At 39.1% G+C, this 72,089-nt stretch overlaps 1 long non-coding RNA gene across 1 annotated transcript; it reads right to left on the bottom strand.

Moving 5' to 3' along the window:
* Positions 1-35,907: 35,907 nt before the first annotated feature.
* On the bottom strand, positions 35,908-55,194 carry LOC131202534 (uncharacterized). Its single transcript, XR_009156174.1, has 3 exons — positions 55,180-55,194; positions 40,534-40,645; positions 35,908-36,969 (listed from the first exon to the last, which is right to left on the bottom strand). It is a non-coding gene; the product is annotated as an uncharacterized LOC131202534 (long non-coding RNA).
* Between the last annotated feature and the right edge of the window lie 16,895 nt (positions 55,195-72,089).

Genomic DNA, 72,089 nt, shown 5'->3' with positions numbered 1-72,089 from the left:
TTAAAATCCAGAGAAAAGATGGGGGAAGAAGGGAAAAATTATACATGGTTCCAATATGGACAATTACAAGCTAGATGGAAATTAGATCAAAAAATAGGTGTTAAGCAAACTGAGGATAATTTGTTAAAACAAATGAGAGATCAAGGCCAACAGCATATTAAGAGGTTGTATAATGTATTAGTAGAAATAGACTCAGAGTCCGAACTAGTTAAGGATTGTATGATTAAGTGGGCACAAAATTTTCAGCAACCAATAATGTTGGAAACTTGGGAAAGAATTTGGGTGAGGAATGTTAAATTTACACAAGCGCAAAATATGAGAGAAAATTTTTATAAGATGTTTTATAGATGGCATTTAGACCCCAAAAAGTTGTCATGTATGTATCCTAATGTACAGGCTAAATGTTGGAGATGCGATTGTGAAGATGCCACTTATTACCATATATGGTGGACTTGTAAAAAAGTTAAAGCATTTTGGATTAAAGTATGGTGGATCATGCAGAATATTTTGAAAAGAAGATTAAGTTTACTGCAGTTCTTTCTACTAGGAATAATTATGGACTGTACAGCTATAGAGACTAAATTGATTTTGAACTTAATAACAGCCGCAAGACTTTTGATTGCTCAGTATTGGAAGAAAGAAGAATTACCTACAATTGAAGAATGGACACTCAAAGTATCAAATCTGGCAGAGATGGCAAAAATCTCCGCTTACTTGAAAGACTATACACTAGAAAAATATATTTTAGAATGGAAAATGTGGATTGATTATATTCAAAATAAGTATCAGATAAAAAAATATCGAATAGCATATGAGTAAATTTAGGAAATATTTTGTATTAGATATATTTTTGAAGGAGAGGGGAATTGAGAGTGTGACTAAGTGTGGTGTGACTAGAGATTATAATTTAGGAATTATTTTAGATTATGATTGTTAGTTTTGATACCCTGCATTTTGTTCTGGGAAGTCGGGGTGGGGGGTGGGGGGTAAGGGGGAGGGGAATTGGGGGGGGTTTGGTAGAGATGGAGTGATGGTTAATGTACAGGGTTTATTGAAGATGTATAAATATAATTAATGCAGGGTCGGGTCTGCCCAGTTACCATTTTAGAACGGTGGGGAGGGAGAAAAGAGAGAGTAGGAGGTAGGAAAGAACCTGCTGGATTTCACCCCTGATATGGGCCCTGCTAGAAAAAAAAAGGATGGGGGACAGATAATGTTTGTGTTTGAAGCCTACTACAGAGGCAGTCATCAACAGAGATATATCACCAATGTCCATAGTGTTTCAGAGCATCCCAGTGATTTCTTGTTGATATTAAACTCAGTAGAGGAGTTGGAGATGGACTTGGTTGTTTCCGAGGTATCCACTATGGGATGGGGGATGGGTTGCAAAGGCACAGATTCAGAAGAAACTAAAACTTGTGTTCCAACGTCTTGCTTCATAGATGAAAACATTCAGAACTTGCTCTTCAAGATAACAGAGAAAGAATTTTAAAGGACAGCAAACAAGAACTGAAACCTCCTGTATACCAGGCCACGAGAGAATCTCAGCTGGAGAATGCTTCAGTACAAGATGTTGAGAAGAGTAAAGTATATTCAAAATGCCTCCTGCATTGAATGAACAGAAACCAACTGATGATGTATTAACTGAGGATATGATTATTGATGGATCTGAACTCTATAAATACCTCTTTCCTGATTTAACATATGATATCTCACATCCTGAACAATTCATCGTAGTTTGAGAAACAAATATTAAACCCCGTGTAAAAAACTGAACAACCAAAGAAAATCCTCTTGGTTGAAGGAGAAATGCAAAAGGATGGGGGAAGAGAAGAGGTAAATAAAATTCACCCCCGCCCCCAGTGGTGGGATTCAGCCAGTTCGCACCTATTCGGGAGAACCGGTTGTTAACTTTCCAAGCAATTGTTGGAAAAAATCTCCTTTTGTTTTTTTCCACTTTCCAGGGCTAATCCTGTAAGGAAGGCAGGAAGGAAACATTCTGGTGTTGTTTCGAGCCTAATCTTTATTACCCTGCTTACAGAAACTACCTCTCTGGTTAACCCTTATTACATTGTGATAGCTAATGCGAAGCGCCCATCGATGTGAGTGACATTGAGCTGGCCATGCCCACACAGTCACATGACCACCGAGCCACGCCTACCCAGCTGGGCATTAGGGCAGAGAACTGATTGTTAAATTATTTGAATCCCACCTCTGCCTGCCCCCATAATCTTCACAAATAGAACACCTCCAGAGATTTTTTTTAAAAGGCTCCTCTAATGAATAATAACAGCAGCTCAATAGTAATATTACATACTTTCATTTAATTTCTTTGTGTTATGTAAAGTGAAGCTCTTTTACATAACGCAAGATGCTTTTACTTTTGCAAAGCGAAGTTCTCTGTCTTGATTTTTATTTCCTTGGACAGATGGCTTCTCCCTGTCGATGGAGAGACAATACTGTGCGGTGGCTTTGGATTTGTTTTTATTGTTAGATTACTAGCTGGTGGGATTTGTCCAGGATTTTGCTGTACTTAGGCTTTAATAGACTGGGATTCGGTTTATTGCTATATTACTTTATTAGTTATTAGTCAACGGGGCTGAAAGGACATTTGTGATTTGTCTCAATACAGCATCATTTTCTTGCAGCAAGAAAACCAGCAAAGATCTTTTGGTCAAAACAGTGTCACAAGAGACTTGTCTATTCCTTCTTGATAATTTAGCCCATTTCCCAGCTAATCATGTCCCCCCAAAGAAAACTTACTCAATCTATAAAACACATCAATACATAATAAAGTTTAAAGCCACAAGATGCGACGGGGCACCTGCTGCAGAACGTTTTGAGGACCACGAAAGCATTTAAGCAGTTAAGAAAAGCAGTTTCTTACATTCTCCCTCTGGAGATTCAGAGGCCGGCTTTGCATTCATGTGAAAGAGGCTCTAAGTGCTGCTTCAAACAGGAAATACCCGTGTCAAAAACCATCCCTGTTAGGAAGACAGCAAGCAGGACTAATTGGTTTTTGGGAAAATGTTTTCCTGTAAAGGCCAATGATGTAAAAAAAAATTATCTTCCTGCCTGCCTTTCAACTATTTAAAAAAAGTTACACAAGATTGCAAATAAAAATCAAGATATGACAAAGACTTGAAACAATATGGTTTTCAGTTGGGGGAATCAGAGTTGGACCAGATACCAACAGGAAAGGATGAAAAAATGATTAAAAGATTGTATAACTACTTATTGCAAGTTAGATTAGATTAGAAGAAGAAGAAGTAAAAGAGACAATGATAACATGGGCGAAAAAATTTGGTTATGCAATAGAATTAGAGAAATGGCAACAACTGTGGGAAAGGAATTATAAATTGACAATGGCAACTGCATATAAAGAAAACTTATATAAAATGTTTTATAGATGGCACATTCCACCAGAAAGGATAGCAAAAATGTTTAAAGATAAATCAACTAAATGTTGGAAATGTTCGCATTTGCCAGGATCGTATTATCATATGTGGTGTCATGTATAGAAGCAAGAAGATATTGGTTTAGAATACAGACATGGTTAAAGGAAATGTTACAAAAATCTATAGAATTTAAACCAGAGTTTTTCTTATTGGGTATTTTGTCAGAGAGATATAGTAAAGAACAGTTTTTTCCCGAAGGCCATCACTCTGCTAAACAAATAATTCTCTCAACACTGTCAGACTATTTACTGAATCTGCACTACTATTAATCGTTTCATAGTTCCCATCGCCAATCTCTTTCCACTTATGACTGTATGACTATAACTTGTTGCTGGCAATCCTTATGATTTATATTGATATATTGATCATCAATTGTGTTGTAAATGTTGTACCTTGATGAACGTATCTTTTCTTTTATGTACACTGAGAGCATATGCACCAAGACAAATTCCTTGTGTGTCCAATCACACTTGGCCAATAAAAAATTCTATTCTATTCTATTCTATTCTAAAGAAGAAACATATTTAATTATACATGTAATAACAGCAGCAAGAATTGTATTTGTGCAAAACTGGAAGATGGAGAGAATCCCGCCAGAAGGTGAAGTAATAAAAAAGATTTTAGACTGTGCATAAATGAATAGATTAACTCTGAGAATAAAAGATAAAAAGGAATCAGTGTATTTCAAGACATGGGAAAGATTTTACATAGGGTTAGAAAAGAGATATGAACAAAGATAAAAGATAATATTAGAAAATTGGAGTTGCTCGGTTTCCAAACAAGGGAAATATTACACAACAAAGAAGAAAGAAAGAAGAGAGGAACAGAGGGTAAGATAGAGGAGGTGAGGGAGAGAGAGGGATGGAAGGAAAGGGAAGGAGAGGAGGAGAGGAGAGAGGAGAAGGTAAGAAAGGAGGAAAGAAGAGAGAAATGGTGGAGAGGAAGGGGAAGGGGAAGGAGGAAGGAGAGGAGGAGGAAGAAGGTAGGAAAGGTGAGGAGGGAAGGGGGAAAAGACGAGAAGAAGGTTATTGTGAAACGTGGGGGGAAAAAGGTAGAAGAGCAACCCCAAACATAATTAAAGTGTTTCATTTTTGTGCTTTGTAGAAGAATGTACATTTACAACATGTATATAAGAAAATAAAAAATAAAAAACTTTTTTTTTAAAAAAACCTATTTAAAAAAAGTCACAAAAAGGAAGCTGTCTGTTGTAAGTCAAGGGGAAAGAATTTTTGTATCTGCACCTTCATGAATATATCATTCCCAGGGTTTCTCAGCCTTAGAAACTTTAAAATGCTTGGACTTCATCTCCCAGAATTCCCATGCTGGCTGGGAATTCTGGGAGCTGGAGTCTAGACATCTTAAAGTTTCCAAGGTTGAGAAATATTAATCATCCCCATCCACTTCCTTTACGGTGCAGAATAAATGAGGGATCACTTAATGTTCTACTTTCTATCTCTGTTTTGCTGCTGTTATGTATATTAAAGTGTTAATGCTGGAACAGCCCTCTTTTTGGGATTGTCTCTGCTAATTACTCAGAGTATTGGTTCCATTGAATCTGGGCATTTCTGTGTCTTTTGGTAAATACAGATAGATAAAGACCAGGGGTGCTTTCAGCAGGTTCTGACAGGTTCTGGAGAACCGATAATGAAAATTTTGAGTAGTTCGGAGAACCGGCAAATAGCATCTCAGGCAGGCCCCAGAGTGGGGAGGGAATGGGGCAGTGGTGAAATCCAAATGTTTTTACTACCGGTTCTGTGGGCGAGGCTTGGTGGGCATGGTGTGGCTTGGTAGGCGTGGCTTGGTAGGTGTGGCAGGGGAAGGATATTGCAAAATCCCCATTCCCACCCCACTCTGGGGCCAGTCATATGTAGTATTTGCCGGTTCTCCAAACTACTCAAAATTTCCGGTACAGTTCTCCAAACTGCTCAAAATTTCTGCTACCGGTTCTCCAGAACCCGTCAGAACCTGCTGGATTTCACCCCTGGAATGGGGATTTTGCAGCATCCTTTCTCTGGAGTGGGGAGGGAATGGAGATTTTGAAGTATCCTTCCCCTGCCACACTCATCAAGCCACGCCCACCAAGCCACGCCCACAGAACCAGTAGTAAAAAAGTTTGAATTCCACCAGTGCTAAAGAGGTAACGTAAATTCTCCCCGTTCATATCTCACTCCCTGTTTTTTTACTGTCTTTGTCCCATTTTTGCCAGTTAAGTGTATTTGATGTTTGCTGACGTTCATAAATAAATAAACATATAAGTATACAGTATATTATTTAATTAGCTGATCTGAGTGACCTGTGTGCTTGCTCTGATCTGAATATAAGGACTGACTGAGGGTAAACTAAACTGGAAATCACCCATAGTCAAGAAAACTGAAAGGTCTTATCCGGGGATCTCCAGGAGTCAACACTGACTAGAAGGCATTAAAAAACAAACAAACCTGTAGGTAACTATGAGAAACATAATAATGCAGAAAAATCTGCATTTGATTGCCAGGCTGATGTCCTTGCTTTTGCACACGCAATTCATGCTCATCATTGCTGTGCGATTTGATGCTTTATTTCTGGACTGCATTCACGCTTTGATCAATCTACAATCCTAGGAGAGTGAATTCTGGCACACGATCAATCTTTTCACCGTCAATTGTTATTTTGAAATTTCCATTCTTTGCAGTGGTCATGAACTTCATCTTTTTTGATGTTAGGGAAGAGGCCAAATTACTTGCTTTCTTCTTTAATCCTTTTGATCAGATGTTTCAAGGCCTTCTTTGGTTTCTGAGAGGAGACTTGTGTCGTCAGCATCTTGAAGGTTGTCAGTGTTCCTTCCTCCAATCTTTACTCTGATTTTTGATTCTTCGGATTCCTTTGCATCCTGATTTGGGTACAGTGATTCCACCAGCTTGATCAGATGTGTGGGCATCTGCAGGTCTTTTAGGGCTGTCTACAGCTAGTTATGGTCAACATTATCGAAGGCTTTTTTGAGTGGGTTTACAAGGTAATTAATTCCCCCTTTCCTGCCCAGAATCACCCTCTTCAGTAGCACCTGTCTTAATTGCTGAGAATATTCCCCTCCCTTGATTTTCTCTGCTCAATATGCATTTTGCGAAAATAATAAAGCAACATATAGATAGATTTAAAGCCAGAAATATTTTTGTTAGGTATATTATCTGAAAAAATATGATAAAGGGGTTGGTTGTATATTTAATATTACAGCAGCAAGAATTGTATTTGCACAATATTGGAAAAATGAGGAACTCCGACAGATGAAAATAGAATTAAAAAGGTATTATTTTGTGCGGAGATGGATAGGTTAATATGAAAGATACAGGAGAAAGAAGACACCGAATATTTCTTTAACATGGGATTTGTTTAACAAATGGTTAGACAACAAAGGTAAAAATGAGAAGTTGTTATTATTATAAAGTTATTATTTACGAGTAAATATTGTTATTAGTACTGATATTAGGTGTAGATAAGTTGACTCAGACAATACACTGTATATTAAGCACTCGTGTGATAAAAGAAAAATGTATGAACATATTAAAAAAATATGCATTTTGCAACCTCAATACCTTAGCTGTAGTTGAACTCTTATGCGACATGATGGAATTGCTTGGAAAACTTAAAGACTGCTGCTCAAAAACCTAACTGTGCCTTTATCTATATTTTAACTGTCACCAGTGAGAAGGACAAACCCTCCCCAACACCACCCGTGTCGTTTCTAGCCCATTTATTGGTTTACAGCTCAGAAGTCCTTAACAAGGAGTGTCACAAATCCCCATGGTGTCATTGAATGCCTTTTGCATTAGGATCTCCGATTTAGCTGAAAAGATACATAAAAATCACATTCAGCCAGACGGCTCCCTACTGGCGATACATCTGAGAAGGCTCGGGAGCAGAAGGTCGGCGCACAGCAACTTATGTTCACAAAAGGAACTGGAGAACCACCTGTTTCAGATGTCAGAATGCAAAAGATTTTCCAAGGCTTGGAGCTCTTGCCCTCATCACATCATTGTAAGGGATCCATCCTCTCCCTGTCCAATGCTCTTCCTTTTTAAACCGCAGGCACACATTCTGCTCAGAGCGAAGATTTCTCCACACAGACACGCAGAGAAGATTGTTTGGGGAGGCACAATATTGCTTCGGCGGCCATTATTCAAACCCCTTATTTATCCCAGGAGCCCTGCAGGACTTTGCAAGGAAAGGGAGAAAATGCACAAATCCTATGCAATAAAAAAGAAAGCAAAGTAACAGCAGAATGCACCTTTAATTTTCCCAATTATGAAGGGAATCACATCCAGGTGCACAACAACTGTTTTTGGGGATGAGGCATTTCCCTTGGCCTTTTCTTGGCATGCTGGAAGCTAGGCACCCAAAAGGACAAAACCTACATTTGATTTAATTTAATTTTAAATGACATGTTATTAACCAAATTCAGCGAATTTGATTACTTCCCATGCATATAATTATTTCCCTTTCCTACAAAGCAGCGAAAGGAGCTTTCAAAAACCAAAGCAGGCTCAGGTTTGGAAGTTTATGAGGGAATAGCAGGGCTGTAAGATAAGACTAAGACTGGGAAGTTGAAATACAGACCTAGAAGAAGGCAGTGAGCATCTAATTGCATGTATCGCTGCCAAGAAAAGAAAATGAACCTATTTGTTTAAATCAGCAGGCATGAATGAATGAATGAATGACGTTTTGATGGCAATTTGTTGTGGTCCACCAGCATCCTACGGAGCTGACAACGGAGTTGGACAGCGATGAGGCTGAGGTGAAGCCAGGGCCATCGGGGAGTGAGGTGTGGACTCCAGAGCCACCAGAGACTGATAGTAGTGAGGCAGAGGAACAGGAGGAGCCTGTTCCTAATGCACGCATGAGAAGAGCTGCCAGAAGGCAAGAGCAGCTCAGGCAAAAACGTTAACTCAGGAGTAGGGCCAAGAGATAATTGGCTCCTCCCATAAGGCTTAAAACAGACCAATAATGGCGTTTGGGTTTTGCCAGAAAACAACATTGGTAGCTTTGTCTTCTGCTTTGTCTACGTTTTGCCTTTATTTTTGTGACTTCTGAACGTTTGCCTTTGGCAGTTTGCTTAATTGGACCAAGGTTTGTGATAGGACTGAGGAATTTGTGTTGGGAGGAATTTGTTTTAATTTGAGTTAAACGACGCTGGGAATGAAGTAATTCTCAGCTGTTCGAATAAAGTTTGCTTGTTTTTTCACAGACTGAGTTTCCTACTACCTACTTGGGCCTGGGTCACAATACAAGTGGTGGTGGGAAGGAAATCTGGAGGTTTCCAGAACTTCATACCATCCTGGGCAATCTTTGCATCATGCTATTAAATAATAACCCAGTTCTACCTCACACCTTTTCCATTTGATTCACTTCAGTTGGGTGAAAAACCTGAGATTTGCAATTATCTAAAATGATTTAAATCGGTGATCTTGACCAGTGGTGGGTTGCTACTGGTTTGCCCCAGTTCGGGCGAATTGGTAGCAGTGGCGGCGGGAAGCTCCGCCCACCTGCACAGATGTCATCAAATACGGTCTGGGCATGTTCAGAAGTGGTGCACGCATAAACTGGTAGCAAAGGTAAGTGAAACCCACCCCTGATCTTGACTTTTTTTTTTTAAATGTCTCCAAAAGTCTGAGATGAAAGAAGACAGCGACACCATGTCACAGGGCTTTATAATGTAAAGGGACAGAGTCCCAGTAGGGATTATTAAAGATGGCAGCGACCCAAGAGAATAAAGAAAACAAAATCACGAAAATTCACCTCTTTCCTCCTTTGCTCTCTCTGGTTTTTTTTTGCTATTGAAAGAATTCGAACTTTGAGGAAGATGGAAATAACAAGCGTTATATTTCCCTCTTTCAATAAAATCAAAACCGTGTTTTAAAACAATATTGATTAACTGCTAGACCAGAATTCAAAGGTAGCAACTGAAGTCTAGCAGGCGGCCATGAAACTGAAGGTTGCTCCATTATTTTAAATGGTAAGTTATTCTGAGAACCATTTCTGGGCTGAAATAATTTGTTAAGATGAATTAATAAACAAGACACATGCTTAGGCCTCCTCTGACAAGGATGGGGTGACAAGACAGATCCAGAGAGAGAGAGAAAGAGAGAGAGAGAGAAGAGAGACTGACCTTTGGATGACTAAGCAATAATAAAATGGCAGATGAGATTTGAGCGCAAAGTGACAACTGCAGAGATTTGAAAGGTATAATTTAATCAAAATAAACTCCATCACATTCAAAGGGGCACATTGCCATCCTAGGTGGGTTCATACATGGATGAGGGCCAATTGGATGGCAGCTGGTCAGGAGAGAGACAATAAAACATCAGACAACATCTACCTATCCTCGGGAAGGACTCAACAAGTGAATAAAAATGCCAAATCCAGTCTAAATATCTGGCTGACTGTGCAACTAACAACAACAACAACAACAACAACAACAACAACAACAACATCTTAAGATGGTACTTGATTGATACCTTGGTTGCTGGCAGCAACCCGGATCAACTATCAGCACCAGTCAATAATAATTATGGTACATTTTAAAACGTTCAGTTGACCGAGTTTCATGTTTAATGAATAAAAGTGAATAATAATTATTCAATATTCAATATGCAATATTCAATGCAGACTCTGCAAAGAAGCAGATGAAACTATTGATCACATGCTGAGCTGTTGTAAGGCAATAGCTCAGACCGACTACAAACAACGTCACAACACAGTCGCTCAGATGGTCCACTGGAATTTGTGTCACAACTACCATCTGCCTGTAGCAAAGAACTGGAGGGATCATAAGCCTGAAAAAGTGATTGAAAATGAGCATGCAAAACTACTGTGGGATTTCCGAATACAGACTGATAAAGTTTTGGAACACGATACCCTGGATATCACGATTGTGGAAAAGAAAAAAGTGTGGATAGTTGACATTGCTATACCTGGTGACAGCAGAATTGATGAGAAACAACTTGAAAAAGTCACCAGATATCAAGATTTGAGAATCAAATTGCAGAGACTCTGGCATAAACCAGTGCAGGTGGTTCCAGTGGTGCTGGGCACACTGGGAGCTGTGCCTAAAGACCTAGGCAAGCACTTAAAAGCAATTGGCACTGACAAGATCACCATTGGTCAGCTGCAGAAGGCCACCTTACTGGGATCTGCTCTCATAATTCGCGGATCCTAAACGCAGTCCATGCAGTCCTAAACGCTTGGGAAGTGTTCGACTAGTAATGTGATACGAAATCCAGCATAGTTATCTCGTTTGCTGTGTATACTGTCATTTTGTGTAAATAATAATAATAATAATATGTGAATGAAGGGCAACACCAGCTAAAGAACTGGAAGTTGTGATTCCATGTTGCTGTGTATACAATAATAATATATTAAATTTATATTCCATTCAACTCTCAGTGATTCTGGATCTTGATATGACAGAAGAAATGCACTAAAAGCTGCAATTCCCAGCATAATCCAGCAATGCTTAGTTATAGGAATTTTAGAACACAAGTTGAAAATAAAACAGAAAGCATCCTATAATGAAAATTGTTACAATCCCATTGAGAAAGACATACTGTACAATTGCTTTGTTACATGAAGCCACTTTCCTCCAGTTGTGTGAAGTGTTCTCCTGCTAAGGTGGTTAATTGTCTGAATTATTATGTATCAAAAATTATTATTTCAATATCAATCTTTAAATAGCCTCAAATACCATCAAACAGCCCAACTTAGAAGAATCAGCAGATTGGGGGGGATTTTTTCCCCAATTTTTAGAGGTAAAAAGGTTGTATTAAAGTGGATAGGGGAAAGCTTGAAGCAGAAGTCAACACCATAACTACCTCCTCACACCCATAAAATTCTTGGGAAATTTATTTTATGTATCTTAAATAAAATAAGAATAAATTAAAATCATGCGAACATTGAAGAGAAGAATTTAATAGAGTTTGAGTCTGGATCTTGCCTGTTTAGGATAAGGTGTTTGCCAATGAGAACCGAAGACTACAGTATTCAGATCTTAAAAGAAAATACCTTTGTTTGGTTCAGCATCATTACATAGGATCAGTGGTGGGTTGCAACCGATTTAACAACCGGTTCTGCAAGCGCACATGCCTAACACGCTTGCACACAGTGTTCAAAATACAGCAATTTGAAGCTCAGCTTCTTACCTTCTAAGACAGCCCAGTAAGTAGAAGAGTGGAGGCATGGAAATCAAATGTGCCATGTGAATCAACTGAGCCAAAAAGAAGGAAATATAGGACAGGATAGGGCGGGCCAAGCCACTGGCTGTAACTACCAATTTGCTCGAACCGGTCTGAACCATCTGAATTCATAGGAGATTATTTCAACTGAAATCCTCAGAGGAGCTGAACTGTGGAGAACTGTTGGGGGGGAAGCTTCCCTTATGTTGGAATCCACTTTTATATCTGAGAGCAGCCTACACTTTTCCTGGTGTTCCTATCACCAATGAACTGGCTAATTTTAAATACAAGTTTAGTACCCTTTCAGAAGACTAAGTGGGGAGAGGGGTCAGGGATTATCAATCTCTGCTTAAAAATATCTTGACAGGTTCATGGGGGACCTGGGCCAGATGGTGGTAAGGAGCATAGTTTACTGATCTCCTTTTGTCATCCCTATTTGTGACGATGCAATATCCATAACCAAATCTCTCATGGTCATGAGAAAGTTAGAGATTCCAACTCTATGGTAGCCCAGGAAATGCTGCCTGACTGTGAGGCCAGGGTGTATGTACGGAAAGGAGTACGATGGGCCAGCAGACTGAAACTTCAATTGATAAACTATTGAAACTTCAACTGATAAGCTGCAATGTTTGCAGGCAGGCTAATTATTTTTTTATCATTTCTCAGAACAAAACAGGAGCTAAGGAGCAAAAGATGATCATCGCGTAGAAGATTGGCTGGTAGGAGATCCCTAAGGCAATGCAGTCTTCGAGGCACATAGAAATTCTCCCCCTCCCAAATATTGGATTCCTCAGATACTTCATCTTATTTGCAGAGCAGCACCAAAAGTTTAGTAAGATGACCGTGTTTTGCTATATGACTTGGTTCAGAGAATAATGCAATCATTCTACAAATCACAGCATGCGTTCTCTCTCTCTCTCTCTCTTTCTCTCTCCCTTCTCTCCCTCCCTCTCTCCGTCTCTGTGTCTCTCTCTCTCACACACACACAGAGCTTGTGGATCAAAAGTCATTTTATGAGGTATACCTAGGTGTCTCTGGACATATATAAAGACAAGTGTCAACCCTGAAGCTGACCTGACCAAAGCCATTTTTGACCACTTCAGTGTTGCCACACTGGAGCTAAGGGATAGGGAGTGGGGGGGTTGAGATAGAGCCAAAACCAAATATCTTCTCTTGGGAACCCAGGATATTCTCATACCTGGTCGGAGGAAGGCGGAGTGATGCTACCTAGCTGCCAGTTCATACCATGATTGGACCATGTGGCTGATTGTTTTGAGAAAGTAAAAAAACTTTTCCTTTTAATTAGGTGAAAACTGTGGGAGACTTCAGAGTCGGTTTTCATCAGATATGTGCCAATATGATATTTCCAATAAAGCTATTCTTTGAGGAATCTACCTGTCTTGGAGTTTTGCTTGCTATGGATCTATTACTTGGAACCTGACAACAAGATGCTAACCAGAAAGTCCAGTTGCCTCTTCAAAAAGCACTTTGGGGACAACAATGACCTGGACGACTTAGAATCTCCATAGATTTTCAAAAGTGATCCAAGCAAAAGCAAAATGCAGTGGACTACAGCCAGAGGTCTACAATTCTTTTTGGTTCTGTGGGTTTTTGTGGACTTGTAAAAGGAGCTTCTCTAGCTGTAGGAAGCCTTCCCATCAGCATTTAACTCACAGGCTGAATATAAGCTTATAAGAAAGATTATAGGCATGCATAGAAGTCCTATATTCTTTAAGAAAATTATGAAGATCTTTATGTATCTCAAAATCTCTTTTTTCTTGGCCATGATGATTGCATTATCACAGGTTGTTCTGGTGAATGATGACTGCACTTATTTTTGCACATTGTCAGCCTTGAATTGTCACAACGTCTCATTACATTGCCATCTAATCCCTCCCTTAACATTTTTTTCTTTCTATGTATTCACTGATAATGGATATAAATATCACTGTGCTGCTTAAATATCCATCTGTCTATCAATTAAAGATGCATGTAACTGTCAACTGAGACTATGTAATGATGTCGTGGACTCCAATCTAGACAAACATATTTGTGCATTGGCTAAAAGGCCTAAAATAACACTACTGGCTAATTATATACAATTAGATATTATCCCAATAGATAAGAACTAGAACCCATATGCTTAAATGAGACCATAACATATAACAGAATTATTTTATGTATCCAACGACTCTGGAGGCTTTAGTTAGTTTGATTTTTTTAGCAAATTTAGATGCCTCCCATTTTGAACAGCTCTGGGCCCAGTATGGTCTATACAGGAAGCAGAATGATGAAATGTTGTACATTTGCCATGATGTTACATGTATGTGCATGGAGGGCAGAGCTTGCACCATGAGCCCTGCAATATTGCTTTCACCATTCCAATGAAAGCCACAAGCTCCTGAGGACATCTTTGTCTTAGTGATTTACAAATACATACAGGTAATCCTCGACCTACTCCAAATCTCAGCCAGCAAATGCTCTGTCTTACACATTGGAAAAAAGAATCAGAACACTAAATACAAACTCGATAGACATTACCTTGTAGATGACCCTCACTCCGTCAAAGACCTTGGAGTTTTCATATCAAACGATCTAAGTGCCAAAGCCCACTGCAACTACATCGCCAAAAAGGCTTTAAGAGTTGTAAACTTAATCTTGCGTAGGTTCTTCTCCAGAAACACTACACTACTAACCAGAGCATACAAAACATTTGCTAGACCAATTCTCGAATAGAGCTCGCCCGTCTGGAACCCACACTTCATTTTGGACATTAATACAATTGAGTGTGTTCAGACATATTTCACAAGAAGAGTTCTCCACTCCTCTGATCACAACAAAATATCTTATGCCACCAGACTTGAAATCTTGGGTTTAGAAAATTTAGAACTCCGTCGTCTTCGGCACGACCTGAGTATAACTTATAAAATCATCTGCTACAATATCCTTCCTGTCAAAGACTACTTCAGCTTCAATCGCAACAATACACGAGCACACAATAGATTTAAACTTAAAGTGAACCGCTCCAATCTTGATTGTAGAAAATATGACTTCAGTAATAGACTCTGTGGTCTCTTCCCAAAATCCCCAAAGCTTTAACCAAAGACTATCTACTATTGACCTCACCCCATTCCTAAGAGGTCTGTAAGGGGTGTGCATAAGAGCACAAGAGTGCCTACTGTTCCTGTCCTAATGTTCCCTTTGACTGTATCCAATTCGTATGGTTATTTCATGCTTATACTTATATATACTGTTGTGTTTGACAAATAAATAAATAAATAAATAAAATAAAAATGCAACCATTCGTTAGTGACAGTTCAAAGTTAGAACTGCACTGAAACCCACATTGTGGGTTGATTGAAGTTACTTCTTTATTGTTGCAATGCCTATTTACAAGAATCTCACCAAAGTGACTTCATTCTCTTGGGAATGGCCAAATAAAGCTTCAGTGACTCTGGGGAAGGCAAGACCTGTACTGCTTTCTACTGTGCAAGAATTCTAAGCTTGGCCCCCTCTTCATACCTCCTCCCTTTCTAGCTGGAGATTCCACCACAGCTCTCACACTTACGAGTAGTATCCCCATGGTCCTATGATCAAAATTTGGGCATTGGGCAAGCACCGTATATAATGCCTGCAGTGTCCTGGAGTGCGTGATCCACATCCACAATCTTCCCAGCTGACTTTTGGCAAAGCCAATGAAGGAAGCTGGATTTGCTCAATGATCGTTGAGTGATTCACTTAACAATTGCAGTGATTCGCTTAACAATTGTGGCAAAAAAGATAATAAAATTGGGCACAGCTCACTTAACCCCCTGCTTTACTTAGCAACAGAAATCTTGGTCCCGTTATGGCCGTAAGTCAAGGACTACCTATAATACATACATAAATGGGCAAAGACCTCTGGAGGAGGTCGCCAAAGGAATCCAAATGGCAGGTCCAACCGAGCACTCAAAGGCATGTCTCTTACATGTATGCATATTAAAAAGAGTCGGGGGGGGAGGGTTGATTGCCCGTTTTGATATTGCTGACTCAACACCCCTGTGGATGCTCTGGAACTATCAATCATAAATGGTAAACGATCTGAGTGAAAAGATACGATTTGAGCTCCATCCTAGGTTATAAAAAGTGGGAGTTGGATGGCTGCTTCCAGACCTTGGGCATTTTGCTGCTAATTGTAGAACAGGCATGTCCAATCCACAACTCTTGGCAAACACGTGGCCCTGGCCAGCTAGTAATGGCCACAAGATTATTTTTTTAATATTGTTATGTGATTTATATACATTAACTATATTATATATGTTATAGGTGGACCAAAACAATCCCTCTTCACTGTGTGTGGCCCAGGCAAGGCAAAAGATCGGACACACGTGATCTAGGATCTGCCGCAGAAAAGGCAGGATTAAGTGTGCGTGTGTCTTTTGGTCTCTTTTGTGTTAGCATGTGTCCATGTGTTGCTGTATATATCAGGTGCTTTTTAAAACACATTGTCTAATTAGGGAAATGCCGAATGTAACACTAAAGATTAAAAAAAAGTCACCCTTTGCATGATGTTAAAGTATTTTTATGTATGAATAGTAAATATTTTGCACTCAGATTATGCCAACGTCTTTCCCAGGCATTGGCCCAGTAAAATAATAGATTTTTTTTTTTTAAATAAAGGCTCTCTTCCTTTCCCCATTAATGTTGTGTGTATATAAATAAGCCAGGTTATCTTCTCCTTGTGCAAAATGCTTTATCTAACAGCTGCTCCCTGGTAGTTCACTACTCCACTTCTCTAAATTAGGACACTTTATCTTAAGGCTTCATAATCTTACGAGACTATAATTGGAAAGTTTGTAAAAAGAGAGAGAGAGAGAAAGAGAGGGAGGGAGGGAGAGGAGGGAAGGACAAGGGGGGGAGGGAAAAAGCCCACCCTGCTTTGTAAATCTTGGCAGTTGAGATAGGAAGAGGGAATGAGAGGAGCTCCGGCAGAATTACCCCCATTGCTGCGAGCCTGACTCCGCTTGACAGAGCCGTTTAATATTTTGACAAGACAAAATATAAAGCCGCCTTTTATTCTGTAGAGACTTCGCTAGACACAAGCATGGAAGTGCTTGTGATCAATAAAGTTTGCGGTGGAGAATGATTTATTTACAGCAGGGTATTATGTAGAGAAAGAAGTGTGATATTTCCACCCGCTTTGACGGCATAATGGGCCCCTCTCAATCCTTACATGGAAGGGTTAGATTGTCGTGGCTGCTCAGGCAGTATTCAAAACGTTATCTGATCAGCCTTAAAGACTTCAGAACGAGACAGATGATTAGTTACCCTAAACGATCCTCATCATGCAGAAATTGATGATTTAATATAGTCAATGACAGACGATTCCATTTGTACTAGATAAAGTGTCTGCGGTTTGTATCAATCATAATAGAGTTATTATTGAGCATAAAAGGAAAGCATGTTTAATATCATTAATTCCAGATATGTCGCTTTCCACATCTGGCATCCATCCATAGAGCAGAAGCACTCCAGGCGATTATTCCTGCTGGTGCGTTAGTGACTCCAGTGTTTTTCTGTAATTTCAAAATGTTTTTCAGCACCTCCAGCTAGGTGCAATAACAGTTTACAGATTACCTATGTCATCACATGTTGACAAACTTCTCAATCTGGTGTGACCTTCATCTTTAGCCATCTGCCTGCCTTTGTTTCTGCATCATCATCTTCCCTCTCTCTCTCTCTCTGTTTCTCCCTCCCTCCCCCTCCCTCCCTCCCTCCCTCTCTCCATTTGCTTTTTAAAGTAAACCTCCATCATTTGGTTAGGTCTAGTAATTTATTCTGTATTCTTCTAGGTCAGCCTTTCCAAACTGATATTCTCCAGGTGTGTCAGAACAGCAGCTTCCCAATTTTCCTGCCAAAGAGTAGCTGGGAATTCTTGAGATTGTAGTCTCCACACATCTGGAGAACATCAGGCTGAGCAAGCTACAGTTTGAAACTAAAGACTGACACCTCCTAAATGAATGTGTTTGGGTTTTCTAAAAAGCTGAAAAGCGGCAATTAAAACGCAAGAGCCTAGTTGAAGTCCCAACACGATTGGTGCTTGGTATCCTCTTGCCTACGTGATTTTCAGCCCTCTTGTCAAATACGTCCTAACTGGGGCTTGAAAATGGTTCTTGGTGACCATAGATTGACTTCTTCTGAAAATGAACCCCTTCCTTTTGATGGTTCACTAACACAACTCGCCAAACGTCTGGGGCTTCTGGTAAACAAATAAGGACTTGTGGATAGTGGATAGTGGAAGGATGCTGGGGGGAAAAAAGCAATCAGGTTTTAAACAGCCTTAATGATTTCTAAATCAATGAATTTCTCTCTAGAATCTGCTATCCCCCTCAAGAAAAGACAGATTTGAAATCAAATGACAACGTTAAAAACCTCAATCCAGCCATCAGTAAAAAATACATACATGGATTTATGATTGGTGAAAGGCAAGCCAATTTTGTTCACCTCGTATGGCGTCAAAGTCCTCCTAAAACAAAAAAGGGTTCATCCATTTTGGTTGCAAGTATCTAGCAGTACACTGGTCTGAATTTAACTCTAGTTTGGTCTCCTTTATGTATTATCAAAATAAAGCAATAGTCTAGGATATGGATAACTTCCTAGGAGTTAGATGGTACAGAGTAGTAGAAGCAGATGTCGCCAGCAGATGTGACATAAGAGTCTATAGTTATCTCAGTGCCCAACCACGTAGAAGGAAGGGAGAACTTTCCTGCTCACTGTCATTTCCTCTCTGACAGAAATCTTGAAACCAACGGATAGACATTTATCTGGATCACAGACCAGTTAGCAGCATTGTAATATTGGAGACTCAGGGGGATTCTGGACTCAAGGGTTGATTATTTGTTTATTTCTTATGTTTGTCAGTCAGTCAGCTGGTCAATCCTTTGGGTCATGGGACTTTTAGCATTGGAGAAAACCGGCTTGGAAAGCTCTGACGGGAGACATTTATGAAAGCAGTTCTGATGTGAGATTTTTCTCTTCAGGGTCAGAGTGTTATTTTTATTCCTTTATTATCCAATTTCAAGGCCGCACAAATCCTTAACAACTCTGCGCAGCTAACAAATAAAAGGAAAATAGTAAGCATAAAAAGAAATCATAGCTGACTGGAAAATGTAATACCTCCAACTATAAAACCTAACTTAACTAGAGGGAACTCCACAATCACTCTGTCTTAAAAGTGTGGCAGAAGCTTTTTCTCTAATATTGGAATTCCAAAAACAACAACAACAATCCGATGTTCCCAGGGATGCTTGTGATTTCAACCTAAGAGAACGATTGTAGGTGACTGTTATCTCCACGAGACTGGAGACAGCCTACTTTTACTTTTCTTTTTCGATCAGCCAGTGTGGTGTAGAGATTAAGCTGTTCAAGTAGGACTGGGGAGCTTTGGGTTCAAGTGCCACGGATTTGGGGCCTGCTGTTATTTGTCAGCCAACCAACATCACAGGATTGCTACTGCAGGGAAAAATGACTGCAAGATCTACTGTATGTGCTTCTATGAAGTTCCTTGACTGATTCTACCGCCAGTTACTAACAACTTTTTAAAAATCTTTTGGTTTCTTGTGCACTTGTGGCTGAGGTCCTTACTTTCCTTACAATGACTTTAATGGGATCGGGATAGCTCAGGCAATAGAGAAGCCTGTTATTAGAACACAAAGCCTGCAATTACTGCAGGTTCGAGCCCGGCCCAAGGTTGACTCAGCCTTCCACCCTTTATAAGGTAGGTAAAATGAGGACCCAGATTGTTGGGGGGGCAATAAGTTGACTTTGTAAAAAATATACAAATAGAATGAGACTATTGCCTTATACATTGTAAGCCGCCCTGAGTCATCGGAGAAGGGCGGGGTATAAATGTAAACAACAACAAAAAATGTGCTCATTTGCGTATATTAGGAGTCCTCACAATTGGAAATGTCCTGATCTCTTCCACACAATCTCTTTCTGTGAAGTTAGTACACAAGCTCCTAATTCAGTACTGAGACCAACTCAGACGGGGTCAGAAAAGGGCAACAAGGACAACGAAATCCTATTTTAGGAGACGAGATTGAAGAAAAAGGGAAATGGGAAACCTGAGGTAGGTAGAATAACGCCGATCAAATAGTTGAACTTGTCCTCTGTCATCCCCCAAGGAGACATGGAAGATGCTTCCAAAGGCGGATTCTGTCTACATATTAAGGAAGGTCTTCTAACAGTAAGAGCTCTTTAAAGGATGCATTCAAGCAGAGTTTGGCTGACCATCTGGCAGTGATGGTGTAATTTAAATTCTGCATTGAGGAAAAGGCCTGAATGGTCCCTTCCAACCTATGATTTGATGTGTCTTGTCCAATGAGTCTTCGCTGAAAAATAACATCCCATGTATACATTTTTAAAGCTGACCTTGCTCACTATGGCAATCACCTTGACCTATTATTTGCTTGTTCATTGATACAAGGCTGATATTATCCAAGCACTTCTGAAGCTTGTCATGTCACCATCACCATATTGATGAAAACCCAGTTTCAGCATTTCCTTTGATCGTACCATACCGTGGGACAATACCTCATGCCTTTATCTGAATTATCTCACTTCAGTGCCCGGTTTCCAACATTTGCAGCAGGCCTACGATGCACTTGGTATTTCTGTTTAAAGAGAAAAAAATGTGCATTGTAAGCCTAGAGTGTACAGTGCTCACGTTAGCACAGTCTGTGCATAAAACCTGAAATAAAGGCTACCTTCTGCGCAGAGCACACAAAAGACAAGTAAGCAGATAACTCGGCTCTAATACCATTTAACACACGGTGTGTAGCACAGTGATCAATCATTCCAATAACCCAAGTCCTCCAGGCAGCTGAAACTGCCAGAGCAAAGAAGCAGACGACTGCTTCCTAGGTATCATTAAACTTTTTAAGACAGGTCATTTCTTTCTCTCTATATGTGTGTATATATGCGTCCTCTGTTTGAGTCTAATGCTCCCCATCTCTACCCCACAAACAATAAACAATGCCAAGGGAATTAACAATTCAAACATGGCAAGCATTTCTATCCATTTTAGATAACCTTAAGAGCCAATTAAATCAAATAAGCACAGTCTTAAACAGCGATTGTCTCTTTTGAGATTCCTCCGTATTCTCAACTTGCGGGAGTGGGTCTGATTCTAGCATAAAAACATGGTTTTGGGCCACGCTGTAATGCATTTGCCAAGCATTTTTGAGAGTACAGATCTTCACTACTGCCATCGTTTCAATCTCATAGTTAATGCCGCTCTGTCTGTAGAGATGTCCTAAGCACTGTCTGGTCAAGTGTTGTTGGATGTGTCGCAATCTGTGAGGCTTGAAGATGTGTGCATGCTCTCCTTTGATCTCTGCCCAACTTGACTGACTGCGTTAAGTAGGGGGATGATTGCTGGTTGGTACTGGGAAATATCTCTTAAAAGATATTTAAGAGAGGAAGTGGCTTCAAACTCAGAATAAGTACGGTCAGTGATAGACGTTGCTTTGATAGATAATGTACTTGAATTGATGATCAATCAAGGCCAGGCAATCTTGTATTATTCAGATCTGATTTTATTCCTGGAACTGCTTTGAGTTCTCTGTGGAAATTTTGTCAGAAGAGATAACAGAGTACAACCCTATTGGGTACTTCTTGACTTTTTTTAATCATAATAATGCTGTCTTTCTGAATAGGTTTGGGTATGATCGTTAAAACACTGCAATGTTTCTGCTCGAGCATAGGAGGACTTAGATACAAGTATTTTAAATAAAGGAATAAGGTAGGACATTGATTTCCTAACTCCCAGGTTAGAACTGGATTTTTGCATGACTTTGCAGTTAGCATTTTTGTTTTCTTTTAACCATAAAGTGACCATTGCCAGATATTTTACCACTGGGAACACCTTGCTGCCAAAACCATATATTGACTTTGGCATAAATTGGTTTTCCTTCCAGATTGTTTCATACCTAACTGAAATTAAAAATAACTGGTGGACAGTGAATCAAATGCAACCACAGAGGCTCTCCTAAAGTAGACCACAAAATCAAAAGTGCAATTAAACCCATCATTTTTAAAATTCACTTTCAGCGTGATTGAAAAACATATTGGTGACCTGTTTAACTTCTTTTCAAGTTGATGAGAAAAGTTAATTAGGCTAAACACCTACGTACAAATGTCAGGTTGCTATAAGAGTTTTTGCTCTTCATAATAACTGGTTCACTGTCTGGATTTGTAAAGCTGGGATGATATAATCAGAATTAGTCATCATGCCAGTTTGGAAAATTCTGGTCAAAGTCCAGCCTTCGTCACAGAAGTTCATGGATTGACTTTGGACCAATTTCAGTCCCTCCCTCCCTCCCTCCCTCCCTCCCTCCCTCTCTCTCTCTCCCACACACACACACACACTCTCTCCCTCTCTCTCTCCCCCCTCTATATCTTATAAGGTTGGTATTGTAGGGACCATAACATAAGGATGCTAAGTGGCCCTGAGCTTCTGAAAAAGAAATGAGATATAAATCCAACAAACAAAATCCACAGGAGTAAGGTTGTATTTATAGGATGTAGCTTTGGGCATAGAATTGCAGCAGAGTCAGTCTAGGAACAGACAAGAACATTTGCAGCTCAAGGTTGACTTTGTATATAAATATACAAATATACAAATAGGATGAGACTATTGCCTTACACAATGTAAGCCGCCCTGAGTCTTCGGAGAAGGGCGGGATATAAATTCAAATTAAAAAAAAAAAGGTTAAACTTTGGAGTCCTTAGTGTGGTCCGAACTTGGTTGTTTTCTTGTAGATATTTCATTACCACACTAGGTAACGACATCAGTGCTAGAGCACTTAACGAAACATCTGCACAAAAACAGGAAAACATCTGCAAGGAAACAAAACTCAGAGGTCAATCTAATAATGCATCTTCACATTCTCAGGAAAAACGACAGTAGATCTGGCCGCAACTTCATTGTCTGGGCCATTTCTAGAAATCTACTCTTTATTTCCCTTCTAGTCTTATTTTGCTTGCTCTTCGTTTAGTGAATATTGGCAAGCTAAAAGCAGCTCCAGATGGAATTGGATGGCATACATGTGACTGGGGCTTAAACCTGTGAGAGAAAGTTCCCGTTTGCCTGCATTCCCAACCTCATAAAATTACTCTTTGTTGAATCAGGGGTGCAATAAAATTAAGGAAACTAGAAGACATTTCCCTGAGCAGCTGCAGAGCATGACCCTCCAAGAGAAGATGTCTTAGTGATGCATCTTCATGCTGTGAAGAAAGCATATCAAATGTGTGAATCAACTGAAAGTAAAAGCTAAGTGCTGATACTTGCAAGGGCTATAATCTTTTATTTCAACAGTGAAGATAATTAGTTTATTAGGAATATGATATGATTCTTGATTTATTTCTTAACCAGTATACAAATGACAATATAATGCAGATGTCACGTTTCCCATTGACATTGTAATCAATGCGGGGGTTTTTTGTCTTTGATAACATCCTGAGTATGTTTTAGTACACTGCATAGTGTGAGGCAGTGAACAACATTTCTGCTTGCAAGGTAATCTGTAGCTTAGAGACCCTAGCTTGCATAAAATAACATATGCATGTTGTATACTAGGTAAATATGCCAAAGCTGACCAGTGTTTAACAGGAATAGTAAAAGTAAAGGTAAAGGTTCCCCTCTCACATATGTGCTAGTCGTTGCCGACTCTAGGGGGCAGTGCTCATCTCCGTTTTAAAGCCGAAGAGCCAGCGCTGTCCAAAGACGTCTCCGTGGTCATGTGGCCAGCATGACTCAACGCCAAAGATGCACGGAACGCTGTTACCTTCCCACCAAAGGTGGTCCCTATTTTTTCTACTTGCATTTTTACGTGCTTTCAAAACTGCTAGGTTGGCAGAAGCTGGGAAAAGTAATGGGAGCTCACCCTGTTACACGGCAGCACTAGGGATTTGAACCGCTGAGCTGCCGACCTTTCGATCCACAAGCTCAATGTCCTAGCCCCTGAGCCACTGTGTCCCTTCCAACATATAGTAATATATATACATACATACATACATACATACATACATACATACATACATATATATGTAGGTCTTTGGTTATTCGGGTTTTCTCCCGCGTAAAATTGGAAGTGTCTTGGCGACGTTTCGACGAAGTCTCATTCGTCATCTTCAGGCTTCAGCTTCGTGCTTCTGGGAGTACGAAGCTGAAGCCTGAAGATGACGAATGAGACTTCGTCGAAACGTCGCCAAGACACTTCCAATTTTACGCGGGAGAAAACCCGAATAACCAAAGACCTACATACAAACACCCGCGAAAACCTCAGAAAATACACACACACACACACACACACACACACACACACATAGTAATATGGTACAAATAAAGCTGATAATCCTACCTATATCTCTTGTATATGACTTAAAAGTATTTGAAATGTGTTCTACCAAAATCATGATGGGCAGCAGAGATCAGGGGTGAAATCTACTTACCTTCTTTACCAGTTCGGAAGTGCATGCGCTGCATGTGCACACCCCTGTGCATACACAAAACCTTTCTGCACATGTGCAGAGAGTACAAAACACATTACTTCCTGGTTACAACCAGGAAGTAACAACAGCCAGGCAGGTGGGCGGAGCCTCGCACCACGATTGCTACTGGTTTTCCGAACCACCAGCCAAAATTGCTACCAGATCGGGCAATCCAGTCCAAACTGGGAGCATTTCACTCCTGCCAGAGATCATTATTTAAGGGCTCACTTGGGGACAACTCACTTGGTATAGAGTAGATTCCAACATGGAATGTAAGAAGAATAAAAGAATGATGAAAGAAAGAAATGAAAGAAAAATAGTTATTTGTGCTTCTGTGATGCTAAGCAAAAGGGAGTCTTGACAGATCTAAATGAAGGTGGTGGACTTATGTATACATAAGCCTTATGTCTTATGAAGTGGACTTCATATATATATGCAGGGGAATAAAGCGAATGTTTAATTACAAATGGAAAGGCTATGAATTCTTAAAACATAGATAGTTATGGGTGTGTATCAAACTAAGAATCCAAAGGTTGGTGATAGTTGCCTACTAGGTTCTAGAGTCCTGGGAAAATGAAAGAACCAAAGATGGGTTTGTGGAAACCTGAATACAACAATCCAGGAGAGAAAACAAATCTGTTAGTGATACAACTGAACAAGCTGGAACAAGACAAGAGACATCTAGGAACAGTGATGATTGGGAAGTATCTGCCTAAATAACAAACAAACAAGTGAACCCCTTTGTTTCAAAGATGTGATTTAGGCATCGGTCTATTCAGATGTACACAGAGCAAGGAATTACTGCAAATTGAAAATAATGACTGAGCTGATTGTTTACGATGAAGGGCTGAGAATTAATGAAGGATGCAAGGATGATGAGAGATTATTGGCAGTATGAAGAAGGCATTTTAGGGAAAAAAACAGAAATGGAAAAAAAGAAACAAGACTGGACGTAGCATGAAGAGGCAAGCATTAAGTATTGGATGGAAGAGTAATCCCACAAGATGTTATGGCATAAATAAAGAGAATGAAGGAGCTGGTTGGAACATAGTGACACCCACAATAAAGAGAGCGGCAGAATTATTTCTATTTATGCTAACAGTAATATAAGCAAAACGAAGAAATAAAGAAAGCTATTAATTAGAGGAAAAATGCAAGTAATAGAATGATTAGTGAAAGAAAATAAAGAAAGAACATTTTTGTTTATATAATACATAAATAGAGAGAAAGATAGTGGCCAAGTACATAGTAAAAGAGCATGTAGTAAAAAAGGCAAATGCAGAGCTATTTTAATGGCAATAAAAATTGTTCTGGAAATGCAAAAAAAAAAGTCTCTGAGGTAGTCATTGGAATTAAAAATAAAAACGAAAATATTTGAGATGAAACTAAAGTGAGGGAACGATGACTGCAGTGTGTTAGAAGTTTGCATTGGAAAGACAGTGAAAAGCGTGGAACTGAAACAAATGCTATAAATGTTAGCATGCAAGAAAAAGGATGAAAAAGAAGTCAAATACTGTGAATGTTGAAAAATGATAAGGCTGCAGGTATAGAGAGGGAAACTGGGAAAAAAATTAAATATGAAAATAGTTTGCTACATGACTTGATGTGTGTATTGTTTGGGAGAATACAATTATACAATTATTCTTGTCTGTACCAATGTTTCTCAACCTTGCCAACTTTGAAGATGTGTGGACTTCAAATTCCCAGAATTTCCCAGCTAGCGCCCATGCATGAAGTCGCTAAGGTTGAGAAATACTGATATGGAGAAAGAACAATTGCATTCTTCCAGCCAATGAGAAACATTACTCTATACAAAGGAGAAAATAATCAGGGCAGATGAAAAAAAAAAAAAAACTACAAGAAGGTTAGTTAAAGTGTGCCAGGGAAGATAGTTTGCAGACTTCTGATTAAAAAAGTGACAATGAGCAAATTCACCGCAGGCAGGGAACATGGAGACCAGCTCTGGATGTATCAATATGAGAAACAAAGTTTATTCTACAATTGTATCAAACATATGATAAAAGAAACAAGTTTCAATTATGCAATGATTATTTTTTTTTATTTTTAAAAAATAGTGATTTAGGATAAACAGAAAAAAAGAAAAAAAACCCCACCGGTGTTAGTTCAATAAAAGTGATTAAAACAAATGTAACAGTTAAGAGAAAGAAACATAGCCTGAACTAATATTAATATAAAATTAATTCAAACTTTATTCTTATGATTAAATGTAGACTATATGAAAACATTATAGACATTTTTGTTGGAATAGAGTTGAACACTGATTAATGAATGCTTTAAAAGTGGTATGTGATAGATATAATACTTAGCTGAGAATATATGAAATGCTGAGCATTGAGCAGAGAGTTAGGCAAGGATGCATGAGGACACTTTGAATATTTAATTTACATGTATTTACGTGTTTAAAAGTATAAGGATTTTATGGAGCTATATCAAGATAATGCCATATTGCTGGCTCAGAACCTGACTGATTTCTGGCAAATGTTGCATAGATTATAATACTCAATAAGTTCTGAAGTCTATCGAAGTCCAAGGTAGTTATATTTAACACAGAAAAGGAAGTTTGGCAAGTTATACATACATACATACATAACTGAGTGAGAGAAATAGGCAAATAAGTTGAATTCAGTGGGAATGGGAGGCTTAAGGAATGTATCTGGTCAAATAAGAAGGTCAAGAATGAGTCAGAACTGAAAATATCTGGAATGACCTATGAGAAAGAAATATTTTGAGGTCCTTCTCAATACTACACTAGCACTAGACTTTTATATTATATTGGAAGATAGGGGATCTTTGTCATCAGTTGATCAAGCAGATGCATCCCTCTTTTGGGCATCATTAAGGAATACTTTGGTAACTTTTGGATTGAACATTGCAATGCAATTGTTAACAGGTGGCCCTTAAAGATGAATGTGGCATTCCCCACCCCGCTTTAATGCTTTGAAGGCCCATTGCCTGGCTGCCTAGTGTTATGTTGTCTGCTACACCTTCTCAGTATATAAATCATATGTAGTAAATAGTAGCAAATCCTCATCCAATACTGAGAGTAAGCTTTGGCATAGCTTACACTATGGAACAAAATGTTATTAAAGTGAAGGGGAAGCCTCTCCTTGTTACAGTTTGAAAGGGGAGGCTTAAAATAATCCCAAAAACTTTATCCTAAAACTTTCTACTATTGACCTCACCCCATTCCTAAGAGGACCATAGGGGGCGTGCATAAGCACACAAACGTGCCTACCGTTCCTGTCCTATTGTTTTTCTTTTCTTCTTCCTATATATATATATATATATATATATATATATATATATATATATATATATATATATATATATATATGAATGAGTCAGAACTGAAAATATCTGGAATGACCTATGAGAAAGAAATATTTTGAGGTCCTTCTCAATACTACACTAGCACTAGACTTTTATATTATATTGGAAGATAGGGGATCTTTGTCATCAGTTGATCAAGCAGATGCATCCCTCTTTTGGGCATCATTAAGGAATACTTTGGTAACTTTTGGATTGAACATTGCAATGCAATTGTTAACAGGTGGCCCTTAAAGATGAATGTGGCATTCCCCACCCCGCTTTAATGCTTTGAAGGCCCATTGCCTGGCTGCCTAGTGTTATGTTGTCTGCTACACCTTCTCAGTATATAAATCATATGTAGTAAATAGTAGCAAATCCTCATCCAATACTGAGAGTAAGCTTTGGCATAGCTTACACTATGGAACAAAATGTTATTAAAGTGAAGGGGAAGCCTCTCCTTGTTACAGTTTGAAAGGGGAGGGCTTAAAATAATCCCAAAAACTTTATCCTAAAACTTTCTACTATTGACCTCACCCCATTCCTAAGAGGACCATAGGGGGCGTGCATAAGCACACAAACGTGCCTACCGTTCCTGTCCTATTGTTTTTCTTTTCTTCTTCCTATATATATATGCTTATACCTCCTTATATTTACTCATATATATGTTTATATACTATATAACTTTTCTGTATGATACATATATTGTTGTGACATAATAAATAAAATAAAAAAAATAAAAATAAAAAAAATCCTTTGCAGGGTTTTTTTTGATAATGAATTTAACTGTTACACTGTTGAATATTAGATAGTGTAGAAACAGAAAATGGAGACTGTAGTTTGTCAAGTTTTTAAAAATAAAATAAAATAAAATAAAAAATAAAATAAAATAAAATAAAATAAAATAAAATAAAATAAAATAAAATAAAATAAAATAAAATAAATAAAAAATCCTTTGCAGGGTTTTTTTTGATAATGAATTTAACTGTTACACTGTTGAATATTAGATAGTGTAGAAACAGAAAATGGAGACTGTAGTTTGTCAAGTTTTTAAAAATAAAAAAAATAAAAATAAAAAAAATCCTTTGCAGGGTTTTTTTTGATAATGAATTTAACTGTTACACTGTTGAATATTAGATAGTGTAGAAACAGAAAATGGAGACTGTAGTTTGTCAAGTTTTTAAAAATAAAATAAACAACATGGGGGAATTCTTTGTGGTTTGTTTGTTTGTTTGGCAAAGTTATGAAACCGAACTGTCCTGCCACAGCAAGATTCTCCCCAGTTTGTGGGATGCTCCAAGCAAACACAGTTGGTGGCACTACATCTGCTACATTTTTGGCTCTTTAAAATATCTGTTTTTATTTTCTCCCTTCTAATCTGGATGAAACGCAGCTGAAGCTCCTGCTATTTTTTGATGTTATCTTGTTGTCTTGTTTATTTATCCATTTCAGTTTTATACTGTAAGCTGTTCTGGGAATCTATTTACACCGAAGGCTGGGATGTTAACAGCTCAAATTAAATTACATGAAATTACATGAAATTGAAAGATACAGGCTGTCATCTGGGCAAACTAAAATTGGCCTGAAACTGTTCCATGTTTGGGCTTAATGCTGAAGAAGAAGTGTTATTGATATTAATTGGAATTTGATCTCATTCAAATGTAAGATTTGATTTCTTTGAGTATTTCCCTTATGGATGATCAGTATTAACTGAGCTCTACAATTATTACAATGTAATTGTCCATTAAGGCTGCTTGAATGCCCTACACACTCTGAGCCTCCGGTGCCATCACTGACTGAATTCATACTCTGCCATAACAGGGTTTGTTTTACCTAAGTGAGACTAGCGGTTACAGCTTGTCAGTCATGGTTTTCATGGTTTATGAACCAAGGCACTTTGGCTTGTTCAACAAGCCATGATTGAAGCAAACCAGTGCAAATTCAACACACAAGATCCTTGAGGAAAGGCTATGAGATTTTGGGATGAGAAACCTATAGGCCTCCAGATGTTTCCGCATCAAGGTTCCCAGATGCCTCAGTCAGATTGGTCCATGGTCAGGAATACCAGCAGTTGCTATAAATGTCTTCTTGGTTAATGTTTTGTGCATATATGGCAACCATAAGTATTAGTTTATTATTCATCATTATTTCCACCATCAAAATTCTCTCTTCCTCATCTGTAAAAATTTGTTTGGCAAAGTTATGAAACCGAACTGTCCTGCCACAGCAAGATTCTCCCCAGTTTGTGGGATGCTCCAAGCAAACACAGTTGGTGGCACTACATCTGCTACATTTTTGGCTCTTTAAAATATCTGTTTTTATTTTCTCCCTTCTAATCTGGATGAAACGCAGCTGAAGCTCCTGCTATTTTTTGATGTTATCTTGTTGTCTTGTTTATTTATCCATTTCAGTTTTATACTGTAAGCTGTTCTGGGAATCTATTTACACCGAAGGCTGGGATGTTAACAGCTCAAATTAAATTACATGAAATTACATGAAATTGAAAGATACAGGCTGTCATCTGGGCAAACTAAAATTGGCCTGAAACTGTTCCATGTTTGGGCTTAATGCTGAAGAAGAAGTGTTATTGATATTAATTGGAATTTGATCTCATTCAAATGTAAGATTTGATTTCTTTGAGTATTTCCTTATGGATGATCAGTATTAACTGAGCTCTACAATTATTACAATGTAATTGTCCATTAAGGCTGCTTGAATGCCCTACACACTCTGAGCCTCCGGTGCCATCACTGACTGAATTCATACTCTGCCATAACAGGGTTTGTTTTACCTAAGTGAGACTAGCGGTTACAGCTTGTCAGTCATGGTTTTCATGGTTTATGAACCAAGGCACTTTGGCTTGTTCAACAAGCCATGATTGAAGCAAACCAGTGCAAATTCAACACACAAGATCCTTGAGGAAAGGCTATGAGATTTTGGGATGAGAAACCTATAGGCCTCCAGATGTTTCCGCATCAAGGTTCCCAGATGCCTCAGTCAGATTGGTCCATGGTCAGGAATACCAGCAGTTGCTATAAATGTCTTCTTGGTTAATGTTTTGTGCATATATGGCAACCATAAGTATTAGTTTATTATTCATCATTATTTCCACCATCAAAATTCTCTCTTCCTCATCTGTAAAAATTTGTTTGGCATTTCTTGTTTCTTTTATATATAAAACTACTCTTCTTTTGTAATGGTAAGGCAGTATATAGCTTCCCAATTTTAGGATACTCCAATATTTTCATATGGTTTTTTTTTTACATGTACTTCTTGCAAACAAATTATATCTAATTTTAATTTTTCTAGTCTATATATATATATATATATATATATATATATATATATATTTGTTTTCTGAGGTTTTCACGGGTGTTTGTATGTAGGTCTTTGGTTGTTCGGGTTTTCTCCCGTGTAGCCATTGAGATAGAAAAACGCCCACACAGCATGAACAAACGAGATGATACCTCCCGCCTACCAGCCATTTGGAAACCCGCCCTTATTGACAAACGAGTCCCTAACACGAGGAATGACACCAGACCCACACTCACGAAGTCCACACAGGATGTCACCACCGCACATCCACCCAGAAAGCAGACCCAAACTCACACTGATCATGAAGCACGACCAAGGACCAGAAGCCAGACCGCAGCTGCAACATTAGCCATTTCAAACCCCTCCAATCCATACATACAGCAGACTGACACCCACTATGAAGATGTAGCACCACCACAAAGCCAAACAACAGCTATGCAGCTCACCAGCTCAAATCCCCCTGCAACACAGACTAAATTGAGCACAACCAAGCCCCCACCCAAACAGGACACACCCCCAGCCAATCAGAGCACCAAAAAACCTCCATCCAATCAGAGCACAGCCAAGCTCCCACCCAATCAGTTCAAACCCCCACTAGCAGTTAAAAGGAAGAAACAGCTGCGATCACACATTGCTCCCAGAAGCACGAAGCTGAAGCCTGAAGATGACGAATGAGACTTCGTCGAAACGTTGCCAAGACATTTCCAATTTTACACGGGAGAAAACCCGAACAACCAAAGACCTACATATATATATATATATATATATATATATATACTAGTCTAGTCTTTTTCCTTTTATTGCCAAATTCAGTCCATTTATGTTGATTGATATTAATTTAACTACTTCTTCCATGATTATTTGTAGATCGGATTCGTCGTTCTAGTAGTTCTTATCTGTCTTGGTTCTTTTGCTCTTGCTCCCTCTCTTATCTCTCTATTTCCTCCTGGTCTCTTTCATCTTCTTTTCTTTGCATGTTCTTCTCTTCCATCTTTTCTTCTCGTCGTCTTGTTCCATCTTTGTCACTTATTCTCATTTCCTCTTGTAGTCCAAAATATTGCTCATAAAACACATCTGCTTTCTCTTTAGTATCTAATCTGTGTCTTTGCTCCATCCAGGTAACCAATATTCCTTCCGGAATCAGCCATCTAAAGTTTACTCCGTGCTTAATTAGTTGTCTTGTTATGAACTGGTATTCTCTCCTTATTTCTCTTACTCTCCTTGGAACGTGTTTTAGTACTACGATTTCCTTCTCCTTATATTTTCCTTCTAAGAGATTTTTACATAAACCTAGAACCAGCAACATAATGAATGGAGACAAGTCCAAGGGCATTTATGTCATTTTTGTATTGGCAGTTTTAACCGTCTCCAAGATTAGCATTCATAAAGCTGCTCAACCCTCTTTCTTGTGCTGTTTAAAAAGTTATAGCTGGAGATTGGATGAATGTTCATCTCAGGTCAAGCCCACATTCTATCCCGCTTATTTTACTTAGAGACTGCCGCTTGGAAACCTTGTGCCAGGTTCAACAGCTTTCATCCTATTTATTTAATATTCTTGAAGTGTGAAATTTAAACACAAAAATAAATATTATGCTGCTGGAAATGTGTGCCATCCTTTGCTCTGTACAACATAAGAAGCCTACAGTTGGGTGTTTATTTTCACAGCAGCATACTGAGAGTTTCACAGAGGGTCTGCTTATTAATTCCCAGAGGTTGTAGACATCCACTTTGCAATGTCTTTTTTTTTCAAGGTGCGCTCTCTCTCTCTCTCTTTCTCTCTCTCTCTCTCTCTCTCTCTCACACACACACACACACACACACACACACAAATACATAAACAAACAATTTCTTTCTTTATAAAATGCTCAGTTCTAGTTCCACCAACTAGGTGGGCCACTCACACTCTCTCAGCCCAAGGAAGTGGGCAAGGGCAAACCTCTTCTGAAATCTTGCCAAAAAATCTCAGCTATTTGGAGGTTCAGGAGGAAATTAGAGAGAACCAAGCTAAAGGTTATCTTCCCTAGACTCCCATTCCTCTTTTGCCACACATCACCCTCAATTTTGCAGAAGCTGTGTCCTAAAACAGCGGATTCCCTTCTAGAAGATATTTGCTTACAGATATAAAAGCATTGGCAAAACTTCACTTGATGCTTTTCAGCATCACGTACCGTTTGGCCCGTCAAGTACACAGATTCTGTGTCTTGTCCCAGGAAAGAGGGTCACTGCCTAGGCTCAGAGCATCACATCACCAGACAATAAAAAATGTTCTACACTGATCAGATGCATATTTTGAGTAAAGTGTTAGAACAATACTATGGAAATTCTCAGTCATCCAGGTCATAGTTGCCCCATAGGTGCTTTTTCAATGGGATTTGAACGGAAAAAGCTTCTTGGATGAGAAGCAAAATGTCTTCAAGGAAAAACAAAGAAAGTCCAGTTGCCTCTTGAAAAAACAACACTATTTGCAGAATCTAATTACCTTCTCCCCATAGAGTTTATTTGCATTATAAATCAATAGATATGGGGGGAATTTCAGTGGTGGGTTGCCCCTGGTTCACCAATCTGTTCTACAGATTGGCGAACTGGGGTTCTATAGAACCAGTAGTAAAACCGGCGGGAGGCTCCACCCACTGACCCAAACGTCATCAAAAGCAATCTGCACATGCGCCCGCGGGCATGATGCAAACCAGTAGTAAAGGTAAGTAGAACCCACCCCTGGGGAATTCGCTTGATTTCAAGAACACATAATGGTTGGGGGGGGAGTCACATAAATATTTAATCCACAACCCTGTCATGTAAGAAAAATGCAGTATATTTGTGGCAACATTGGTTGACTAGGATGTACAAGGAAAAGAGGCAGGGTGGATTGATGGCAAAAATTTAGCTTTGTACAAATAAGATTATATTTTGGATCCATACAAATGAAATAGAAAAAAGAATAGAAGCAACTTAAACCCACGTGTGTCAGACCTATACGAAGAAAAAGAAAAAGGCTGCTTAAATTCTTTCTGCCTTAAGTTAGTCTTACTTCCCTTGATTTCCACAAATCTTTAAGAGGCGCAACAAAGTGTCTACTGCATTACCAGCAATCTGTATTCAAGGGTATCAAATTGGTGTAAATTTCATAGCACTGCACTGTGCTCCATTTAACCTGTGAGAAATTCAAGTGCAAATGAGGCAATTCATGAACAGAACCCTTGATGCAGAGATGGAGCTTTGGGGGTGAATTTAGTGGTTGGCCAAAGGTACAACACCGATGACCCTGGAATTGAAGGATTTGGTTAATGGAATGAGCTATTCATGCTCTCATATAAAGCGATGGCCATGCATGTCAATTCAAACAGCGAAGGTGGTATCAAGTATGTCTTAAAGCAGGGAGGGGTAACTTTGGGTAGACAAGAATCACCCTTAACACTGAGCAGAAGGCCCAAGTCTGTAAAACAAATAGGGCTCCAATCAGTGGTGGGATTCAGCCAGTTCGCACCACTTCGGGAGAACCGGTTGTCAAGGTTGACTCAGCCTTCCATCCTTTATAAGGTAGGTAAAATGAGGACCCAGATTGTTGGGGGGGCAATAAGTTGACTTTGTAAAAATATACAAATAGAATGAGACTATTGCCTTATACACTGTAAGCCGCCCTGAGTCTTCGGAGAAGGGCGGGGTATAAATGTAAACAAAAAAAAAACAATTGTCTGACCAATTTGGCAAACTGGTTGTTGGAAGAAATCATTAGGGCAGAGAACCGGTTGTTAAATTACTTGAATCCCACCACTGGCTACAATACACATAGACCTATGTTCTGTGGGAGTTTTGAGGATTCCCCTACTACAGAATTCTTTTGCTTTCTACTGTTTTCAGTAGAAACTTTTCAGAAATCACTGTCTTCCAATCCAAGAGCTTATGTTGCTGGTCCTGGGTTAATAGCAACAGTTATCTACCCATTGCAGAGCCATCAAAAATCGCAGAGAGAGTAGAAATCATTTATGCAACCTAACAGGAAGTGTGGAGGTCAATAGATCTGGCTAATGTCTGGTAACAGGACCGAATCTCAGTTTGTTCAGTTTTGTTTTGAAATTTCTCTTTGGATCATGAGGCAAAACTAGAGATAAGTATAGACCCGTGATGGTGAACCTATGGCATGTGTGCCAGAGGTGGCACGTTAAGCTCTCTCTGTGGGCACACGTGCCATCACCAGCTTCTCTGCTGGTTTCCGGAGCACATGTGGCCATTTTTTGGGCCGTTTTCATTCCAAAAATGCCCCAAAAAACACCCTGAAAATGCCCCCCAAAATGCCCTGAAAAATGCCAAAAAACAGGCTGTTTTCCACACCATAAACGGCCTGAAAAACACTCTGAAAATGGCTCCAAAAATGCCCCCAAAACAGGCATGCGCACGCCGGCCAGTGGGTCTTTGGGTTTCCGTTGCTCCGGCACGCGCAAATGCATGCACATGCACACACGTTCCGGTTTGGGCGCTCGGTGCCGAAAAGGTCCGCCATCACTGGTATAGAGAGAAGATGTCTCCCACACACTGGAACGAAGTTGGAACTAATGGGGACACTTTTCCCCCAAATTATTCTAAGTGATAGACCTCTACATGGGGGACAAAGGGGCCAAGTATATGAAATGCAAGTCATGATAAAGACGGTCATCAGTCAGTTTTTTCAGTGCCGTTGTAACTTTGAACGGTCACTAAATGAACGGTTGTAAATCAAGGACTACCTGTACCAAGAGGCATGAGGGACCGTTTTTCACACTTATGACCATTGCAGCAGCCCCATGGTCACAGGATCAAAATTCAGTGCTTGGCAAGTGGTCGATAATGATGACGGTTGCAATGTCACGGGGTCACGTGATCACCTTTCAGCAACGTAAATTTTGGGCTCCGTTGTGGTCGTAACCTGAGGACTACCTATCATGTCCGATTGGATTGTACTTCTGCCATTGTGCTGAACTTCCCCTTCCAAGGTATCCCAGCCTTATGCATTTGGAGCATTCATGCTTACTTTCTTTTTGTATTTATTTTTATATATATGGAATTAGTAGTATTAGTATTAGTATTTATTAAATTTCTATACCGCCCTTCTCCCGAAGGACTCAGGGCGGTTTACAGCCAACATAAAAACAATAATTATAAACAGAATTAAAAGACAATATAAAAATCTAATTCAAATTTGGCTAGTACCTATTAAAAATATTCAAAGAGAATGATAAAACCCCACTTAAAACAGTAGTATCTTAGGCCAACCCTGCGCGGTGAAATAAAAAAGTCTTGAGCTCGCGTCGGAAGGTCCGGAGGTCGGGGAGTAGTCGTAGCCCCAGAGGAAGCTCATTCCAGAGGGTGGGTGCCCCCACAGAGAAGGCTCTCCCCTTGGGGGTCGCCAGCCGGCATTGTTTGGCTGATGGCACCCACCTCTCTGTGGGAACGCACAGGTTGATGGGAGGCTATCGGTGGCAGCAGGCGGCCCCGTAAATAACCCGGTCCTGTGCCATGGAGCGCTTTAAAGGTGGTAACCAACACCTTGAATTGCACCCGGAAGACCACCGGCAACCAGTGCAGCCTGCGCAGGAGAGGTGTTATATGGGAACCCCGAGTGGCTCCCTCTATCACCCGCGCAGCCGCATTCTGGACCAGTTGGAGCCTCCGGGTGCCCTTCAAGGGGAGCCCCATGTAGAGAGCGTTACATTAGTCCAGGCGGGAAGTGACGAGGGCATGAGTGACCGTGCACAAGGAATCCCGGTCTATGAAGGGGCGCAACTGGCGTATCAGGCAGACCTGATGAAAAGCTCCCCTGACGACGGCTGTCATATGTTCTTCTAACGACAGCTGAGCATCCAGGAGAATGCCCAAGTTGCGGACCCTCTCCATAGGGGCCAATGACTCGGCTCCAACAGTCAGCGATGGAACCAGGCATCCACAGCCACTCAGTCTTGGAGGGATTGAGTCGGAGCCTGTTTCTCCCCATCCAAACCCACATGGCCTCCAAACACCGGGACATCACGTCAACAGCCTCATTGGGGTGGTCAGGGGTGGAGATGTACAGCTGAGTATCATCAGCGTACTGATGATATTGCACCCAATTCCTCTTCATTCCTCTCTCTTTGAGATCTTAACGCATTGCTTTATAACTGTTTCTGGAAAGAAAGAGGGAAAGAGTTAACAGAGAGAGAGAGAGAAAGAGAGAGATAAGGAGAGAGAGAGAGTGTGTTAAGGGAGGGGTTCAATATCAATTGCCAGCTTCAAGAACCAACTCAGGCTACATTCAGTCTGCAGCTCAAGCCTGGCTGTTCTGCAGTATGCACCATTTCCAATCTGTGAAATAATCCTTGCCTTGCGTTTCATCCTTCCCTTTGGGTACCTGCTCCAGTGAATGACCCCCATCTTGCTTTGTGCATTTGAGATTTAAAACTGGCTGCTAACTACGGTGCTTGCATTTCTGACCCTGACTGGTGGGAATTGAACCAAAGTCTCTCAAGTGCTGTAGGATCTAATTAAAATGCATCTTATTCCAGGAAAGACTCATTACCTTTTTTGATATTTATATAAGGGGATGTCTACCATAATGGTTAGTAACTAGGAATAAAAGTTTCCTTTTTTCAGGAAGAAAAAAAAAATCCAATGGAGCTCATATTTAGTTACAGATTTTTAGCCTTATAAAAATGTGGAACCGACGGTTATAATTGGGGAGCTTCGTGGAGTTTGTTTCTTTTGCGGGTAGCCCTCGACTTACAAACACAACTGAGCCCCACATTTCGGTTGCTAAATGAGACCGTTGTTAAGTGAGCTACGCCCCATTTTGCAATCTTTCTTACCACAGTTGTTAAGTGAATCACAGAAGTTTGGTTCAGTTAGTAACAAGGTTGTTAAATGAAACTGCCTTCCCCCATGACTTGTCAGAAGGTTGCAAAAGGTGATCACATGACCCTAGGACACTCAACTGTCCTAAATATGTGTCGGTTGTCAAGCCTCCAATTTTTGATCACGTGATCCTGGGGTGCTACAAAGGTTGTGTGAAAAACAGTCATAAGTCACTATTTTCAGTGGTGTAGCAACTTCGAATAGTCGCTAAATGAACTGTTGGGACCTTAGTGAAGTGCTGCACTATACCAAAGAATGGTATATTAATTAATGGTATATTAAAACACGAATAACCAAAGACCTACATACAAACACTCGCAAAAACCTCAGAAAACAAATATATATATATATTATTTTACATATGACAATGGCGGCAAGATTGGCATTTGCGCAATGTTGGAAAAGCTCAAATACACCCTCTGAAGAGTTAATAATTAGAAAAATATTGGATTGCACCGAGATGGACAAAATGACACTTGAACTGAAAGGACGGATGGATAATTAACAAATCATTAAGGATCTGAGGATCTAAAGAGCCAATCCTTGGGATCTTGATGGTTTGGTTGATCTGAGATAAACCTGATCAAAGGGTCTCCCTAGCAAACTTTTAAGATAGACTGGGAAATAAGTAGAATACATGCCCTATTTGATCCAGTGCTCAGAGCTTGAATAGGCTGTTGAAGGTAAGCTTTGGGATAGATAGTTAATAAGCAGAAGAGGAAATGTAATCCTCCTTGAACCTAGCATCACTATTTATCTCCTTGTCCTTCAGGAGGAGCCATAATGCAAAGAGGGCAAAATTATACCAGTGCACAATTCACATCATTTGCCATCCTGTGCCCACTATGTACTTTTGGGATGCTTTCTGTACTTTTGGGGTGCGAAGTGTTTTCCATAGTTACAAATGGAAAGTGCCCACACGACAAGTTTCTGTGCTTCAAAGCAGGAAGTCCATCCTACTTCTTTTTTTAAAAAATATAAATTTTATTGAATTTTAAAAATTAAACAATTTTTATTCAACTCTTGTGCATGACTGTGACCATTTACATATCATCCTATTAGTGTTCTCCTATATTCTATATAATTTTGCTAAATTATATTAATTCTAATTTGAATTTCTAATTCTTACTAATTCTACTGTCTGTTATTTCCCCTTTTCCCCTATTTTTGGCCCAATTATACAATTTCTCCCATATTACATAAAAATCCGAATCCATTCGTCCTTTCAGTTCAAGTGTCATTTTGTCCATCGTGGCGCAATCCAATATTTTTCTAATTATTAACTCTTCAGAGGGTGTATTTGAGCTTCTCCAACATTGCGCAAATGTCAATCTTGCCGCCATTGTCATATGTAAAATAATATATATATATATTTGTTTTCTGAGGTTATCGCGAGTGTTTGTATGTAGGTCTTTGGTTATTCATGTTTTCTCCCACGTAAAATTGGAAGTGTCTTGGCAACGTTTCGACAAAGTCTCATTCGTCATCTTCAGGCTTCAGGTTCGTGCTTCTAGGAGCAATGTGTGATCGCAGCTGTTTCTTCCTTTTCCTCCAAAGGAAGAAACAGCTGCGATCACACATTGCTCCTAGAAGCACAAAACTGAAGCCTGAAGATGACGAATGAGACTTCGTCGAAACGTCGCCAAGACACTTCCAATTTTACGTGGGAGAAAACCCAAATATATGTTATATATATATAAAATATATATAATTTTATATTATATTATTATATATAATAATATATAATTGTATGTATGTATGTATACATATATATATATGTTTTCTGAGGTTTTCACGGGTGTTTGTATATAGGTCTTTGGTTGTTCAGGTTTTCTCCGTGTAAAATTGGAGTGTCTTGGCGTTTGACGAAGTCTCATTCGTCATCTTCAGGCTTCAGGTTCGTGCTTCTGGGAGCTCCCAGAAGCCTGAAGCCTGAAGATGACGAATGAGACTTCGTCAAACGCCGCCAAGACACTTCCAATTTTACGGGAGAAAACCCAACAACTAAAGACCTATATATATATATATATATATATATATATATATATGTTTTCTGAGGTTTTCACGGGTGTTTGTATATAGGTCTTTGGTTGTTCGGGAGAAAACCCGAACAACCAAAGACATATATATATATATATATATATATATATATATATATATATATATATATATATATATATATATATATATATATATATATGATTTTGTTTTCATCATTCCTAGAAGAAACAGCTCTGGTGTGTATTCTATCTGGAAGCCTGTTACTTCTTGTCTCCAACTATGTATTTTCATCCAGTATTTTTTTGTTTCGGAGCAACCCATCCTACTTATGGTATTCCTTTTCATAAGACATAGCACAGTGCACTATTCACTGGTTTCCTTGGCAAGTTAATATTGGAATGAGAGAACTGTACAAAGGTACAGTTTTATAAAATATTATATTTTACAACTAACTTCCATTAATCAAGTCATTTTTAAAAGTAAGGGTTCTCAAACGTTGCTTGCACTGTGCGTATGTCTAAATAAAAGATAACTTTGTCTTAAATGTATCTACCTTTCAATAAAAACAAAAGACCAGCCTTTCCATAATTTAACAATTATTGATCAGAGTTGTAATCTCAGGTGTAGAGTCACAAAGAGGATTTCCAATGTCTGGCAGATAAACATGTCAATTGTGACATTTCTAAAATTCTGTTTATACGTCTCTAGATTAGGAAAAATATTTTTGAACATGCTTTCTCTAGTTTTCTACTGTACCTTTCAAAATATTGTTGCTATGGGTTACAAAATTGTCCAACTCAATAGTAAAGGCTTTGGCCACTTTGATAGAAAGGACTTACATGGTTCCTTTCAATGCAATTGTTCCTACTTTCTTTTCCAATTCCATATTCTGCCATCACTCAAGAAAGGGACACATTCATGGAGTAACATTATACGAGGTCTGACTGCCTTCTGAAAGAGAAAATTGAGAAGACAAATACCTAAACCAGATACATTAAAGCAAAGCAAAGCAAAGCAAGGTTGAATTAGACATCAGAAGAAGGTTGAATTAGACAATGTTTTTGAGGACCTTCTGGGTCGATAGGTCACCAATAACCAGCATGTTTACTGGTTAGCAAATGTGTACACATATTTTTCATTGGCTAATCGTCTCCACTTAGAAGTATATTATAAGACAGAACTTATTTTAGCATTGGTTCTTATATTCATCATAAACAGGGACCCACATTTACACTTACTAAAATGTTAACAATATATAGCCTTTGTATTCTGCATGACTTTTCTTAAAAATCATTGGAACCAAGGTGGTGCAGTGGTTAGAGTGCAGTACTGCAGGCCACTTCAGCTGACTGCTAGTTGCAGTTGGGCAGTTCAAATCTCACCAGCTCAAGGTTGGCTCAGCCTTCCATTCTTCGGAGGTGGGTAAAATGAGGAGCCAGATTGTTGGGGGCAATATGCCGACTCTGTAAACCACTTAGAGAGGGCTGTAAAAGCACTATGAAGCGGTATATAAGTCTAAGTGCTATTATATACTGGGGAGACTATGCTCAGTCTGACTGAGATGCAAGGCTTAAGTCAAGACCAAATTCATAAGAAGACACATACATACTATTAGATGGTGAATTGCTCCTGGGTTATGACTAGGTCTTATGTTTAGATTTTTAAGGGAAAGCAATCTATTGTACTCAAGCGGAGGAGGAGTACTAACATCAGTTAGGGTTGTGCAATGTTTTGGATTCAATCCCAAAAGGATACTTTTGTGCATCAGGTGTGAATGCAATACTGTGTCTTTTCTAGGGATAAAATAGCATTTGCAAAAGCGTAGGAGAAGTTGTAAAAGGAATAGCGTTTTGCAAAAATAGGAAAGAAAAAAGCAAGTTAAAGCTTTTTTTTTTTTGAGCCTGGAGGCAGAATGAGGATAGAATTACCACTAAACATAATGCAAGCCATCTACAAGCTCTGTTTAGCCATAATTTGGTGCGTCAAACTCAACTTTATTTTGCTTGCAAATAAATGTATGCAGAGCCAGATATAAACCAGTTCGGCTTTTCAAGTGGGCCAATTGATGCACTCCGATAGGTCCACAGTCAGCCTCACACTGACTTGAAGTAATCACATGAAGGTGTCCTTACTACTTATCAACATGTTGCCTGCTTCTGCAGGCATTTGTATACACGTTGTATTTCATCAGCCCATTCATCCTCTCTGACCCGTGCATGTCTTAAGAGAAGATCCGTAGCAGTAAAATGGTTGGAATCATTCAATCTTCCGTCGGTGTTTCAAAACGCCATCAGAGAAGACAGAATTGCTTGCAAATTAACTGCCTCAGCTGGCTTGCGACTTAACTTTCAAACTACAGTATTTTGAAGGTCAGCAGCATCCAAATGGTAACCCATCAGTAGGGTAGGGAACAAAAAGCAAATAAATTTTTAAAAATCTGTTAAAAAAAAATTAAGCAAAGAGAAAGTGGGAAATTCCACAGGGAATTTCTTCCCAAATAGGGTCTTAAAAAGGCTAAAGTAGAAAAGTGTTCCATTTGCTCTGCTGCTGGAGGCATCTTCCATTTCTGCAAATATAATTGCATTTTTAAAGAACTGTTTACTAAACTTAAAGACATGTTTAACCTCTTAGGTAAATAGGTAAATAAGAAAAGATAGTTGCACGGCTGTCTCTTCAAGTAAATTGCTCAGCTTGTCAGAAAGAAGCAACGGCAGAACTACAAGTAGTCCTTTAATTAATAAGCACCCTGTTTGGAGATATTATGGTGTTACAATGGTACTGAAAAAGGAACTTTATAGCCAAGTCTTTGTACTTCCCAGCTGCCTTCCAACAAAGAGAATCTATGGAGACGTCAACAGTAAATCACATGTCACAGTGTCACATGATATCTCATTTAATGATTGCATAGCTTCGTGATGGAGTTGCCAGTTCCAATTATGGTTATTAAGTGAGGATTTCCTGTAACAGCATTTAAACTCTTGTGTCTGAATGAATCCCTTGCATATGGCCTTTAAATATAGGACAGAAGCTGTATGGAATTAAGTGGAGCACTAGATGTGGTTGTTCTACTGATTAGTAGAAACCCATTCAAAAAAAGCCCAGGGATTGATGGCAGACATTTCTAAACCAATAAGAAGGCTGTGTTATTTGGCAGTGAAACCCAAAGGTGCTTTTTTCAAGAGGCAATTGGCCTTTCTGGTTTGTCTTTGAAGGAGTATCAGAGAGAATAAATCCTTCCATTCCCTACCATCCAGCCAGAGCTGAAGAAGCTTCTTGGATGAGAAGTGCAATGCTCTCTACATGGGGCTCCCCTTGAAGAGCACTCGGAGGCTCCAGTTAGTCCAGAATGCAGTTGCGTGGGTGATAGAGGGAGCGGTTCGGAGCTCCCATGTAACACCCATCCTGCGCAGACTGCACTGGCTGCCTGTTGTCTTCCGGGTGCAATTCAAGGTATTGGTTACCACCTTTAAAGCGCTCCATGGCTTAGGACCGGGATATTTACGGGACCGCCTACTGCCATCTTGTATCTCCCAGCGACCGGTGCGTTCTCACAGAGAGGGACTCCTTAGGGTGCCGTCAGCCAAGCAATGTCGACTGGCGGCCCCCAGGGGGAGGGCCTTCTCTGTGGGGGCTCCTACCCTGTGGAACGAGCTTCCCCGTGGACTTCGACAAATACCTGACCTTCGGACCTTTCGCCGCAAACTTAAGACTTATTTGTTTCGTCTTGCTGGACTGGCTTGAATTTTAATTTCAATTTTTAGCTGATTTTATGGGGTTTTAATTTTATATTAACTTTTAGTGTTACTTGTATTTTAATATTAGGCCAAATTTAATAAGTTTTTTAATGTTTGTTTTTAATATTGTATGTATTGCTGTATTTTTATTCTGGCTGTAAACTGCCCTGGGTCCTTCGGGAGAAGGGCGGTATACAAATTAAAATATTATTATTATTATTATTATTATTATTATTATTATTATTATTATTATTATTATTATTATTATTATTATTAAGTGAAACATCTTCAAACAAAAAACCATGACCTGGATGACTCAGACTCTCTATAGGCATTTGGTAGTGAAAGTGTTGAACACAGATCTAGGGTGAAATGCAAGTCCACTGTTAACTCAGTGCTCAGGAGTGACTTTAGCAAAAGCAAGAGCACTTAGACTTATATACCGCTTCACGTTGCTTTACAGCCCTCTCTAAGTGGTTTAAGTGGATTGCCCCCAACAATCTGGGTCCTCGTTTTACTGACCTTGGAAGGATGGAAGGCTGAGTCAACCTTGAGCCAGAGAGAATTGAACTGCTGAACTCCTGGCACTGGCAGTCAGCAGAATTAGCATGTAGTACTGCATTCTGACCACTGCACCACCACCACCGCTTTTAGATAATCAATACATCTTGGTCCAGCCTACCTCACACTGCTATTGGATTGTTGCTGATATTATTCTTTGAAGGAGGACATACGCATATGTTTGAACAAATAAGACATACATGGTTCTGTGAACCATATATCTATATTAGTGAGTTTGGGTCAAAAAGCTTTCATCTTAATACATTAAGCTGAGAACCCCAGGAAATCAGCTTGGATAATAGCTCAAACAACATAATTTCAGGATTCTGCTTACATGTCTCAAGTTTCAAGTACTGGTTTTGACTCAGTGAAAACAGCTGCTGATAGAAACACGTGCCTTACTCGGTGGCTCAAGTGGCTAAGACACTGAGCTTGTTGATCAGAAAGCTCGGCAGTTTGGCTATTTGAATCCCTAGTACAGGTATCTTGCGTGAGCAGGGGGTTGGACTAGATGACCTCCAAGGTCCCTTCCAACTCTGATAATGTTACAGTTCTGTTACAGCCTTAAAATATTTGTTGGGTGAGAAAATAAAGAAATCCTTCATGCATCCTCAGTTTCAACACCCAAATAAAGTACTTGGGTTTATATTTCTTAATTAAACCTAAGTTGGTACATTATTTCTTGGAAACGGGGAACTGTGGCTCAACAATTGTGCTAACTGACAATGTCAACTCTGTAGGAAATCAGATTATCTGTTAGCGAAGTAAAAGGGAAAATTTCCTTGGAAAAAGGCCAGCTTCAGGGGGAGGGTTTGTGTGTGTGCTTAAAGCCTTGGAAGTTACTGTAGCAATAGAAAAGATTAATAATTTGCACATGTGAGATTCTTGGCAAGCTGGATGCAGCTGTAAAGAATTAGCCCCTCTTGAGAGATGTAAAAACACCGAGCAGCTGAGAGAGAGAGAGGATAGGTTAGTAGAAAGTGAGACTGGGCTAGTACAGATGTCCTAAAAGGGAAAATATGTAAAGTGGGTTTGGAGATTAGCATGCCACTGAAGCATGAACTCAGCCTCAGTAATATTTCAGATGTGGATTAAAAAACAACAACCAAAAGTTGAAATAAACTGATTGGCTGTGATTCAGCCTTCAGAACTGTAATGGTAAACATGTTCTAGCTCAGCATTTCCTTGAGAAAGAGGGGCTCAGGCAGTCTGGCCTCCACTTAACATTAAACAGCAAAGGTTTTACTTTGGAGAGGCTACAAAGTGGCTTCCTGCCCTTCTTGAATACTTACAGGGCATGTCAAGTCAGTCGTTCTCAATTTACAATCACAATTAGGACTAGGATTTTTGTTGCTAAGCAAGATGGTTGTTAAGTGGGTTGTGCCTGATTTTATGACCTTTTGGCCATGGCTGTTAAGTGAATCCCTTTAGTTGTTCTGTAAATCCACCTTCCCCCATTGGTTTTGCTTGACAGAAGCTGGCCGGGAAAGGCACGAATGGTGATCACATGACCCTAGGACACTACATTTGGTGTAGTGGTTAAGGTGCTGGTCTTGCAATCAGGAAGCTGTGAGTTGTAATCCTGCCTTAGCCAGCTGGGTAACTTTGGGCCAGTTGCTCTCTCAGCTCAACCCACCTCACAAGGTTGTTGTTGTAGAGGAAAATAGGAGATAGGAATAGTATAAATATGTTCACAGCATTGAGTTGACCAGAATATATATTTTTAAGGGGCGTGCACCAGGGTGCCTACCGTCCTTGTCCTAATGTTCCTTCTAATTGTATTCATGTTATGTATTCAATTCATGCTTATACTTATATATATTATCTAATATGTACTCGACAAAATGAATAAATAAATAAATAAATAAATTGTCACGGATACATGCCGGTTGCCTGAATTTTGATCACAAGACTGTGGGGAATGCTGTGGTGATTCTAAGTCTGAGGGCCCTGTTGTACATCACTTTTTTTTTTTTGGTATCATTGTAATTTTGAATGGTCACTGAGTGAAAAGTGAAGAATTGCCTGTATTCACATTTTGTTCTTACTGAACTCTTCACTCAGAGAGAAAAGTCCTCTGGTACAGGGGTCTCCAACCTTGGCAATTTTAAGACTTGTGGACTTCAACTCCCAGAATTCCTCAGCCAGCAAAGTTGGCTGAGGAATTCTGGGAGTTGAAGTCCACAAGTCTTAAAGTTTCCAAGGTTGGAGATCCCTGCTCTGGTATATTTATGATTTATCATATGACTTATAATATTTATGATTCAGATTCCTGGCCATGATTAAAGAGCAAGTCTTCTTGGTTCTGGTGTCATCACAGCAGAATCTGTGGCATTTCACTAAACTAATCCTGTGCATGTTGATGGAAAACTAAGCCCATTTCAAGATTGAACTTTGTTAACAGGTTGACTGCTTTTTCTTCACACTCACACACATGCACACTACATATCTATATCTATATCTATATCTTATGTATTGTTTCTGCGCCAACTCAGTAAGCTCAAACTGCCCAAGGAGCTGCTGATCCAGTTCTACAGAGGAATTATGGAGTCTGTCATTTGCACCTCCATAACTGTCTGGTTCGGTTCCGCAACCCAACAAGAAAGACACAGACTTCAGAGGATAATTAGAACTGCAGAAAAAATAATTGCTACCAACTTGCCTTCCATTGAGGACCTATATACTGCACGAATCAAGAAGAGGGCCGTGAAAATATTTACAGACCCCTCGCATCCTGGACATAAACTGTTTCAACTCCTACCCTCAAAACGACGCTATAGAGCACTGCACACCAGAACAACTAGACACAAGAACAGTTTTTTCCCGAAGGCCATCACTCTGCTAAACAAATAATTGCCTCAACACTGTCAGACTATTTACTGAATCTGCACTACTATTAATCGTTTCATAGTTCCCATCACCAATCTCTTTCCACTTATGACTGTATGACTATAACTTGTTGCTGGCAATCCTTATGATTTATATTGATATATTGATCATCAATTGTGTTGTAAATGTTGTACCTTGATGAACGTATCTTTTCTTTTATGTACACTGAGAACATATGCACCAAGACAAATTCCTTGTGTGTCCAATCACACTTGGCCAATAAAAATTCTATTCTATTCTATTCTATTCTATTCTATTCTATTCTATTCTATTCTATTCGATTCTATTCTATTCTATTCTATTCTATTCTATTCTATCTAGATAAATCTATCTAGATGTGTGTGTGTGTAAAAGGGAAGGAGAATTTATTCCTTTTTCTTTTCTTTCAGCACCCAACCAGGGTGGCTCCTACATCTTAAATGTTAAATTTAATTGACCACTTTTTCCTCTTCTTCTGTACACTATTTTCTTTCTTTTGTTGTTATTGTTGTTAGGTTCAATGTATACTTTTGTTTTGCTTCATTTTGTTTGTTTGTTTTACTGTTTTGTATTTTATTTTTTTATGATAAAACATTTAAAAAAAAAAAAAAGGAATGAGCTTTGCATACCATACTGGGCTGACGTTTTTTTTCTTCTAGACTCCAGAGGCAGAGATAGTCCTGTTCCCAAACAGATCCCAAATCATTGCTCACTCCTTGTAACACGCTATAAGTGTACACGCTATAAGGAGGCCCTCAGAAGAGTTCCTGATCTGATTGTGCAAAAAATTCAGCTCACACTCATACATGGCAAGGTCTTTTCAGATCTCAAAGTTTAGGAAAAAGAGAAGTCCTATCTAATACACTTGTGTGCATTGTCATCAGTGATGGGATTCAATTTTTTTTACTACTGGTTCTGTGGGTGTAGCTTGGTGAGTATGGCAGGGGAAGGATACTGTAAAATCTCCATTCCCACCCCACTCCAGGAGAAGGATACTATAAAATCTCCAGTCCCACCCCACTCCAGGGGAAGGTTACTGCAAAATCCCCATTTCCTCCCGATCAGATGGGACTCAGGATGCAGAGAATAGAGGGGGGTGGGGCCAGTCAGAGGTGGTATTTACCAGTTCTCCGAACTACTCAAAATTTCCGCTACCAGTTCTCTAGAACTGGTCTGAACCTGCTGAATACCACCTATGATTGTCATCGTGCAAAAATTGAAGGGTGGTGCTTAAAACATATTGGCATTATGAGGCAAAGGTGTCCTCTTACCTTATTCAAAGATTATGCCTGACCAGAGTTTAGCTTGAATTCTCATTGTACTATCTTGGATTTACATGAGATACTTTTGCTGGGCATCCTCCAACATCTGTCATTGCACCAGGGATATTCTCTCAAATTTCCAAACATGTCCATTAGTTAAAAGATTGGGAGATCCTAATTTATCTTCAAGATCCAATTGAATGAAAGGTTGAAACACATACACACATATACCCAGGTCTTGCAAATGTGTATATTACAGAAGATGTCTTAAAATGCCTCTCTAGGCATGTATACTTTCCTCTACTTGACATGACCCTGAAAGTACTCTCTGATTCCATTGTGGCTCCAGAAGGGCCTAACAGAGGTGTAATAGATTTTCCTTTAATTAGAAATGAAAGGAATTTAGACACATTGTTGAGGAGTCAGCATATCCAATTAAAGTGGAAGGAAACATTTGGTGTTCCCTTGAGATGAAGTGCAGGGAAGATCATTTGTGATTATGTCAGTTTCCTCATCTGATTAAAAACTGTTGGCAAACATATTCCAGAAGAAGTCTTTCAGAAACATGTATCACTAACTACATCCCTAGATAGTAAATCATCTCTTGAAGACATACAAGATTAGAAGTCTTATTTGAGTCAAATTTGATTTCTGGTGACTTCATCAACATGTCTATTTAGGGATTTGTTTGGGGATTTTTGAAAAAAAAAATTCAACAATATAGCAGTAGCCGGCTATTGCCTTATTCTACGTACTCAGGCTCCTTTATCTAGGATTTCTTGCTAATCTTCCACCTATGCACTAGTCAGGCCTGACTCTCTTTAGATTTTGAGGCTTGCTCGGTGCTGCCAACTATCTGAGGAATCGAGAGGTAGATTAATCAGTTGAAAAGTCAGAGGAATTTACAAAGAAATTTTTGCCAATGTTTTCTCTTTATCCAATTCTGAGTGTGACATCGGCCCTTTTGTCCTCAGTACATCCTGTAATTGGCATTATTTCTTTGGTATGGCTTAAGTGTCCTTGAATAGGCCTCCTTTGTGGCCTATTCATAATTGACCTGGAATCTTTTGCTGTAGTTTCCTAGAGAGACAAGAAAGAGGGAGGGAGGGAGGGAGGGAGAGAAAGAAAGAAAGAACCTTAGAACAGGGGTCCCCAACCTTGGCAATTTTAAGACTTGTGGACTTCAACTTCCAGAATTCCTCAGCCAGTTTTGCTGGCTGGGAGTTGAAGTCCACAAGTCTTAAAGTTGCCAAGGTGGGAGACCCCTGCCTTAGAGTATATTTGCTACATAATAATGGTGAGGCCTACTTGTCTATGAGGCATCTCTGATATCGGTGTCTCCAATCTGATGGTGGCATGATGCAAATTGGCAAAAACAACTGGTTGGGTTATAGCTGCTGGCAATCACCTACCTTCCATCTTCTTCATTCATGATATTGTAGCAGTTTCGTAGAATCATAAGACTGCTCTAATATCTCTCCCCCACCATCCTCCTTTCCTCCCTTGTAGATTAAAGATATCCTACTCCTACTGACACAACTCATACTTTTCGTCATAGAGCTTAGTTTCCAGACCCCTCATCATTTTGATAGCCCTTTTCTGAACTTCTCCAATTTGTCATGGTTCTTTTGCACTCTGGGGCACAGAATTGGATGCTAGATAAGTGAACACTAACCAAGGAAGAGCATCACTTCCTGTGATCTGGACTCAATATTCATATTAATGCACCCGAAGATAGCATTTCCTGTTAATAGAATAGAATGTTAAATGTTAAATTGTACCCTATGACCATCATTTGTGTTGTAAATGTTGTACCTTGATGAACTTGATGAATTTTTATTGGCCAAGTGTGATTGGACACACAAGGAATTTGTCTTGGTGCATATGCTCTCAGTGTACATAAAAGAAAAGATACGTTCATCAAGGTACAACATTTACAACACAAATGATGGTCATAGGGTACAATTTAACATTTAATGATACAACACTTAATGATAATCATAGGGTACAAATAAGCAATCAGGAACAATCAATATCAATATAAATCACAAGGATTACCAGCAACAAAGTTACAGTCATACAGTCATAAGTAAAAAGAGATTGGTGATGGGAACGATGAGAAGATTAATAGTAGTGCAGATTTAGTAAATAGTTTGACAGGGAATTATTTCTTTAGCAGAGTGATGGCCTTCGGGGAAAAACTGTTCTTGTGTCTAGTGTCTAAGCTGCTATATCTCCCCTTTGACTTGTAATAAACAATGATACTTTTTCACACGTTTTACTGCCAAATCTTCCCTGTACTTGTGTCTTATATTTTCCTATACAGATGCAGATCTTTCTAATTTCCTATTAAATTCCATCCATCCTACGCATTTCAGTCCAATGCTCAAGTCTGTCTAGATCTTTGTGAATCTTCTCTCTTTCATTTAAAATATTAACCACCTCTCCTAGTGTTGTATCACTTGGAAACTGTGATACAACTCTCTCATTTAAGTCACTGATAAAAATGTCAATACACAAACAGGGTCCAGGAGAAGACCGCAAAGCACTCTCTTGATAATTCCTTCCAAACTGAAGTGGAACCATTAACGAGCATATTTGAGGAGTGATCAGTCAAACAAATGAGAATTAATCTAGCTCATATTTTATCAATTTAGGGAAGAGACTATCACATAGGTTCCCTCAACTTACAACCGGTTGCTTAATGGTTGCTTGAAATTACAACAGGCCTGGAATGAGTGTTTTACAGTCCACAAAGCACTCATTTTGAACACTTGGCAACCAGCTCACCTTTATTATTGGTTGCACTATCCATGGTCATGTGACCATGACTTCCCAGTCATTTGGAAGAATAGGTTTACATTTACAACCGCAGCGTTTGCTTAATGACCTTGGAGACAGTTAACAACTGTAGCAAAAAAATGTCATAAAATCGGGTCTGTCATGTGGGTGCCTTGACTTGTGACCATAATGATTTATGATTGGAAATCTGGTCACAACTGTGATCATAAGTTAAGACTACCTGTAAGCTGCTCTGACAAAGATCAGATCAAGGTATCCTATGTCTTTGGCCTTCCCACAATCTACTAACTTAGACATTCTATCAAAGAAGGCAGTAAGAATAGTCTGGCATAATGTCTTTGGGACCAACCCATGCTGATTCCTATTAATTCTAACATGCCTAAGTGGTCATGCACTGCTGAATAATAAACTATGTAAAGATTTTGATCAGTATAGACCAGGTGTCTTCAACCCTTAGTAACTTTAAGGCTTGTGGACTTCAACTCCCAGAGTTCCTCAGTCAGCTTTGTTGAGGAACTCTGGGAGGAACTCTGGGAGTTGAAGTCCAACCTTAAAGTTACTAAGGTTGGAGACCCCTGGTATAGACAATAGGTTGGCAGGTCTGTAGATTCCTGAATTCTCCTTTCCCCCCTCTTTGAAGTGGAAATGATATATGCTCTTCTCCAGACCTCAACAGTCTTCTGGGTGTTCTCAACAATGATCAAGGAATGTCCACCATCACCTCTGTTACTTCTTTTAGTACCCCAGAATATAACCCACCTGTATTGGAGACTTGAATTAATTTACCTGAGGTAAATACTTACTTCTCCTTTAGCTATTCAAAATTGCCCTTCCTTCATTCCTTTCATGGCATAGTTTAAATCAGCTAGGGCTTCATTTTACTTCCAGGGGAGGAGAGGCATAAAATAAGGAGTTAGGAAGCTCTCCCTTCTCGTTATCCCCTTTTACTGGATCACCAATTTCTCCCCGCCATGGGTCAATAATTTCTTTGGCTTTGCTTTTATTTCCAACATACCAAAAAAGCTCTCCCTTTTGTTATTTTTGATATCTCTCACAAGCCACAGCTTTATTCTGAGCTTCAGCTTTTCAGACCCAATTCTTCCGGTTATGAAGACTATCTTGCATTCTTTTTTGGCTGAGCATTCTCTCCTTTCCCCATTTTTTTCTGAACATCTCATTTCCTGTTCGGCATTTTAGAAAACCCTACATGTATCCATGCTGCCCCCTTTTTTTTAGATCTCTCCCATTCCCCCCCCCCCCCGCATTCTCCTTCTTCTAGGGATTGTTAATGACTGCACCTTCAGTATCTTATTTTATAGACATCCACATTCTTCCTGGGCACTTCACATAGCGGTTTTATATGACACACTGCGCTGTTCTGTAGGATTATTTCCGAATGCATTGTAGCTATTGTTGTGAAGAAACATATGCAGGATTCTACAAATCTCTTGTTGCCTGAATTGTTGGCTGCATGCCTAATGGTATGATCTTACTCCTCATTCTCATATTAACTTGTGTTTTTGTGTCATCAATCCAACTAGTATTTGGTTCTGCAACCCAACAAGACAGATACAGACTTCGGAGGATAATTAGAACTGCAGAAAAAACAATTGCTACCAACCTGCCTTCCATTGAGGACCTGTATACAGCATGAGTCAAAAAGAGGGCTGTGAAAATATTTACAGACCCCTCGCATCCTGGACATAAACTGTTTCAACTCCTACCCTCAAAACGACGCTACACACCAGAACAATTAGATACAAGTACAGTTTTTTCCCCGAATGCCATTACTCTGCTAAACAAATAATTCCCTCAACACTGTCAAACTATTTACTAAATCTGCACTACTGTTAATCTTCTCATCATTCCCATCACCTATCTCCTTCCACTTATGACTGTATGACTGTAACTTTGTTGCTTGTATCCTTACGATTTATACTGATATTGTTTCCTGATTGCTTATTTGTAGCCTATGACTATCATTAAGTGTTGTATCATTAAGTGTTAAATTTGTACCCTATGACTATCATTAAGTGTTGTAAGTGTTGTACCTTGATGAAGTCATCTTATTTTTATGCACACTGAGACCATATGCACCAAGACAAATTCCTAGTGTGTCTAGTCACACAAGGCCAATAAAAATTCTATTCTATTCTATTCTATTCTATTCTATTCTATTCTATTCTATTCTATTCTATTCTATTCTATTCTATTCTATTCTATTCTATTGCATCATGCTCTTGGTATAAGTTCCAAAGAATCTTTCAAATACTACCCTTGTGAAGAGAGTGATGAGCTGCAGATGATATTCCTCAGGGCTAGGTCACCTAGACAGGTATTTCATTTGCTTTCTTTTCAGTTAATGAATGGCAGCAGGTACCAGCAGAATATGGGAATTTATTCGCAGAGTAGAACTGTGTTTAGGGTCATAATCTCGTCTATGATGTGCAATTAGGATGCGTCTTTTGACACCGCCGTGATGAATATTCAAATGTGAATCAGTAACCACTGTGGAACAGATGGGCAAATTCCTCCTTATTCCACTAGTATGGCACAAAAAGTAGTAGTGTCTCCTTTGCATAGCTGAGCAAGAAAAAATAATAATAATTTTGGCAATGCTTGCATGCCCTTAAACTCTGTATTTCTGCTTCAGAAATATCCATTCAATGGCAGTCAGAATGAAGCGTTCCTAGTTTTGTAATCATGAGTTGTTTCCTGAAGGGGGGAAAAAAATGAAGGGGGCTGGAATAGATTGGAAGTGCTGTCAGTTTGATTGGCAGTTTTTTTAAAGGAGCAGATATTTGTAAATGGTATGCAAACATAAAATGCCCAACACTTTCAATCAAAGCAACATGAAAAGCATTGATGTTGTCTTAAAAAGCAATGCCCTGGTTCAAAACAAGGATTTCCCTCCCCCATAGACAACATTGGCCTTAAATGATTAGTATTCAATGGGCTTGTATATTAGATTAGACAGATAAATAAACAGTTTTGCATTGTGCTTCACTAAGATTTGGATACTGAGATTACTTGGTGGCACTGTGCAGTCCCTATTTTATTTTCTCCCTCCTGCTCAGTTGCTCTTCTTAAGACCCAAGAGAGGAAAATAGTTTTGTAAAAGCTCTCTCATATCCTTTCAGCTCTTGAGACAGATAATCATCGTAAAGTCACTTTCTTCAGCAGACAAAAAACTGTCACAAAACTGACTCAGTCACTTGCATCTTTAAATGTATCATATTTATTTATAAAGAAGAGGTTTGGAGAGAGAAAAAATACCTCTTACACGTAAGAAAGAAAAAAGGAAAGCACAAGAGGGATCACTTCATTCAAACACTTGAATATTCCCCAAAGTTTTATTATAAACTATAAAAATATACCCATATAGTTCAGAAAGCTATAACCAAGCTAACACAATGCATTCACAAGCTAACACAATATTCAGTTCTTAAAATGTCACTCTATACCCCTGGTCTGCAACCTTAAACACTCAAAGAGCCATTTGGACCCGTTTCCCACAGAAAAGAAAACACCGGGAGCCACAAAACCCTTCCGGTGCCTGGCTATTTCTTGAGCGGCCACAAAACTAGCATATGTAGTTGAATTAAACACACTTTTTTTGGATTTATCCATGGTTGGCTTACTGGGAGTTGAAAAGTTCAATCAATTTGCCTACAGATGTTGCAAATTGGCGGTTGTGACACATATTTTGAGTGCCAGGGAGCTGTAGCAGAGGAGTGAAAGAGCCACATATAAGGCAAATCCCACATGGTTGCCGCATCTTGCAATCACGTGATTGCCCTTTGTGACTTCTTGCAGCTTCCCCATTGACTGTGCTTCCACGAAGCTGTCCATGAAGGTTGCAAATAGTGACCATATGATCATTGGGATGCTGCAAATGTTGTAATTGCGAGCACATGACTTGTGATCACATGACTGTGGAGAAGCTGTGATGGCCACAACTAAGAAGAAGACCAGTTGTATGTGCCCTTTGTTCATTGCTCTTATAATCTCGAATGATCCACTGAATGAATGGATATTAAACAAAGACTACTTGTAGTTGCTAATTATTATAAAATAATACTACTATCATTCTCTTTCTTTCCCAATATAGAATAATAAGAGTTGGAAGGGATTTTCTAATCCAACTCCCTACTCAAGCATGAAACCCTATATTATTTCAGTCAAATGATATAGGTATATACAATGGTACAAGTAATATACATGGGTAATAATATATACAGTTAATGTTTACTCTCACCGTCTTTCCATCATGCTTCTTTTTTTTTTATTCTAACTGCTTCTGCTGGAAGAAAGAAGAGAAATATGTGTAAGTGCATTGTATTTCGATCATTGTACATTGTAAGGCGACCAAACTGGTCAGTCCTAGAGGAGATCAATCCTGACCGTTCTTTAGAAGGTTGGTTCCTGAAGATGAAACTCAAATACTTTGGCCACCTAATGAGAAGGAAGGACTCACTGGAGAAGAGCCTAATGCTGGGAAAGATTGAGGGCAAAAGAAGAAGGGGACGACAGAGAATGAGGTGGCTGGATGGAGTCACTGAAGCAATAGGCGTGAGCTTAAATGGACTTCAAAGGATGGTAAAGGACAGGAAGGCCTGGAGGAACATTGTCCATGGGGTCGCGATGGGTCGGATACAACTTCACAACTAACAACAACAACATTGTATTTCTGTGTGGTACAGAATGGATTGAAGAATTAATCTTGTAAAATGAAGTACTCAACTTTACTAAAGCCAATAATTTTATTTGGGTTCATAGAAATAAAAAAACCTGAAGCAACAGCCACACGTACCTCTTTAACAAAATTGCTTGTCGTTTAGAAATATATTATTTCTAAGTTAATTCTGCCAATTATTTCCAAATCTTGTCACAAATGTGTAAATATTTCCTTTTCCTTGACATATATTTTGAAATGGAATCAGAAAACATTCATATCATGTAAAGGCACCTGATATCTAACTACAGAACTGGAAGGAAAGATGGGAAGGAGGAAGAAAAATTGCAAAATAAGTATTTTTTTAAAAAAGAACCTGTCAGGTAATGAAAAATGCTAGACTTGCAGAAGTTTCCAGACTGACATTTTAATTTCATTAAGTTGTGACTAAAAATGAATCTGGATTTGCAGCAAATACATTATGTAAATATTAACCACTTAAGCAGAAATTATCCAAATTTTGTGATCACACTAATGACTTCTCCCATGTAAGGGCCTTTTAAATACGTTTCTAAAATGCTAAGCAGAAAAAGGTAACAAAATTAAGCCAGTACAGCATGAATGGAACAGAGCACAGGAAACAGCTGAAAATAAAGTCGAGAAAGAACCTGGATGCAGAAATGTTCCTTCTTAAAAACAATCTAACCAGCTATGATCATGACAGGTAGAAGAGAAACCTTTTCTCCAGCCAAGAGCCTCTGAGGGTTGCAAGAAGAGATGTCTAGCAGCCATAAAGATATTTGAACATGAGAGAGTGAAAATGGATTTAGTGAGTTCAAAGCGTCTTGCTCTCAAAAGGACCTTGAGATAGTACTGTATCTGTGCTCATCTGGAGAAGCCATTGGTATTTTTTTTTATCAAGCCCTTAATTCAAAGTACCTTTGTTTAAAAATACAGCTCAAGGAACATAGGGGAGGGAGAGATAAAACCGGGGATGAAATGCTAGTGGTTCGCTACTGGTTTGGCGAAACCAGTACCAATGGCAGCAGGTGGTTTGGAAAACTAGTAGCGACTGCTGGGCAAAACTCCACCCACTCGCCTGGTCATCATTTTTTTACCCTGTTTTTTTACCGTCTGAGCATGCATAGAAGGGTTTGTGCATGCACCGAGGGTCCGCACGCTCACGTGCACTTCCAAACCGGTAGGGAAGGTAAGTAGATTTCACCCTGGATAAAACCTTCCCCCTTCACACCCATTATGGTTGCTGTAAGTTGACAAAAAAAGAGGAATAGCATCACCTATGGATTTCCCACTGATGCCACAGAAAGTGCTTGTCCTTGTTTGACACATTTCCTCAAAGCAAGTCCTATTTATTCCCACATTTAGGTAAATTGAGAGGAGGTTGGGGGTTCATGAACAAAAAGGCAGGCCTATTGGACTGTGGCTGTGACCTCACATTGTGGAACATTCTAGAAGGTGATATGGAATTTCAGGCAGCCATTTTTCTTCCATGTTTCCACCAAGCTCATTGTTTTGCAGTATGTGTATTATAGGTGTGGTTTCTCTGATTATGGCTTTCTTTTTTCTTCTGTGTTTGTACTGTTTTTACTTTTTTGTATGCTGCCTAGACTCTAGAGATTGGGGTGGGTTAAGTTACAAAAACTGTAAATCAACAAAAAAAAATAACTACAGAATGTGATATTTTTCTTTTTATGAACCTCATAATAGAATAGAATAGAATAGAATAGAATAGAATAGAATAGAATAGAATAGAATAGAATAGAATAATAGAGTTGGAAGGGATCTTGGAAATCTTCTAGTCCAACCCCCTGCTTAGGCAGGAAACCCTACACCATTTCAGACAAATGGTTGTCCAATCTCTTCTTAAAAACTTCCAGGGTTGGAGCACCCACAACTTCTGGAGCCAAGTTGTTACACTGATTAATTGTTCTGTCAGGAAATTTCTCCTTAGTTCTTCTCTCCTTGATTAGTTTCCACCCATTGCTTCTTGTTCTACCCTCAGGTGCTTTGGAGAATAGCTTGACTCCCTCTTCTTTGTGGCATCCCCTGAGATATTGGAACATTGCTATCAGGTCACCCCAAACAGTATCTATGGAGAGTCTCAGTCATCCAGGTCGGGGTTGTCCCGGAAGGTGCTTTTTCAAGAGTCAAGCTATAGTGATTTGGTTGCAAGTTCAATATCATGAATAATTAACATGTTACAGGTGGAAGATGTGGCACTGGCAATGTTTTATTTGAACCTTGACCACATGTGCAAACACTTAGGTTTCAGGACTCAAATCAAGAAATCAAAAATCATGTGGAATCTACAATCTGTGATTCACTAAACTCGGACAACACAGCCATAAGCAGGAGAGAAGGGGGATTAAAGGACAGATAGAAAGTGAGATTCTTGAAGACAAGATTGGAGGTGCCAAAAGAATATATGAAACACTATAAAAGCCTGTTTATAAATTTAAGAAAGACAACTGACTACATTAGTCCCAAAAGTTCTTTTTCAAGAGTCAACTGGACTTCCTTCCTATATATATGTTAAAACACCTTGTTTTTTAAAAAAAAAACAAATCTCAAATATTTGGTCTCTTCCCTTTGTCCACATTTGAAGAGCTCTGTGGCCTGTTGTGAAATCTCGAGTGCAGTGTTAGTGGCAATCCATTAATTCAATCCATTATTCTCCATCCAATATTTGTAATTCTGTAACCTTCTCTAGAATCTGATGGAATTTTATGTGGTTCACAAAGGTGCTTTTTCAAACGGCAACTGGACTGTCTTCGTTTTTCCTTGAAGACATTTCACTTCTTATCCAAGTTCAGAACGGAAGAAGCTTCCTGGATGAGAAGCAAAACATCTTCAAGGAAAAACAAAGACAGTCCAGTTGCCATTTGAAAAAGCACCTTTGGACAACGGTGACCTGGATAACTGAGAATCTCCATAGACACGTGGTCCATAAGTTAATTTTTAGTACCTCTCCATTTCCAAACTGTACAAGTTCTATGTAAAGAAACCTATTGCTTGGACACAGCAACATTTAATAGAACACATTCATTCAAAATCATTGCTTCTGCAAGCCATGACAGGAAATCATTATACAACATGAATTACATTAAAATGAATCTTTCTTTACTAGGACAATTTGCTTGCTTAATATGTTGATTTCCATGGATGAACACAAATGGATGGATTTTCTCATTTCCTAATAGCTGCTCCCTCTATAAACTATTGCCAGGGATATATATATATATATTTTAAGGAAATGTATTCTTTTATGGCTTTTACAGCCACCCAATACGTTTTTGCTGCTTCTTGGAGGTTTTAAATGAGGAGGGTGAAATATATTTATTTGCATTTAACCATACCAATATCTTTAGTATTATTTCTCCATTGCTATATTTTGCCCAGAGATATTCTTTTTAATACATCTTCACGGACTATAAACCTCAGGGGTGTCTATCTCCTGCAATGTAATTAATTTTTATTGTATTGCAGACACTTCAGATTTGCTAACTTCTGTTTTCTGAAGGGAGAGAAATAGAGAAAACATAATATGCTTACTAATTAGGCAACTAAAATGGGGAAATAGTTCAAAATATTTCAGAGTTGGAAGGAAGGTACCTATTCTCCCTTTCATCAGACCAGCTTTAACAATTAAAGTTTTTCTCTTTTTAAAAAAAAAAGGGAAGGAGGAAAGCAACATTGAAAATGGTGAATGTTTAAAGATTGCTTGAAATATAAACTTGTCTTCACTATTAAATGCTTTTATATGTCCAAGAGAAGCAGACCGAATTCCACATTGTAATAGAAAAGTAGGTCCTTTCTGTGATCACAATGTCTTTTTAGTATTCAGCCCAAAGGATTCAGAAAAAGATTACATTTACCATAATTAACATATATGTAAATGGAGATCATGGCTATGAATGATAAATTTTCATAGCAATTTAAACCTTGTTCAAATTAATCAACCATACAGACACTTGATTAATGAAAGGCAGCATCACTTTAAAATGCAACATGTTAATATATATTTCTGTTATCACTGATCAAAGAATCTTTAAACATAAACCAATTAAGCCCAGGGTTCAATCTACATTTTTACTGGTTTAATTCCTACATAATTATAACAGAATCTGGGAGTGGAGGGAGCATTTTACCCTATTTCATATTTATTCACTAAATTGACTTGTAAAGCAGAGACATGCAATGCCTTAATAAAATTTATTCCAAAAGTGTAGGATTGATACTGCCACCAAACCAACAGCTGAGAATTAAAGCAGCCTACGGTTTTTCTGGGTTGTTGTTTTTTTCTTCATTTTCTAATAAACTTTTTTTTTTGGAGGGGAGGGGGCTATAGTTGCCACACATTTGTTTACTATTTCTGAACCTTTAACAAGAACCCTGCGTGAATAACATAAGCAAAAGAAAATCTTTTGTGATTAATTTCCATACATAAGGTTATAAGGATATATTTACTGCAGGAGCAGCAGATAATAAAAAATGTAGAATAAATACAGAGTTAGCTACCTTATATTTAGTAAATCAGAAATGTGGAATGCCAACTGTGACCAAAAAAAGGGGGGGGGGGTTTGGAGAGAATGAACAAGAACTCCCTGTCTGCCAATAGTAAGCAGAAAAGACAGTTTTGCACTAAGAGTTCATTCCCTAAGGGATTCTCACAGGAATCCAGGAAAGTTCTTTTGTTCTTCTAAGAGTCAACAGAGCGGAAGGTGTATTATGTTATGTCTTTCTTAAAGTTACTGGTGGATTCTCATCTTTTTATAGGGTAGGAGAAAAAAATCACATCTGAGAGACAGGCTTCCCAAGAGTCAAGAATACACAACTTTGTAGGCTTCGGGGAAGAACAATTCCATGCATTTAGTGTAGTCCCCAGTCTAAAAAGAACACTATTATTACCTAAGAGCCGAGAAGTGCTACTTCTAAACTTATTTGAGCTTTGTTTATTCCTCACAGCTGGGCAGGAATCAAAAAAAGACTTGGATACTGAAATGAGAATTCTATTCAGATGACATTCCCGCTGACAGGTCTAGGTAAAAAGGGAATCAGCAGAAATTGCCCCACACTTTCCATTCAGCAGGAGCATCTATTAGATTAAGCATCTACAGTGAGTAGAAGGTTAAGTCCAAATTGTTATTCTGAATCACTTGGTTTAGGTCTCTGTACAAGTTTTATATAATGTCCCTTAAGCAAAATTATAATGTTTTATATCTATTATTGCTATTAAAACTTAGAATTAATATCAGACTATCTTCAGTTTGAACTGGATATATACATTAAAAACAACAACCCAAAACCCAAATGGAGATAAGATTTATAAAGCAGCCTATAAACAAACATTTATCTGTGTGGATCTTCAAGTTAACAAAAAATACCTACCTGTTGTGGTCCACCAACAGCCTGCAGAGCTGGCAGCAGAGTTGGACAGTGAGGAGGCTGGGGAGGACCATGGGCCAGTCCTGGAGTCAGGGGAAGGCCTGGACAAGGAAGCTGCGTCGGAGGCAGAGAATGGGACCAGGGCCATCTGGGAGAGATGCACCGACTCCAGAGCCTCCAGAGGCAGACAGCAGAGAGGCAGAGGAACAGGAGGAGCCTTTCCTAGTGCAGGCATGCGAAGAGCTGCCAGAAGGCAAGAGCAGCTAAAGCAAAAAGGATGACTCGGGAGTAAGGCCAAGAGATGATTGGCCCCTCCCATAAAGTTTAAAAGAGCAGCAATGGCTCTGGGGCTCTTTGTAGGAAAGCAAAGTTGCTACATTTGTTTGTTTAGTTTGTGTCTCTTGTTTCTGAACTTCGTGGGGTTCTTGCCAAGAAAAGCCTTTGGCAGAGTGCCAAAGAAGACAAAGGTTTGTGATAAGGCCAAAGGACTTTTTCTGAAGGACTTTGTTTTGGACTTAATTTGGACTGTTCTAATAAAATACATTTGTTTAGGACTGATTGTGTCTGGTAATAATTACTTGGGCCTAGGTCACAACACTACCGGTACATTAGGAGGACGTGTAAAATCAAAAATATTTTTGTAGCCATACTGATTCGATTTTTCTTCTACATATGATCTCCATATACATTATATTATACACTATTATAGGAAGGAACAAAGTGTCATTTATTACCATGCTGACGTAGAACCAATACAAGGTGAAGCTATTTTTCAACTTTGATTGTGCTATATTGATATTAGTGAAAACATAAATGGCACTGAAGAATGTGAGTGGGGAGGAATGGATGACCAGATTGCAGCCAGGCAGCTTTACATGAATAGAAACCCATCAACTTGTACTTATAGATGGTTGTTTTACTATCGTATCAAGATAAATATATTCAAAGCTGTACAACGTTTATCAGTTACTGGGCACTCTTAGCCAATATGACTATCCTCTAGTCATGGATATTTTTCTTCCGTTAGTCATAACTAATCAAGCTCTGGTAACAGCAAAATCAAAATCTGGTAACAACACATTTGGAGACCAATGGAATACACTCCAACCTTTAGAAGACCATTTCCTGACCAAAGTTATCTAGAGTCTAAACTGAACACTATTGATTCACAAGGATAAAGGGTGGGCTAAGAGTCCAACAGAGTCTCTGGTAATATTATTTCTGTCTCTTCCAATCCTAGTGTAGAAACCACAAGATGCTCTTTCAGAGTTCTCCCTCCCCACATTTATGAAATTTTTTAGCCCATTTCCTTACACGAACCAAAATTGTTAGAGATGAAAGCGTACAACTTTTGGTCTTCAGAAGGCAACTTTTTAGATATTTCTGCTGAGGTTCAAATGGAGTAGAAAGATTCTAAATTTACCTCTTGGAGCAAATAGGAGCAAATTAGGAGTTGTCAATGTTCATAGTTCTCAATTGATTAAAATATAAACCCCAAATAATATTTTTATCATTGAACTCCTTTGCAATTGTCTTAAGGCCATGCTCCTAAGGTGGCTCATGTGCTTAGGATGCTGGGTTGGAGGCAAGCCCATGTTCTGAGTGCTGTTGTGGGGCAGGGTGAACTCCCACCCTTTGCTCCAGCTTCTTCCAGGGGCATGAAAGGAGCCCCCAACTTGGTGTCCCCCAGGCAATGGTGATGTCACTAATTCTTTCAACCTGGAAGCGCTTTGGTGCTTCCGACATGAGTGGGAAGCGATGTGTGTTAACACTAGACAAAATATTTAAACACTGCAATATCATCACTTAAAAAAATAAGTATCACATATTCTCCATATTTTAGTGTGCTTAAAAAATAAACAATTATAGTTTCACATGCCTTTCCAAATATTTGCAAGTCTATTATTACTTGCCAGTAAATAGTAAATAGAAAACTTGTTGAATCCATTATTATGAATGATTCCTACTTGTATCTCATCTGTCTTCCTATCTATTTTATTTATTTTATCTATCTTCCTATATTATTCCTATATTTAACCAAAAACTGTCTACTATTGACCTCACCCCATTCCTAAGAGGTCCGTAAGGGGCGTGCATAAGAGCACAAACGTGCCTACCGTTCCTGTCCTATTGTTTTCTTTCATTATATCCAATTAATATAGTTATTACATACTTATGCTTATATATATATATATACATATATATATATATATATGCTTATATATTATATAGTTATTTTCATGCTTATGCTTATATATACTGTTGTGACAAAATAAATAAATAAATAAATAAATAAATAAATCACTCAAGATAAATAATCTAAAATTCCTTTCTTCTGTTTACTCACAACAAAAACCCTATGTAGAAAATTTGGCAGAAAAATAGTGACTGGCCTCAAATCAACCACTGATTTGGCTGATTTGAAACTGGATCTCCTTAGACGTAGTCCAACAGCTTAACCACTACATTATACTATACTCTCTATTAATAATTATAAACTTATCCAATAATTTGCAACTCTTATTAAGTATATAGATAGATCTCACTTAGCTACTGCCTTGAGCAGCAAGCATTTGAAATTATGATAGCGATGAAAAAATAACTTTGTGACCAATGCCCACATTTACTTTTGTAGCATGTATTCACTATTTCAGTCAGTTAATTTGCATTGTCCTATGCCTCACCCTGTTTTTCCTCCCTCGCAGAGGAGAGTTTGCCAAAATAAGCTACTTCTTCTTAAGCTGCTTTTCTCCACCACACAGTGCATCCCTAAAAACTGCAAGTGAACAAATTCAGTTCTGGCTGCTGCCTCTAACTGACAAGACTTTGAATCATTTTCCACACCTTTGGATTTTGTTTGTCTCCTCAGTGGGTCTCAGCTGCAAGCATACTAAGCAGAGCTGGCACAATAGGAAATACACATTGCTCCTTTCAATGTATATTCCCCATTGTGTGCTGACTTACACTCTTCTAATCCCTTTCTCTCCAATCAATGTAAATACAAATATTAATTCCCTTATCTCAGTGGAAAAGGAAAACTAAAGTAAAATCATAAGCACAGTCACAATCACATGATTTTTCACTTACTGAGCTAGTCAGTTAATGACTGTGCTACTAGTCCCAATTATGATTGCTATACAATGACATGTAGTTCTGTATTATAAGGGCACAGAAAGGGTCATGAAATTGCTTCCATCTTTGCAGAAAATTTATATTTCAGATGGTGGGATAGTGGACCTAGGGGTGTAGCTTCATCCTTTCTTCCACACAATGTCAAATGGAATTAATTTAAATACACCAGCATGCATCACATATAACATTACTGTCATTTTCTGCTAAGATTGCAATGCAGGTCAGCCCATTGCAGCCAGCCCAGTGCAGTGAAGGTGCTATGATAAGATGGACAGTTGATTAAAGCTCTGCCATGAGTTCGTCAAAATTGATATTTGACTTGGGTTTCTCAGTCTTTGGAGGGCTAGCAGGGAAATTTGAAATGTTGTTTTGTACATTCTCACATAGTGGGGAGGATTTTACCCAGTTGTAAAACGGCTATGGTAGTGAATCTACTCTCAGTTCCCTCTGGATTTCCTAACTGTGTTAAACTGAGAACAATTATCAATTAATGCAATATGTGTAAGGAATATAGCCTTATTATATACTTTATAATAATTTTAATAGATCTACAGAAGGAGCAGATTAATGTTTAGTTTTTTACGCAGATAGTGATAAAGTTGTACAAAAACCTGACGTTCACTAAAAGCTCTGAAAAATAGCAATCTTGGTTTGGAAAATCCTTGCTTTAACTTTAGGAAAAAAAATTGAATATTTTTTACATAGTTCCTTTATATAGAACCTTTATATAGTTCTTGTGTGAACTTTCCATCTAAATTGAACTTCAATTGCTCAATAGTTCAACACTAATCAAGAAGGTGACATCACACTATTGTGTAACTCATGTCATTTTTACAAACTTATTTGGCAATTTTAAAATTGCATCAGTGTTCAAGATGGTTTTCTGAACAAACTCTTTGATGTGCAGGATTATTTTTTCCCTGGTGATTAACAAGGATTAGCAAGCTTTGTTGGTGGCAAGAATGTTAATTGTGGATTTGGAAAACATCTCTTTAAATATAGAAAATAAATAATATTGTAATAAAAATTAGGCTTTCTTTCTCTCTCTCTCTCTCTCTCTCTCTCTCTCTCTCTCTCTCTCTCTCTCTCTCTTTCTTTCTCTTTCCTCTATAATCACATAATAGAATACTAGTGAAAAATAATCTATAAAAGCATAATAAATCACGAGAATAACTGATATAAAGTCATAATACTGAAATAATTTTACCTACCAACCAATAATACTTGCTTTCTTCATTTCCTGAAAGCTCTCCAGAACAATTCTGTCTTTAACCTGTTTCTGGAAAACCATCACAATAGGCACCTTAGTATATCAGGTAGTATTTATCCCTGGGAAAAAAAAAAAAAAGCATTCCCATCCCTGGAAAAAAAAATAAAACATTCATTTTATGGAAGGAAATTACTCAGATGCTTCTTATTTTCTCCTCGAGTCATCCAGGCTGATTCATGTTTCTCTAATGGCATAGGGCCGGGCTATTTACGGGACCGCCTACTGCTACTGAATACCTCTCACCGACCCGTGCGCTCTCACAGAGAGGGACTCCTCAGGGTGCCGTCGGCGCGACAGTGTCGTCTGGTGACGCCCAGGGGAAGGGCCTTCTCTGTGGGGGCTCCCGCCCTCTGGAACGAACTCCCCCCAGGACTCCGTCAACTTCCAGACCTCCGAACCTTTCGTCGCGAGCTTAAAACTCACTTATTCATCTGCGCAGGACTGGATTAGTTTTTAAATTTATGGGTTTTTTAATGGGTTTTTTATTATTTATCCTAAATTTTTAATCTCGGCCAATTGAATAAGTTTTTTAATTGTATTTTAATTGTATTTATATTGTAATATTATTGTGTATTTTTATCTGGCTGTGAACCGCCCTGAGTCCTTCGGGAGAAGGGCGGTATAAAAATTTAAATAATAAATAAATAAATAAATAATCCAGCTGCATCAGTGTTAAGCAGAATGCTTCCCAAAAAATATCGGGGTTGGTTGGGCTACCTGTGGGCCACTTGTACAGGCCAAAGGTGTACTTATTAATAAATATGATGCTTTGGTAAATAAATATGTTGACATTGGTGCTTTGCCTTACAGCATGTAATTTTATTAAAATTCAAAACCATCTATTTTCTTTTTTTTAAAAAAAAGAAAATCAGACATCAGATTGAGCAAAGAGCTTGGCAGTGCCAAGATCAGTGTCCATGGGAGTACAAATGAAGGAAAATTCATACTCGGAATCACAGTATGAATCGCTATGTTATACCAATTGGCCAGGCACAAAAGTAATCATTCTCATGTTTTGTTTTGTTTTTTATGAAGGTTGGAGTGGTGATGAAGAGGCAACAACTCCTAAAACAATTGTAAAGCCGAAGATAAAAAGAAGCACACAAATGCCAAACAGTGGCAAAAATTTGACAAACTAAATTTTTCTCCTAAAGAAAAAGCTGTAATATGTTACAGCTTCACAATCCATCTTAACTGTGTCACAACTTTTAAGATCCATGGCTACTTTGAAACATCTTTTCTATTTGTAAGAAATTTAGTTTTCTTTTAGGGGCTATATTTGATTCTTGATTTCCTAGCCAGACAGAATTGTATTAGCAGAAAGTTCTAGTAACCCTTGCAGAATCTGCAACTGAATGTATTTGTAATGAAGCTTTTGAAACAGAATTATTGACAACTGTTTATACATGACCAATCTAGACAATGATTCTTATGGCAGTGACAACTTGGCTTGATATACCCCAATGAAAACATGTATTTTAATGATTCTCTCTGGATAAAAGACAGATTCCCAAAATTGTTTTTGACAAAATTGGGTATAAATATCAATTTCTAAGGTGTATATCTTAGTAAACACAAGCAGGAAAGGTGACTTAATTTCATTTTCATGAGATGACTTGAAAAATTCTGGTAGGTTGCTATGTTTGGCAAGATTCAGAAATGGTTTGTTCTTGCCTTTTTCCTAGGGCTGAGAGAGAGTGACTGGCCCAAGGTCACCCAGCTGGCTTCATGCCTAATGTGGGACTAGAATTCACTGACTCCTGGTTTCTAGCCTGGTGCCTTAATCACTACCCCAAACTGATCCATTGTATAATTAGCTTATTATGGTTATTGGGCAGTCTAAAAATATATGAAATAAACACATTCTGCTTTTATCCGAGCAGCCCTGAAAAAGTTTGTTCTTTCCTAGCTCTATGATTGACTTGAAAAAGCATTGGAGAGTCTCCAGTAATTTTCAAGTCCAATATAGTTCTTTGCCCTGTTTTGACTGCTCGCTGAAACAGAGGAGTGTCATTTTGGGAAAGCAGTAAAAAAGAAGGGGGAAAAATGGGCTGTAAATGTCCCGTGTGACTGACCTTGCTATAATCAGCATGGCTTTAAAAACCAAACATAACACATGCTTTTAAAAGTCCTGACATTTTTGTGGGAAGGGCGGTAGTGTGATTTAATCTTGTATATATCGAAATATGGCTTTTGAACCTTTTGCACATTTTACCACCTTTGTCCCTGAAATTATCTTTCCTCTCAAAAAAAGCACACTTGCTGACATGTTATCACATTGTTAGCAATTTACTCCAAAGTGGTAAACTTTTAGCTATCTTATATTACTGACTTTAGTTCTTAACTTTATTAAGTCGAGATCGGGAGTACATGTTTTAAAGTTTTCCTATACATTTATTACAAAGTTCTCTTTCAATAAAGCATGGGGATGCCATATATGAATCTGTCCACAGAACCAGAATAAATTAGGAGGAGGAGGAGGAGGAGGAGGAGGAGGAGGAGGAGGAGGAGGAGGAGGAGGAGGAGGAGGAGGAGGAGGAGAAGGAGAAGAAGAAGAAGAAGAAGAAGAAGAAGAAGAAGAAGAAGAAGAAGAAGAAGAAGAAGAAGAAGAAGAAGAAGAAGAAGAAGAAGAAGAAGAAGAAGAGTAGTAGTAGTAGTTTGGACAATGTACTCTAGTCTTTTTGATGAGTAGGAATGACTAACAATTCTTGAAAATAATGTGCTGACTCTCTTAATAGCAATCTAGTTGCTTATTCTAGGGTGCCTATTCTAACATTCTTTGCACACAGTTAACTTCATACATGAGAGGGAACCTGGAACCATGTCCATTGGTTTTATAACACTGGTCTGTCTGACAGATTAAGTAACTGGCTTAAATTAAGCAGAAATTGCAGGAATTTTGGACATTTTCATTGACTTCTTATTCAGATGTGATGAACTCAGTCACTGTTACATTTGGAATACGATGGTACCCTGGTACTCGGCATTAATTGGTCTTGGGAGGTGTGATGGTACTAAAAAGGATGAGTCCCAAACAAACCACGTGACTTAACATGTAACCCTTTGTTTCAAACTTTCTGTCTGTCCCTTTTTCTATGTCAGTAACTTTCCCAACATGGCTGACTTCCTGTCCACCCTTTGTAGCTGTCACCCTGCTTTTGCAATGACCTTCCCACCATGGCTGACTTCCTGTCTATTCCCCACAGACGTCCCCATCTTCCTATAGTAATGCACTGAGTACTGAACAAAAGCCGAGTACTTGGATAACATTGTCACGTCAAAATGCACCGAGTACCAAACTCGTCAAGTTTTGAAGCAGTCTGTTATTGAGGTACCACTGTTATCTGTGCCTCATCAAAAAGTCAATTAAAATTTACTGTGGCTAAGGCTGCTTCCCATAGACCAGGGATTCCTAATCTTTTTTGTCATCACACCTCTCTTTAGTGTAATGATGATGTACACACCTCCCGTAACCCAGTCACCCAAATGAGCACAAATGAACAATGAAAACAAAATGAAATTTGGGGAAATGAGGATTTATTGTAACTTTGTACATTTAAAAGGTTCCTCACATCTCCCCTGGACTCTGTCTGCACTAAGAGAGAGGCACCTCACAATTTGGGACACCTTGCTGTAGATGGAAAATGATTTATAATCTACTAAATCAAGCCATTCTCAGGCATTCAAAACTTACGTTGGCGGGACCAGATTCACAGGATATGGCCACACTGAAAAAAACGGAGACTCTGGATACACGAACAGAAGCTGGCCGTGTGAAGAAGCCACCATCAATCCTCGTCAAGTGGAGAACACAGCCCTGACAAGGCTGGGCCAGTGAAAGTGGCTGGGAAAGGATGTCTTCATTGGGAAACAATAATGAGAAAAATATCTGCAGAGCAGCCCCATTTGCAGCAAATCACAAGGATGCCAGAAGAGAACTTGGGAGATCAACCAACTTTATGCTGTGGGCTTTGTTACAAGCTTGAAGCGGCCCTAAGCTCTGTTCAACTCAGTCAATACAACTCAGTTGTATTGCCAGGAACCAATTATGGAGGTGTTTTGATTTATTTATTTTTTATCCCACCTTTATTATTTTTACAAATAACTCAAGGTGGCAAATGGCAAACATCCCTCATGCTCCTTCCTTCTCCTATTTCCCCCATAACATCAATCCACACAAGTTTCATTCCTAAGGCAGGACTAGAACTCACAATCTCCCAGTTTCTAGCCTGATACCTTAACCACTAGAATTAAACTGTCTCTCTTACTCACTGTTTGAATTGGTGGTTGAACTGGTTGAATTGGTAGTTGAATTGATGTCAGGGGCACCAACCACTTCTTGTTCTCTGTGTGCTGGTTGATCTACCTTTGGTACAGGGGTGAAATCTAAAAATTTTCCCTACTGGTTCTGTGGGCGTGGCTTAATTGGCTTGGTGGTCAGGTGACTGAATGGGTATGGTCAATAATAATAAATAATAAAAATAATAAAGTATACAAAACTTGGGAGGCACCGGTCTACCTTCTTTAAAAATAGAGGCCCCGGTCTACCAATTGCCTTTTATTGAGAGGCCCCAGTCTACCTTCTTTAAAAATAGAGGCCCCAGTCTACCAATTGCCTTTTACTGAGAGGTACCGGTCTACCAAGTGCCTTTTTTAGTGCACCAAGTGCCTTTCTTCTTTAAAAATAGAGGCACTGGTCTACTAGCTGCCTACAGCGCTGATCAGCTGTAGTGCGTCCCTTTAAGTGCTGCGGCAGTCATTTAAGGCCATTTGCAGCTATATCACCACCGAGAGCTTCAGGGACAGAGAAGAGGAACAGCGAGGCTGGGCAGTAGCGGGGGGGGGGCAGGGATTTTTGCTACCGGTTCTCCGAACTACCTGCCCCCATCGCTACCGGATCGTGCGATCCAGTCCGAACTGGGAGCATTTCACCCCTGCTTTGGTACTCAATGTGCAGAAGCCACATATCCTTCCTTGTCCTAGCCCTTGGTGAGGAAGGGAGCTCCTTGCACTCTGAAGAATCACCCTGTGTCAGAGTAAGAGCGCTTGGCATCAGCGAGTTGACCAGGAGAGCAGATGCTGACAAGTTGAGTAGACAACATCAATTGGAGGTTGCAGTTTTCATTGCCTTGCTGAACACAAAATTGGTGGCCACGTGTAACGTGGATCAGGGAAAGAATCCACCCACCATGCGTGTTTTCGCACATTAATTTGATTAGTGTGTGTGTGGTTTTTTTCTTTTCTTCAAATGCTACGGGTCTATTGCTCACTAAAGGAATTCCAGTCCCCAGCAGTCTTGAATATAAAAGGCAAGTCTTCCCACTAATGAACAGTTTGTCTAGTGTTCTTAACCTTATCAGCAGCTCCTGAAGTGATAAAGGCTTAACTATTATGCACTGAAAGGTGTTGTTAATTCTCAATCTTCATGCAGGGAAGAGAGAGAGAGAGAGAGAGAGAGAGAGAGAGAGAGAGAGAGAGGGAGGGAGGGAGGGAGGGAGGGAGGGAGAGAGAGAGAGAGAGAGAGAGAATGAGTCTTTTTTTTGTTTGTCACATTGGACTCTACTGTTAAACTTTGCTGGCTGCTTACAGATTATCTTGCCTGTGCCATGGAGCAGACAGCGGAACCCGCTGGTGGATAAGCAGCAGGTGAAGCTTTCTCTAAGTCAGGACAAAAAAGATGCCGACTGCTTCGTAGGAAAAGAAGCATTTGAAAATTAATGAGATAGAACCGTCTCAGGACATTGGGTGGTTCAAGTGCGGGTGATGACGAAGCGGAGGGTTGGAAGATGGGATGGGGAGGGAGAATAGAAGAATTCAGAAATGCTAAACAAAAATTAAACAGGGAAGAAGAAGAAGAAGGGAAAAAACCCCCCACAAGATAACATGACACAGTGAAGGGTTTCCTCTCCCTCGCCCAGTTTGCCTCCCAAAGTGCTGAGTTTAGGCTGAAGTCTTTGTCAGTCCTTTTGAATGAAGAATGTGGAGCTTGGCAGAGCTGCAAGAGAGACAATAAAAAGCTTGATCAGCTAATGCTTAAATATGGCTGAATGTTTGATGAGATGAAGATGTAATTTTGTCTTGCATTCCCCAAGGATCTGGATTAAATATGTCTACAGGGCCTAATCAAATAGCGAGCCACTGAACAACAGCCCCAACTGCATTTTTCATTCCACGCATGCCGTTTGCCTTCTCCCTTCACTTCCCCCCCCCCCAACTTCTGTCCATTACTTATTCACTGGTTTGTCAGCACTGTGCATTATTAGCGCTTGAGAGATAAAACTTTAAGTGTTGCTCCCAATTAGCACAACAGTGACCATGCACCATGCTCTGTGCTTAATGCCTGCTCTCAGAGAGGAGCTGGTTGGAAGGTCTGAGGTGGAGGAGGAAAAAAAATATGAAACAGCTTAAGCATTCATTTTGAGTGGAGAGACAGCTCCTATTAACATTTAACAGCATTTGTGCAACTTGGTGCGGAGGTTATGATGCAAATGAGGAGGAATTAAAAGTGGCCAGGGGTTTGTCATTGATGGATTGCAGTCTGGCGGTGTTCACACTTCTGCCGTGTCCATCAGAAGCGATTACTGTGTAATTAAACCTTATTTCTCGACTCTTCAGTGCATAATTACTTTGTGAATGTAACCATCATCGGGAAAAAAAGCTACCAAACCGCTTTAGCATTTAGTCT

This window comes from Ahaetulla prasina, chromosome 1 (genome assembly GCF_028640845.1).
Source record: "Ahaetulla prasina isolate Xishuangbanna chromosome 1, ASM2864084v1, whole genome shotgun sequence".
Lineage (NCBI taxonomy): Eukaryota > Metazoa > Chordata > Lepidosauria > Squamata > Colubridae > Ahaetulla > Ahaetulla prasina.
Note: the sequence above shows the minus strand (reverse complement) of the source record. Positions and strands in the feature narration are given on the sequence as shown.